Source organism: Convolutriloba macropyga, chromosome 15 (assembly GCF_964194025.1).
Source record: "Convolutriloba macropyga chromosome 15, txConMacr16.3, whole genome shotgun sequence".
NCBI classification, from domain to species: Eukaryota; Metazoa; Xenacoelomorpha; order Acoela; family Convolutidae; genus Convolutriloba; species Convolutriloba macropyga.
In genome coordinates this window covers 17,726,265-17,787,212 of record NC_134482.1, presented here as the reverse complement: position 1 = coordinate 17,787,212, position 60,948 = coordinate 17,726,265, and the positions used below count along the sequence as shown (strand labels likewise).

At 35.3% G+C, this 60,948-nt stretch overlaps 2 protein-coding genes across 2 annotated transcripts in view; both read right to left on the bottom strand.

Moving 5' to 3' along the window:
* Positions 1-2,475: 2,475 nt before the first annotated feature.
* On the bottom strand, positions 2,476-37,939 carry LOC142354524 (piezo-type mechanosensitive ion channel component-like). The gene is made up of 3 exons (XM_075406847.1): positions 36,984-37,939; positions 11,828-13,175; positions 2,476-8,733 (listed from the first exon to the last, which is right to left on the bottom strand). Exons 1-3 carry the CDS (start codon positions 37,236-37,238, stop codon positions 2,570-2,572), a joined length of 7,767 nt encoding a protein of 2,588 aa, XP_075262962.1. The 5' UTR covers positions 37,239-37,939; the 3' UTR covers positions 2,476-2,569.
* An 11,607-nt stretch (positions 37,940-49,546) lies between these two features.
* Positions 49,547-60,948, bottom strand: part of LOC142354713 (niacin transporter NiaP-like) — a 19,105-nt gene continuing 7,703 nt past the window's right edge. Inside the window, exons 3-5 of the mRNA XM_075407085.1 lie at positions 51,140-51,398; positions 50,641-51,011; positions 49,547-50,099 (exon numbers count right to left, since the gene is read on the bottom strand). Of these exons, the coding sequence (XP_075263200.1) occupies positions 49,810-50,099; positions 50,641-51,011; positions 51,140-51,398 (920 nt within the window). The 3' untranslated portion in view covers positions 49,547-49,809. The remainder of the gene's footprint in view (positions 50,100-50,640; positions 51,012-51,139; positions 51,399-60,948) is intronic.

Genomic DNA, 60,948 nt, shown 5'->3' with positions numbered 1-60,948 from the left:
AAAACGATTGTTAATAATCACCATTCAAACAAAAAAATACTGAGAAACAGCGGAATCAGAAAATTTGTGGAAAAAATCAACTAATAAACCTGCTATAAAATCAGTTTGAAATTATTTCAAGTCCCTAAACTAGTCGAATTTCATCTCGATTTACTACTAATCCAATTTAACTTCTCGTTGGCAATTCGGAAACGTTTAAACAGATCTTTGAAAGAGACAGTACTCCCATAAAAATTAAAATTCTTTGGATTGTAAACAACACATTTAAGGAAAAGACCAAAATTACAACTCAAAGCAATTTCAATGAGACCAAAGAATTTTGCCCGGATACCGTTTTCTAAATCAATTTTAAAATCAAGACAGAAAACATCGCGCTCAAAAATTAGTCATTTTTCTTTCTTTACTAATTCGGTGTGACCGAAATCACAACTCCAATTTGATATCTCGATGTGACAAAACTCGAAAAACGCGCAAACAGATCAAGTTTTTTTATTTCAAAACATAGCTGGAAGAACTCCGGAAGCGATCTGAAGCATCACAACTTCACAAAACAACCATAATTGACGCAAAAACAATTACTTTGTCTTAAAACATAAACTCTTTACCTCACCAGAATTGAATAAATAATAGGAAAATTTACACCACTGTAACTACGAGCAAGATTTGAGCATTTAGGAAAGTCAAAATAAAAATATTTACATCATTTGGTAAAAAAAACTAAAAACACAAGGAGACAGATTTAAAACAGAAAAGATTTTGTCAGAAAAAAAATCACCAAATTGTTGATATCATGAATATTTGGTAACGTTTAAATTAGGTCAAAATTCTCAGGATGATCAAATACTGATAGCTTCACAAAAAGGACAGGCCTAAAATCTGACATGAAAAAACTGATTACGCCCATTAAAAAGATAGAGCCCATTAAATTATTTCCACAAAAAAGGCAAACTAAGAAGGGATAACGCAGAAAAAAACTTTAAAAAGCAAAACTTAATTCTCCGAAAAAAATAAAAGTTTTGTACTGGAAACACAAAAATCTTCAATTGGAGTCACTGCAATTAAGACAAAAATATGACATACTTTTCTCTTGTTGGACATATCATAGGTTGGAGATATCATAGGTTTGAGATATCATAGGTTTGAGATATCATAGGTTTGAGATATCATAGGTTTGAGATATCATAGGTTTGAGATATCATAGACAAACTATTGCAAAAATTAAACAAAAAGAATGGAATCAAACTCAAAGGCAAAAAATCGTTTAATACCAAAACTGAGGTCCCAAAATATTTGCAGAGTAAAAATCAGTCAAATTTTTCAAAACGGACGTCCAGAAGATTCTCAGTGATGCATTACATTGAATTAAAATCAATTGCAAACACAAAATAAATTTATTAAAAAAAGGCCAGGATCATTAATTTTTTAAAGGAATGATAAAAACAGACCGAAAACTAAAAGTATAAGAAGATCACTAAAATGTGGAGAATATTGACTGGAGAAAACCATAGAAACAAACGGATTGCTTCTTGATTTCTGAAATCTAAAAAATAAAATGAAAAACAAATTGAAGTAGCAAAATACACGCCTCATTATTTAGCAATTGAAGCTTAAAAATAAATAATCATCCTCCCGGTAAGATGAAAAGAAGGGAAGATCAATATAACGCTTTGCAGAAAAATGTCAAAATATATAAAAACTGCTCTTTTTTCGCAATGGATTTGAAAGTCTCAACGCCAAAAAACAATTCAACGAAAAAAGAACGGTGCACAAAAAGAATTTCTAAAAAAACAAAATCACGCAAAAAAGCAGAAAAACTATCAAAAATCGGGTTATCAAAATGAAATTGAAAAAAAATTACCTTAAAAATTAAGAAATAGGTGCCAATTTTGAACTTAGAACGCATTATTAGGCGCTCAAAAAACTCTGGTATCAATTTCAGAGGGTTACATATTAATAAATCATCAAATAAAAAATATTTCCATAAAAAACTAAATTACCAGCAAAAAAACTGGGCCAATTGGACGAAAGAAACAGCTATCTATATGCGCCATTCTGTCAAAAAAACTTTTGAAGGTCGGAAAGTCATCTATAGCGCGAAGCGCATGATGAGAAAATTTCTCTTGCCTAGAAAAAAAACTAGTTCTTTCAATTTTACTTAGTTCTCTCAATTCTGCTTTTAGATCAAAACGCAGTCTGAAAGAAAAGTACTTCCGGTAAAAAGGAACTACAAGAAAACCAATACTCCCCTTCGAGTCGTAAAAAAAAACCAGCATCAGGCCAATAATAGCTCGGCTCAGCAATTAAAAACTCAGTTTCTTAAGGTTGTAGAAGTGATAAGGAATCAATGGTCAATTGGAGACAACCAATGACACGTTTCCTCAGAAAGCTGCAAAATTATATTTTCTTTCCTGAGTTTCCGTTCACTCGTTGTCAACCATTTCACTGTCGCCTTATATTATATATTCACCAACCGAGCAAAATTAAACATTTAATTGAGTTGATTATGAGGAAATGTTGTAACAAAATGGAAAATAAAGAAAGCAAAATTAATCTACAGCATTTAACTAAATTAATCAAGCTTCAATTTCGTGTTTTTTATCATAACATCTGGCGATCGATAGAGATACTGGAGCTGAGCGTACAAATCTTCTTCAAGCGTCAGATTCTGTGTTTCTCTACAAAGATAGATTTCTTTCGTCAACGTCTGCAAAAGTGACACGTCCGGAATTTCCTCCCACATAATTTTGGCAGCAAAGCCAGTGAACATTCCTTTCACCCAAGTCGCAACTAACAGAACAAAAGCCGAGTATAAACCCAAAATTCCGTAACTGGCCAGCGAGCTGTACATATCGGGTACAACCTTATCCATAACTATGTAAATACTAAATTGATCCGCAAAATTTCTGTTTGTAGGGTTTGCTTTTCGGGTTGTCGAGAGAACCCACCATTTTAGCCCACTGTACTCTTCCTCCGAGCTACTATTTAATTGCAATCTTATCGTATACCATTCCGTACTCTTGTCATCAGAAATTGTCGTGTTCGAAACAGTTCCCGTATCCTGAATGTAATACAAAGTCGGAATCACAGCTTTGATGTCAACGTGCTGACTGTTTGTCGAGTTTTGCGCTGTTAGAATATTAACTAACCCATTTTTGGCATTCTCGTCCAGCTCAATTGTGGTCGACCCAGTAGAGGTCGCTGGAAAATTTGACGCCGAAGAGCTTAGAGAAATTCGGCTAAACGTGTATTCGACATAGAACAACACCTCATTTGTACTGTTCAAATCGGCTATCAAATTCTGCTTAGCGGGAGGTGTAATAGTCCACAAGTTTTCAGATTCGCTGCTGTACGTAACCTTGCTAAAATCCGAAGAGTCAGGGTCGAAGAAATTCAAATTCAGCATTTCGTTGTTCAATTCCTTGCTTAACGCGGCTGAGAATTGGTCATAAGTTAAAGTGTTAACTTTAAGTTGGCTGGCTTCAAAAATCGGCAAATAAGTACCAATTTGGAGTTTGAAATCCGTGTACGTTATTTCGGTCGAAACTTTGGTTGCGTTCAGATATGAGAAAAGCAAAATCGGACCCCAAATAACCACTAAAAGCACAACAAGAAAGGAGAAATAAATGATTTTTGAGGGGAAAATGGGCTCTTTTTGACCTCGCTTCCGATTGTCATTCTTCTGGCTAATTCTGGTGCAGTTTACTATGAAAGTTGAGACGAAAACATCTTCAACTTCAAGCCATCGGTTGAAAGTAAGTGTAGTTTCTGTGAAAATCCAGTCCATCAAAACCCGGATTTCAAAAGCGAACGGGCAACTCACAAACGCTATCATGCACACTTTGTAGAAAATATTGTATCTTTTTGAGAAGAAATTTCCCAGAACCCGAACCGGGTAGCTACATTTGATTTGATAAGCCGACAAAAGCCAGTAAACCCAGCGGAAAAAGTAAAATATCTGGGCAGGTCTATTGTTATAGAAATATTCGTTGGTAACACTTCGGTTGATAATGATAAGCCAAAAATGGACCAGGATAATTTGGGATACAAAAATTCCAATTTTTAATTTCACATTCTTGGTAAGATAAGCCAGTCTGTCGGCTAGTTGGTAAAAGAACAGAATCAACACATAAGCCAGAAGCAAAATCGGAACTTGATTTTCGGAGACTAAAGACACTATAGTCCCGCCAGATTGAACAGTATCGCCACTAGTAACCGAAAAGCCATGATAGCCGAAAATAATGACTAAATATCCCATCGCGTCGAAGAAAAACATGGTCGCGTAGACATCCTTAACGGCAGTGTTTTCGCTGGTTCTCAAATCGTTCACGAAAAGAACAAGTTCACTGCCTAGATCTTTGAAAAATTGACCCCAAGACCTCTTTGAGTTTTCTTCATCACTCAAGTTTGCGGGAATTAGTTGCTCATCGTTTTCTACACTTGACGGGAGCAAAAGCTGATCGCTCGTATTCGATTCGCTGGTTCCTTGACCATTTTCGTTTTGATTGCTGCCGTGAGATTGTCCAGAATGCTTTTCGATCAGAGCTCGTTTTTCAGCCGGATCCGAATTGTCCGATTCATGGTCAGAAGTCTCTGCAACTACCGGCTTTTTAGGCGCAATCCATAACCCGAAGCTGACCAGAATATTTCGGTGGAAACAGAGAGAGATCAGAAGAAGCAGTTGAGTTATGAAAAGCGAATCTTCATCGTTAATTCCGAAGCACAGTTGCAAACCAGCTGGTATAGAATGGTCCTCCAAATTATAATCAAATATTCTAAATTTGAGGCAGTATTTGAGGAGAATCAATGCGACAACGTACGTTATGCAGAAACTCCAAAACGTCTTACTGGGTCTAGGTCTGGAGAGGAGAGCCCAGACTAGGGTTATCATTGCCAAAACAGCATCTGCGATCGAACCGTTAAGCATCAGAGACAGAGTTATCATAAAGTAACAGAAATAATCTGTCTGAGCAACCAAGAAGTAATAAAACGAGAGCCAGAATTTCTTCAGCAGAAGGCTGATGTACTCGCCAGGAGAAGGCAAGCGTTGGTCGTCAGTTCCTACTAAGTCCATGAGACTCACAGTTCTTCTATTGTTTATATCGTCGGTTCGCAAAGTGTCTGAGAGATTGTCCTGAGAGGATGCTCCTGGAACGTCGGCAAGGTGTCCAGGTACTTCGGATCCGTTATCGTCGCCATCATCGTTGTCTTCCGTGATCTCAATAGCGACATCTTGAGTTGTAACTGTAATTTCGGGAACCTCCCCGTTGTCGGATCCATTGTTTGTTTCGGTGTCGGCATTTCTTAATTCTTCGCCTCTTTCTCGCAGCTTTTCATTCACAGCTCTGAAGTTACTAGAAGCTCGATCCATTGCAATTCCCAGTTCTCTGATTACGGTGGTGATCGTAATGAGAAGATAATACGTAACGTTCGACACAATGAGAAAACCATTGAATTCAGAATCTGGTTGGCTTTGTTGATCAGACGCAGCAACATCGTTTGTTTCTGGCGCATCTTCGGGTATCTGGTCATCAGAACTCTGATTTTCTTCACTTTTCGCTTCACTAGGTTCCAACTCCTCTTTGGACTTTTTAGGCTTTTTCTCGACTTTTACAGTCTTCGTTATGTAATCTGTAAAGTGTTGCCAGCGTTGGATAATCAATTCGTCTTCAGGAGTTTTGGGTTCGGTCAAAAACGACGACAGTTCCTCACTCGCGGTCAGTGCTCCGAGCGAACTCCCGTCCTCGGCAGTTTTTGCGAAGAACCTTTCGCCTGTGAAGATGGCTTCGACATGGTTTCTCGGCTCACGCCATTCCTCGCCCTCAAATCTTTTCTTAATTTGCTCAACAGAATTTGTCAATTCTTCTCTCAGACGATCTCTCAGACTTTTGCGAGCAGCTTTTTCATCTTCAATCATCTGATTAATCAATTTTCCGCCTTCAATCGCCATTTTTGAAGCCTTCTGAGCTTCGTTCATAACTTGCGTGTAATATTGACTGTTGAAAATACGTCTCTGGAGAAGTAAAAACACAATGCACGCTGCTTCTAGGCCAAAAATATCACTTTTCACTCGAGCGTAAGAACAAGTCTGGTCTTCGGATCTTAGGGCAATTGCAATATCTTCGTATTTATTCAGCAAAGTGATGTCGAACAAGTTCAAAAACTTCATCAGTTTATCATTATCGTTGAAAACTGTGGTGTAACAGTAAAACGGTACAAGTTGCAGCAAAACTCGAAGTAAGCACGTAATAATGGCATAGACTAAAATGCAGTTCATGTAATAAATGGCTTTCTTTCTGGGGTACAGGGCGATATCTTGACCCAACCACAGAAGGTAAAACCCAAACCCGAAGAAGATGAACCCAAATATATCAACATCTTGCATACCTGTTAAACATACAATCGCATACGTCACCCAGAATCCATGGTTGAAAATAATCTTCTTGAAAATGCTCAGCGAATCTTTTTCGTTTGTTAAGAAGTTTGATTTATTTCCCGGTTCTGATGAGTTTTCACCTTGAGTGCCCTCGCTTTCCAACACACCTTCATTGGACCCACCAATTTCATGCAATGGTTGAACTTCATCGTTTGAAGAACTCGAAATGCTTCCAAAGTTTCGATGACGTGTCTTGTTCAATTCTTCAAGACCAGGTCGTTCGTCCTTCAAATTTATCAAAAATGACCTCAAAATCAGGAGCTGAAAGAAATCGCCTACCAACCGGTTTGCCCCTATGCTGTACGTTTGCGGATCTGAAAAGTCAGGTATGAAGAAAAACCGTTTCAAGGACATTTTGTCGATTGTGTTTTGCGGATGCTCAAGCCAGTTCAATTCGTCGAAATCGCAGAAAATTTCAAGAGGAGGCAACCATAAAAGGAAACAGAATTTGACAATTAAGAAAATGGATGTTATGAGAGCCATAACATAAGTTTTCGTTAGAAGTGTTTTTCGTGGTGACAAAACCATCGCGAATAGTACTATCAAATAGATCGTTGAGTAGAAATCGGCATGTGTTCCGCAATTCAACAAAATAGTCAAAACTGTAATTTCGAATCCAAACTTGTAAAACCAGAAATTGATCAAGAACCCAATCATTGTCAAAAATTTGCTGTCAGCCGTTCTTCGAACGGCCTCTGGGAATATTATCCGGTATTTTTTCATCTTCCGCAAACTGTCAAGACTTTCTCTCGCTTTCTGGGCAAACTGGCGGTCCGAGTTTTGGCTCCGTTTCTGCAAAATTACCTCTTTAGCGTTTACCCGGCATAACATCAAACTTTCGACCAAAACGCACAAAATAATAAGAAGGTAAAACCAAAGATAAGTGAAAGAATTGACTTTGGTGTCCAAATTTTTCGCGTCATAAACATACAGCCCAACCCATTCGTAAATATTGGAGTAGATAAAGTTGCTATCATTGATTGATTGATTACTGCAACTGGCGCTGTAATCTATATTTTCGTTGATAAGTTCGTTTTGGTAGGCCATCCGAACAACAACAAACCCGCACGCAAGAATAAAGAGTATGTTTTTCAAAGTATTACCCAGAAATTTCGGCGCAACGCACATCAGCACATAAAGCAACAAAAATGCGACATTAACTGCACTGACTTCTTGTTTTATCGCTACGAAAAGCAAAATCAGCAAAATTTTTTCAGTATGAACAACTAGCATAATCCAAATTCTTTCACGAACATACCTAAAAGCCGATCTTATTTTCTGGCGCTTTTTCAATTCCTTGTTCGAATTTTGTTGGCTAGCATTTCCAGTCTCTTCATTTTCGATTCGTTGAATCTCTGCCTCAAAACTGGAGGTTTCTTCAATTCCTGAAACGTCCGTTGCGAAATGTCGCATGAAACTTTGAAACGAGTCTCCGAAGAAATCAAAATGGATTTTGATCACGATTAGTAAAACCGCTGTCGGGTACACAATCCCCCACGTATCGGATGCATTGCTCGTTAGCCCAAATTGGGCTAAAATGTCGCTGTTATCTTTGAAAAAATCGAACTGATCGAAGAAAAACGAAAACTGATAAACGTAAATAACACACAACGCCGCCATTGTAAACAACAACACCACTCGGAAAAAGTTTTCAAAATCGGGCAAATTTGAAGTTCCGCTGGCAACTCGGAACACAGTATAGTTCGCGAAAACCAGGAAGAATATCATGTAAACGATGTTAATAGCTGTTGGGAAGCCGTGGGTACTAACAAACAGAAGAACCGCAACGCAAATTGTCATCCAAACAGCCGAGAAGACTTCTTTGACTCGTTTCATTATAGCTTCGGTTGATAATTCGTCCTGATTACCTCCATTTCGTTGGTCTTCTGTAATGGGTTCCAGTGGCAGATCGTCGCCAGTGCTGTTTGCCGAATGTATAACCGTTTCTCCCCGTCGGATTCGGTCGTTTTCTCTTTGGCGTTTGAAATACAAAACGAAACTCCTCAAAGACTCCCAGAAAACGCATAGGAATACACACTGGACACCAAGGTATGCAATATCAGGCATCGATTCCTTCGTCAATCTTATATCTTCTAATGAAATGGTCAGACTAAAACTTCCAAAATCGATTGTGCGTGTCTCAGCTACGAATTCTCCAGGTGCGTAATTCAGGTTAAATACGTATTGAACTAGTAAGTAAAGTGTACAGAAAATCACCAAAAATGGAGCAGTTCTAAGCGTGCGTATTTGAGAATTAGATCTGACCCATAAATATATTGCGACCAGTAAGAGTACAAGACCTAGGATAAAATTCCTTTTCCCCATTATAACTTTTTTCATTTAATTAATTTTTTAAAAAAAATGCATAAACTCAACTCAGTTTTTGGTATCAACCGATTACATACACCTAAAAAAATTTCTCATATATAAATGAACTCAATTAAATTAATAGGAAAAAATAGAGGAGTTATAATAGGCTAGACCAAATTCCTGAATTATGAAGAAAATGCTGTAAATTGATACATTGAAACTTCTTGAACTTTGCGCTATATTTCTCGAAAACCTGCCCCATCATAATCCAAAGGAAATCAATAGGTTACTAAAAAGCTAAAGCTATCGCTTTAAGTAGAAGGCGCGCCATTAAGTACCAAACGAAAACGATAAAAGATTAAGCGCCTGAACAAAAACTAAAAGAAATGCAAATTAGCTCAAAGTCCTTGGTTGCCAAAAGTAAGGTAATATTAACATAGCGGGCGAATTGCCGGAAAATCGCCGCGACCAATGCTTGTGGTCTTCCATGAATTGAAACAACTAAAGAAATAAGATACAGATCGACCACCAGACCACTCGACTTTTTAGGCTAAATTCGGACTGTCAATTTTATGACTCAACGGTCTATAAAGAAAAAGCCCTATAAGAGATTTTTCAAAATTGACATTTGAAATCAAAACCACAAAGACTAATACTCAAGAATTAGGGCATATAAGTTTGGCACTACTTAGATGCACACTATTGATCTAACTAGTAAACGTTCATACAATTTAAAGTTCCATAAGTGAGTTCAGAAGTCATTTTTCAGTGAGGTAAGTCACGCAATTGACCTAAAAGCAGAAATAATTTCACCTAAATACAGAAATTTTAACTGCAAAGTAATAGAAGTCACAGAAGTCATTGAAAAAGTCAATTCCAAGAAGTCAGGTGGTAAGAATTACCGATGGAGACGACGAATTAAAAAAACATAGCAGGACAAGTCCTAACGTACATTTCAAAGAATTTCTATTGACTAAACAAAAAAACTAGACCTATAACGGGTGGATTGTGAAAACTATTTCTAAAAAAAACAGATCAAAAAAATTAAAAAAACACCAAAATCAAAGTCAAAATGCCGCATGTGAACAAAAAACCACTACCGAGAAATGGAAATTTGGTTCAAACAAAAAATAGGCATAGAATGAACTATGAATGGATTGGGAAAACGCCATAGAAAAAAACCGATACAACAAATCGAAAAACAGTAAAAATCAGTGTGAAATTGCCGCATGTGAACAAAAAACCTCTAGCGAGAAAGCGAATTTTTGTTCAAACACCGTTTTCTCACACTACTTTGAATATAGAGCAAAAAAAATTCACGCCGCAAAATCACTTGCTTTTTCGCTCCACTTCCTGTTTCGGCGTGACCAAAACCCCTACTCCAATTTGACTTCAAAAATCATGAAAATGTGTATAAAGATCTTAAAAAGGACAGCGCCCAATACAATTCAAATTCTTTGAATTGTAAAAAATCACGATTTACCAAATAATAGCCGCTATCGCTTTGCGGCTATTAATTAAAACAACCACAATGCTATTCAAACTAGCTCTTTCAAACAGCGGTGTGAACAAAAACACTTATTTTCTCTTCCCCTCTGCAGTAGACAGATTTGTTCAGCAGACAGATCATTTAAAAAGTAAATAAATAGGTTGCATTTCCCTTTTGAGTATCACTCCAACCAAACATTCGATTTATTTAAAAAAATGATTCGACGCAATACCATTCCGCTTTTCAGTTTACCTTTTTTGAATTTATAACTATTGCAGACAACAATCAGAGCCACCTACAGATTATCCACTAATTGACTAAGACTTATTTTAACTTGTACAATTTTACTTGATAGATTGTCCTCTAGATACTTAATGAACCCTAAAAAACCAAAGAAGAAGCCGGCACATATAATTCCTCAAAATATGAATGGCTGTATAATGACAAAAATAAACTTATCATAATGAAGCTTTATCGAACTCCTATGCTTAAAATTCTAATAAGGAGCGAATCAGACCACGGGATTAAAAAAAATCAAAATTTTTAAAGCTAGAGAAGCTACGTTAATATGAGCAAAATCAGGCAAACAAATAAAAAGCAACAAATTACAGAAGCTCGTGAAAAAACTTCGTTGAAATGAAGAAATCCAGAAACAAAATCATGGTCCTAAAGATCCCTAGCCTAGCCACAAAATCCATTTGAGAGCATCTTTTTACTTATCGATTTTCACAGATAACTTCCCAGTACGCAATGCAACCCTATTGCAAATTATACATGCTTATATATTACTACGCTACTGTGTGTTAACAAGAACCTGCGACAGTGGTTGGCAAGCAGAGTGTCCTAGCAAATCAATAGGATATTGATTAAAAAGAGCCAATTATTTATCAGTTACTCACATTTGGGAAAAATTGGGAGCCTATACGAGTTCATCTGATTCCAAATTCTTAAGTACGCCTGCCTCTAAAATTCACAAGCAAAAGTAGAATAATTGGAAAAATAGCTTTAAGAACAACTCAAACAATTGCTCCAAAAATGATAGAGAATGTAAATTTATGTTAAGAAAGTTTGTTCAAAAATGGAAAAAACTCCAGGAGTTCTAAGAAAGGAAAAATCAAAGAAAAATTTAAAGACAAAATTAAAAGAGGAAATTCAAAACAGACGCAAACGAGTTCCAACGGACAAAAAATTGAAGGCTTAAAAAACTCATTTTTTAATAAAAAGCGAAAACCAGAAACCGAACCTTAGATGTATTTTTGATTTACAATATTACAACAGGTAACTTTAATCTCGTGGTTATTCTGATTTAGATCTTTCAGCTTATTAAAACATAGCCGGCAGATTGCCGGAAAATAGCCGCAATAGACGCTTGAAACCTTCCATGAATTGAAACAACTAACGAAATAAGATAGACAGGTCGACCACTAGTCCTTTAATAGACCACTAGAATTTTTGGGTTGATTCGGACTGTCAATTTTATGACACATACTGTCTATAAGGAAAAAACCTGATACCAGATTGGTAAAATCCTCATAACCCAGCTACTGTTAGTATTTTTATATTTTCAAGTGGGGAAAAGGAAATGACTCCGATACCTATCAATCCCAGACACCACACACTCCACAGAATCTGGACGGCTACCGAAACCAAATAAGACAAAGATGCCACTGATTTCTTCACCACAATCCACCCTTTGGCAGCTGAAGACATCACATAGTCAGTTTTGGATTCGAGGGTTTGAGGAATGAAGCCTTGCAGCATTGGGGGCACATAGGACGATCTTTCTTCACTTTGCCTAATATTTTGTGTACGCATTCCATTTGTCGATTGCGAGCTCTGATAGTCGTCACTTCCAGGATTTGAGGAAACCCGCGCCCAGAACCCAGTGTAATGGGCAAAAAGGTAATAGAGAAACAGTATTAAAAATGGCTGTATGTATTGTTCGGCAGGTAAATCGTGTATCAGCATTTCCACATCATTGCTGTCAATTGAACTAATGCAAGAATAGTCTATGATTTTGCTAATTCCTGTCAAACGAGGCCAGGTCGAGTTGAAGTCGATGTGATCTTCCATAAAGTGAAACTGGAATACAAAGATAGTTGAAAAATGAAGAGCTGATACGATAACTAAGACATAACTCAAACTGTTCAAACCGGTTGTAAGAAACGTTGAAAGTGACAGACTGTAACTGGTTCCAACTACCAGAAAAATAATGAAATAAGTCATGGCAATTAACGATGGCACAAGGCAGGCAGCGCAAATTAGAGTAACAATGTTGAAAAATCCTATAACGTAGGCAAAACTCTTCTGAAATCTCGCACTTGAACCACCGTCGATATCACTTCCGTCGGCAGCGGTACGATCCCCGGCGAGGTCGCCTCTATCCGGGCCCACATTTCCATTATGATCGGTTCTTTGATTGGATTGAGAATCTAACGACTTCAAGGCAACCGAGTGAGATATGAGAGAGCATAAACTTGACAGTAAGATGATAGTTTCAGGCCCAAAGTACACTACATAAACCCACCAATCAGCATTGTAAAAATCGCCAAACCCAATGTCTGTAAATGTCTCCCCTAAAGTTTCATTACAGGTAAATTTACCGGGCAAGGTTTCTTCGTCAATGTACAGAGCCGCCAGAAAAGCGCCCTGAGCCAACACGAAGAGGATTGATATGACAATGATAACGTAAAGGAATGCTAAAGCCTGTTTCCGATAATTCGGTTTTCCCGGCGAAGGTATAAATGGGTGGATAAAGAAAAGAAGCAGGAACACAGCCGAAAAGGCATTCACTCGAAGCGTGAATGAACTGACGAGAGCGATAGGAATTACAAATCGAAAGAAAACAGCAGCAAAGATTTGCGATTTGGTGAGCGGTTGTAAAAGGAACAATTGAGCTCGGTTGCTAGACTGTCGAGGGTTCCGCGTCTCGGTGTCCATTTTCTAAAACAAAATAGACATTGACAGGACGGTTAGAAAACTGTTCTGAAGAGGGAAGTCCGCCCCATATATTGATTACCAATATACTAGATGATGCTGGAATGGAGATCAGCTTCAAGATTAGTCTTCATGATCATGCCGCCGGAATTTCTCTCAAACGACTGCCAGTTAGTTTGAGTTAAGGCCACAGAAAATGAGTGAGGGAGGGGTTCAAGGAAAGCGAGGGGGAGGGAGGGTTCACAATCAAAACTTACCTTCAGATCATTAAAATGTACGTTTTCAGCAATTTCTGCGCATCGTATAATTAGACTAGCTGAGAAATTTGCACGAGCAGTTAATCCCCTGGGTCTGCATCAGTTTATTCCGTTTTGAGGACGAAAAATTGATCAAACGAAAAATCGTATTGAAGAGACGAAGTAAATAATTGCTGAAAATTTAGCAAACCAAAATCTTACAGTAAATTAAAACTTACAATTTGCAAATCAACTTTAACTTAAAACCTTAAGTATATGTCAAAACAATCCCAATAAAAATATCTAAAATTCGGATCAGTGAACGCTTTTTTGTTCCATTTCAGTGAAAAGAATGGACTCATAAAACTTTCAAAAACATAACTTTTGAACCAAAAACATTTGATAGACAAACAGCTGTCATAACACATTCGCGAATAAGTTATGAATGATAACATAAAATTCAACAAACCGTATCTATAATCTCCAATTTCGATTAAAGCAACAAATTTGCAATTCCGCGCCTTTGAAGTTTATAGCTCGCAATTATCTGAGTGAGGGAGAGCAAAATGAGCGTCTCCAATGCAAACATTTCAAGCAATGATAATAACTTGATTTGATTGTGAATAGTAGTCACTCACCTGTGCTTGATTATTGTTCAATTTGAACCTTATCAGGAATACGCCAGTACCGCAACTTTTGGGTAAAATTGTAAAACCCGATTTTAACGTCTGCTCGAGTTGAAATTTCATTACCTGTTTTCAGACATATTTTCAGTAAAATAAAGTTTTTTTAATTACAACAGTTAAATATTGTTTCATTTAAGAACAAAACATACCCGGCAGATTGCCAGAAAATAGCCGCCGTTGATTCTCACAACCCCCATTGAGCTTGAAAAAACAACTGAATATTGTACAAAAACAGTTTTAAAAAGCACATTTTTCTCATGTTCTTAATGAGAGGCTACAGGTAATAGTATTAATACCAATAAGCTTTAGAGATAAGTTGCTTTGTTGAGCACCTACTGTCTAAAAAATACTTGAGCACAATGAGCGCATAAAAAAACTAGACCAAGGAAGTCAAAAAGAAGTAGTAATAGAGTGAGTGATAGTCCCCCGGGGGGGGGGGGGGGGGGGGTGAGGACCCCCATGTATTAAGATAGGGTATAGCGTATTTTTCGGGATTTGGGTCCTCCGTAACGTATTAAGATAGGGAATGAATTTGCATGTATTAAGATTAGGTATAGCGGTCTCAATGTATTAAGATAGGGTATAGGTTGCATGTATTAAGATTAGGAATAGAATCTCCATGTATTAAGATTGGGTATAGCCGCCATGTATTAAGATTAGGTATAGCCGCCATGTAATAAGATTGGGTATAGCCGCCATGTATTAAGATTAGTTATAGCGGACGACATGTATTAAGATTAGTTATAGCGGCAGACATGTATTAAGATTAGTTATAGCAGTCGACATGTATTAAGATTAGTTATGGCGGTCGACATGTATTAAGATTAGTTATAGCGGTCGACATGTATTAAGATTAGTTATAGCGGTTGACAAGTATTAAGATTAGTTATAGCGGTCGACATGTATTAAGATTAGCTATAGCGGTCGACATGTTTTAAAATTATTTATATCCGTTGACATATATTAAGATTAGGGGTATTTTTTGAAAAATTGTTCAGATTTTTGTACATTTTTACGTCGTTTTTTCAATAATTTCTAATTACTCTCTTCTGATTGGTTAAAAATGACAGCTTTTTTGAAAAAAATTGAATTGAAAAAGTTATAGATAACAGACACAGTATAAATTATGCACATCAAAATACAAAATCACTCGAACATTTACATTAAATTGGTATAAATTGCTATTAAAATAAGTGAAAACCGAGGTACATTTAGCCGAGTGAATTAATAAAGTCGACAAAAAGGAAACACTTGCGTAGCTAACTCAGTAAAAGGTACAATTGTTAAAAACTAATGTCGACTTTATTGGGCACCAGCTTAGTGTATACCCAGTAATCAAATTTACATATAATTACTAATAAAATTTAGTACATGCACATCATGAACATTGTTCAAGTTTGTTTGTAAAAATTTATATAGATGAAAAGCAGCATAATTAGTGTAGAACCCACACAAGTTTTCCATTTTCTGGAGTGGTCTCTGTATCATTTTCTGATACTTTTTATTCAAAATTTTGTAATGTGTGATTGATCGTGCTAGAGAATCCGCATAGTAATAGTTCCTATTGAGGCGACCAATCATTATCCAATGTTCACCAGCTTCACTGCTTGGGGAAGTGTTGATGATTGCAAAAGTAAATTTGGGCAAATTTGGGACAAAATCTGCTGGAAAGGATCCAATATACCGGAATTTAAGCTCTGGAATACGTTCAATAATGTCACGAAGTGAGGTGTTATCCATGACAAATAAGTTTTCTTTTCTTTATCTCACAAGCTCCGTTTGTACAAGGATTCCTGACAGAGCAATCAAGTTGAAAACTTTCGTTCTGTTGAGAGAAGCAACAATCTTTGGATTTTGTGATTTTGTCAACCGTTTCGTTCTGGGTGCTGGGATGAAACAAAACAATAATTATAAAAAGTCCAAGGAAAATTAGCAAAGGAATATAAATATATATATTTGAAGTTAGCCTACCCCAGTTCACATCTATTAGTTAATTAACAATTGATGTAGAGAACAACAGCTAGATAGAGAGGTTAAGCCTACAAATGTTCCAACAAAGTACATGAAATTGAAAAAATGATGAAAAATTATTAGACATTTTTAGCAACAGTCCCAAACTGATCAATTTTGACAGTGGACATCCTTTCTCCCAGAACAATGATTTCTGTTACGTTTCTTAGTGAAAGATCAAAAAACATTTCCAATCGATTACTTTCACCACTGAGTTCAGGATAATGAACATTTTCGCCAGCATCTTGAAGTGAAGTGAGATCGAATACAAGTATGTAGTGGTTCTGAAACTGGTGATTCGGTAACGCAGGAATTTCCTCGTTAAAATTCATTGCTTTCATTGTTGTTACGTATGCTCTACAGTCATTGGTTGTATCAAGCGATACAATAGCTCTACCTCCGCGAACAATTCTAAGTTCTCGCAAACCAAATTTCTGATAATGGAAAGGATTTTCTTGAAAATGTCCTGTGAATGCCGAATTGGTGTTCATCGCAATAGCTACTCTTCTGATTGGAGCATTGTTAAAAACATTTTCCTGAATAAACTGGTTCTGTCCTGAGGGAATAATAAATGTACGTGCAATGGTTTCCATAAAGTTGTAACAAGCAGGTTGATGAGTTAATTGGTATTTGATAGTCTGGTGATACACTTCGTTAACAACCACGCGTCGTGTAAATAAGGAACAGTCAAGAACCTTACGGGAAACGTGAGGATTGTAGGAAATCATGTATAAATTAGGTCTTGCACGAATCAATTTCAATCTTACTTTTGTATTTGGAAGCAGTAACTTTTCACATTGAAACAGGTCAATAGCTAATTTACCGTAGTAAGTGCTTCCATTTTTCAGCAGAAGTTCTTCCTCTCGGTCTATAGACGGGCTCTTCTCATAATCACTAGGTTCTTTTTCAAATTCGTATCCATGACAAGCCAAAATGCCTTCATTATTTCTCGTTGAAGCATTAAATTCATTGGAAATTAAAGCCTTGTGTCCATAGAGACCATTTGAGTTGTACACTTGTTGATTGTTCAGATACACTTCACAGTTGGAGAAGAGTGAGTGTAAAATATTGTTGACATGAGTTAGATAATGTAAATCGTCATCTGTGAAAGACATACCCATATCTGGTTTTCCATGCTCATCTTTTTTCATAAAGTCATCAAACAATCTTCCCTTTTGTAGTCCAACTTTGATTTGAAGGTGGATATCTCTCATATCAAGATAGATGCTTCTATCTGTTTCAAATTCAAATTCAATGCTGCTTTCATCCAGTGAAGTACTAGGATAAACTTCTTGAACATGAGAAGACTCAATTGGTTCCAAAACAGGAATTTTGTCAAAAATCTCCAAGCAAGAGTTTGTAAAGTGTCCATATCGAAAATTGGAATCGTTTGTTGATCTAGAATTCATTTTAGATTAGCAAATATATCTTTTCTCGTTCGACGACGTCGACTGATTTTTGGAGGTGATCTACGAATAATGCGACGTTTTCTTGTTTTTCCTGCACCTAGCTGTTTACGTAAAGTTTTCTTTCCAACATCAGCAGCGACAGATTTGAGTTTTTTCTTCCCAGTCAAAACATTTCCAATTTCAGGAGCAGCCATTTCAATTAAATCAGCTCCCACTCTTTTTGCTGCTGGGACAACATATCGTCTCAAAAACGGAATTGCTGTCCTCCCAATTGTTTGCGCTAAAGCTCCAAATCCCCTACCCCTTTGTCTGGCATATCTGCGAAAATACGGTAAATCACTATCAGCAACCATTTTTTACAGTCTTAATTCTAAAAATGATTTTCAGAAGTTTTTCTAAACATTAGTACTGCTCTAGTTACTCCAACAGAGTTGAAAGGTACTTTTTCACCATAAGAGTCTCGGAGCTCTAATTTTATGCTGTAGAATGAATTTTTCAGAATTTTTTTAAACTGTAGGTTTGGAAAATTTTGATAATTCATGTATTGGCCAGTTGAGATGATGTCTCCATTCTTAACCTTTGATATAAAAGGAATGCATCCTAAAAGAGCAGCTTTTGTATCACCCACAATGTTGTATTCAACAATATCATTATATATCATCAATGTATGTATTCGTACAATGTCATAAGGGAACTTGGGAAAATGTGGACCAGCACCACTCATGAAAACACCCATCCCATAAACAGCTTCTTCACATCCAAAGACATGACAAAGATCAGCACTAAATATAACAAGTAAAGAATTCTCATTGGGAAGACTCCAAGAAATTCGCTGTGTAATTTTGTTAACGTGTAATCTGATTGGTGTTTTTTCATACTTTTCTCGTTCCTGAACTTTTTTGTTCATTTCGTTTACAATATCAGAGATCGAAGGATATAGACCTGGATCAAGTGTGTAATAGTCTGATGGTTTTGTATTCGGTGTTGCTTCATCTAGATAGAAAAATTTTCCTTCCGTGATGTTTTGGTACAAGGAAGGATAAGATAGTTCTGTAATTGCAACCTCCCATTCTCCTTCGAGATTAATTTGTTCCGGAAGAAAGTTTGTAAAAGAACTTAATGTATTATTTGGATAAGAATCAAAGGAAGCATTCGAAACCAACTCTACAGTAAAAGAATTCATATCTAAATGATACACTTTGCAAGCTCTTGTTCATAAAATTTGCCTAGAATTTCATCACCTTGTTCTCCATGAAGGTTATAGGTTGGTGGTTTTAAAGTCGCAATTTTAACAATTTCAAAAATTTCACTTGTGAATTGAGACTTGTAACCTTTTCTAAATGGGATATCGTACTTGGAGATTCGAACTTTGTCTCCAATTTTAAAGCGTGGTTTTTTGTACTCAATAATAGGTTTTTGTAAAAAATTGACAAAAAATCTGAATTTTTAACGTTTTTGGGGGATTTACCTATAGATCTGTTAACTCTTGTATTCATAGTGTTAACAAAACTATCCATTTTGTGAACGTATTTATCGCCGTTTTCCTCCATGTAGCGATAAATAATGTTTTTTAAAGATCTAATTGCTCTTTCTGCTACAGCAGCTTTTGTTTCACTTCTTGTAGAGTAGATTTTGATGTCTCTACTCTTGCAAAAATTTTTGAATTCTCCCCCGAACTCAGTACCTTGATCAACCCAAACTCTATCAGGTTTAGTGTTCTTCCTTAACATTTTTTTAAAGGCAGCTACAGCATCAGAGGCATATTTTGACTTCATTGATTGAACACGGACCAGGCGAGAAAAGACGTCAACACATATCAATAAGTATTTCACACCGTTATTAAATTCAGACAATTTATCCATAAAAGCCAAATCAAGACACCAAATCTCATTGATACGTTTTGCAAAAGCAGGTAATCTTTTGAAATGTCGAATTGCTCGTCTAAATTTAGTGTAAGAATTCTTTCTGTATAAAAAATCAGTAACCTTCTTCTTTGACAACCCACTGGCTTTCTGAAGGTTTTGAACCATATGCGGCTTTTCCTTCCCTGTACAACCTCTGTAGCTTGGCTTTTTCAGATTTGGAAAGGGATCCAGCTTCCTCGTTCTTTGCTTTTGGCATCTTTGTTTAAAATTTTATGTGGATTTATGCCGATTGCGTCAAGAATTGTGTAATAAATATCGGGACATTCAACGTTTTTCTTCTTCAGAGCGTATACAAAATCGACAAATGCAACGTTTTTATCTCTTCCGTCTAACAAAATGGAGTCAGATAGGGATAGTTTAATGCGAGGTGAATTGAAAATTTCATTGATAAGTGATTCGTTGCTAGAAGACTTTGTTTCAGCGTTAACTTTTCTATAAAGTTTCCAAATTTTTTGGAACCGAATCCTGTTTTTCGTTATATTTGTCCAATCTTTGAGGTGATAACCTGATTTTTTGATCATAAAGTTGTTGAGCAATCAAAACAAACTGATCCATTTCAAGAGAGACGATTAATGATTGACGGAGTTAAAATTGATATAAGACTGATGCCTTTTTTGGAACTCAGAATCTGTCTTCTTTTACTGAGGCTTGTTCTTTTTAAAATAAGAAGATGAATTTCTTCTCTGAACTTTAAAACTTCTTGTTTTTGAATTTCTCTTAGCTCTCCTCTTAGAAGGTTTACTATGCACTCGTTTAGAAACTGGATAAAGTCTTTGGGACAATTTTTGAGAAAGGTTATTTTCAAGCTCTGGGAATATTTCTGGAACGCGATCAGAGTAGAGAGATGTTGTGTGCTCATCGTTCAAAAATGTAATCTGTTGCTTGCTTTGAGGTAGGAAAAATAAAGATGGTGTTGAACCACTGTTAGTACAGTATCTCAGAGAGTCGACTGTTTTTGGAGTCAAGTCAATAAGTAAATGACCATAGGGAACTGAAGTTGCTGTGGTATACCAGTCTTTTAGTTGAGATCCCAATCCCAACTGTTGACTGAGCGTGTTTATTTGTAAGACGTCTCTGGGTGATTTGAATAAAACAATATGGGTGTTCTGTAGTTCAATATCCCTTCCTAGTCGACTTTGATGAAAGAGATTGTGCTTTATGTACACTGTACTTAAACCTTTATGTCTACCAGCAGTAGCTATTTTTACAAATTCTTTAGAACTAGAAATTTCTTCACAAGAGTCATCAAAAATAAGTAAATACTTTGTTCCATTATTAGGTATATTTTGTATCAACTCAAAATCAACACCTTGAACGAACTCAATGTTTTTTATATTTGTCTGACATTTGTTTGACATTAGTCCGTAAAGAGATTGATAGTGTTGATAAAAATAGTAAATTTTGTCAAATTCTGGTTGAAAAGTTCCAAAAACTTACCAATCATGGATGAGTTGGGATTTCCCAGATCCACTTGGTCCAACCAATGAAATAAAAACTCGTTCCTTCGTGGAAATTATTTTGTTCATAATTTTGGAGAAGGTAAAATATATCCAACTGTACTCGACAAAATGGCGATCCAAACTGTTGTCTCCTCACAAGTCTCAACTAATGTAATTCTTACAATACAACAAGCTAAAATCAATAGTATGACAAAGAACTGGGACAAAAAAACTACTAAAGACCGGTTACACGTCTGTCCAAAACATTTCCAAGATTGACGTTCTTGATTATTGTCATCAAAGACAAAATTACCTAATTGAAGCCCCTTATCAGTGTGATCAGTCATTTATACGCTATCTTCTTCCCTAGGGATAAAGGAACTGTGCAACTGAATTGAAACGTAAACAACGAAAAAAATGCCAAAAATTAATAAAAAGATAAGTGAACTAAACATAACACACAACCAAATTATTGTTCCCTCAGATGAATCAGTGAGTAAAAGCATCAAAATTGAAAAAAGTACCAAAGTTACGAGCAAGACTATGAAAGAATAATAAAGTATGGGAACACAGTATTTGTAGATATTTTTTGACCAACTCATTCTCTTATACTAATTTCAGAGGAAAAAAATTACAAATAAAAATGATAAATTACAATCACAAATACAAACATTAAATATTATCAAAAAAATTTAAAGTCCATATCCCATAAACGTAAGCCTTCTTTTCTGCACAATGAAGAGTCTTCTTGTGTCGATAGGGGTAGTTGCTGCAATTCCATTCAACATCCTTGTTTTCTAATAGTTTGGAAGCCTTCGGACAACCAAGATCATCAAGATTTTCCACATCCTTACACAAGTAGGGTGATAAAATTTTGCATTTTTCAAGTCCTTTAGCAAAGTACTCTGTTGTTGGTGAGCAATGTTGATGTATAATAAAAGCCAACTCAGAATAATCAAGCTTTCCATGGTTCCAATTTATACCGTGCATATTTTTTGTATTCCATTTTGCTTGAAAAGTCGGCTTGTAGTCTTTAGGTGGGAGAAAACTGTATCCAAGTACAATTCCGTCCTTAAAGATTCCCAACTCTTTGATAATTTTTCCTTCTAAGCATTCAATATCTAGTACAACAAGAGGCATTCTTTCTTCTGGGATGATTTTTCAAAAAATGATCAACAGTCTAGCATTTTGAAAATACGTGGATGACAAATTTTTATAAAGATACAAAAGAACAGACCAGTAATGTGACCCAAGAGACATGAGCTCGGAAATTGAGGTAACATGTAACAATAACCCGGTCCTTGGTTTGTAGTTGCTTTAACCGCTCCAGCAGAATCGTGTAAAATTGCATGTAAACGAAACACTTTCGATCTTGCTAGAAAAAAGTCCAGAATTGAATTACCGTATCCAATAAGTCCTCCGTGGGGGAAGTTTTGGTCAATTTCCTCATAATTCATGTTTTGATCCCAAATTTTACATGCAGCCAGGAAACAGTTTTTTCGTTTTTCGTTGTTGGGAAACATTGGAAAAATACTACTGTAACAATTAAAAATGTTTAGAAGTGTGACAATATCCATCAATTGTTTTCTTTATTTATCTAAAGTGATACTGGTTTTTTTGAAAGTCTCTACATAAGAAAGAAGGTCAGGAAGATGTTCCAATAATTTTTTGTATTCCTCCTTTTTTAGTTCAATTTTTGTCAAAAAACTCCATTGAACTCCGTTCCAACGATGTTGTGAAATGGAAATTTCGTGTTTATCAGATTGATATATTAAAGTAGTGCGTCGTAATCCGTTATGAATAACCCACTTTAGTTCTGAAAAATTGGACTCACTGTCAAGTTTATCAATTTTACATGCAGCCAGGAAACAGTTTTTTCGTTTTCGTTGTTGGGAAACATTGGAAAAATACTACTGTAACAATTAAAAATGTTTAGAAGTGTGACAATATCCATCAATTGTTTTCTTTATTTATCTAAAGTGATACTGGTTTTTTTGAAAGTCTCTACATAAGAAAGAAGGTCAGGAAGATGTTCCAATAATTTTTTGTATTCCTCCTTTTTTAGTTCAATTTTTGTCAAAAAACTCCATTGAACTCCGTTCCAACGATGTTGTGAAATGGAAATTTCGTGTTTATCAGATTGATATATTAAAGTAGTGCGTCGTAATCCGTTATGAATAACCCACTTTAGTTCTGAAAAATTGGACTCACTGTCAAGTTTATCAATTTTGGGAAAATTTAGAGCTTCAAGAACTGTATAAGAAGACTTTTTTAGTTCGTAGTGAAGTCTAACGTGGAATACTTTAGATTTATTTCTTAGACTCAGAAAAATATTTCTGGAGGAACCAATATTCCAACTCATTTTCAGTTTGAAAAAAAGAAAAATGATTCAATTAGTATGAATTAAAAAGACAAATACATTATAAAATTACACATTTATTGAAATGTACATTGTTGAATATTAGAAAACTCCTTCAGATTTTGTATCAACTCCTTGAATTCATCCAGAGTGTAGCTGACATAAGTCACTTGTTTGAACTCGTTGTTATCCTTTCGACAAAAAAGTCGAATTTGTATATAAGTTGAAGCTGGGTTGTCCTTGATGTATTGGAGGAAAGTAACATAGAGTCTGCGATTTCGTCCAATGCTAATCTCTCTCACTTTGTGACACTGTTCCAGCACGTGTTCCATTCCTATGTTTTTGTCGAATTGGGGTTGGTTTTCTCTCATCTCCAGTTCTCCATTGAGAAGATCCTCCTTGAGGAAGCAGAATTTCTTAAACTCATAGTCTCCAATTCGCATTTGCTGGTACTTTTCAAAAGTCCCAGAATTGTCTTTTCTAAAGACTTGGAAGGTTGGTTCAGTATAAAGTTGTCCGTTTCTTGAAATCTGGGACATAGTAACTCTCCCAAATCTTTTTGAATTGGAACCAAAGTCCATATAAAAAGGAACCGAATCAGTCCCTGGTTTTGGTGAAGATTGAGTGTACATTGAAGGAGCACTCGAAAGAAAAGGTGATACTTTAGAGAGAGACATTTCAACAACTTGAGCTTAGAGTGAAAGAGAAAATAAATGATGTATTTGTACGCAATTCCTCTCAATAACTTAAAATTTCCTTTTATGGTAATGACGTCATGTATACCCATAAAAGGTATGCTAAATGACGTTATTTCCTAATAGGGTAATCTATTCGGAAATCTTGAGGTTCGCAAATTTTTTAACCAGAATTTCAAACGGATCCTGGTGTTTAGCTCGTCTGTGTTGCATTAAAGAAAAATAGTGCTTGAAATATTTTGAACAAGTATAACAACGAATTTTTTTAGACTTCTGTTTCTTGAACTGTATCATTTCGAAAATGGGTTTTTATGGAAACAGAACTTGTTACCTCTAAAAATAGAAATTACGTTACCGTAATTCTTGTTTCCATATATAGGTTCTATAGTGTTATCCCGATATAGAAATGGCAGCAATAATGTGTCTGGTTTTACCTCAATTTCACAGAGATTATAATGACAAGACATTATTCATTTCTGTATCAGTTAAGGAGTATAAACCTTATCTACTCACTAAAAAATACTCCGTTGCTACTCATAATGACAACGTTTGTCCATTAAAGACCTGTCACTACTACATTATTCTCATTTCATCCTCAGTGAAAGAGGTACTAGAGAAAATGGAAAATTTGTCTTATGTTTATTAAACAGTTGATTGCTTGTACACACTCTATAAACATCAGTTCTTTGGTTCCATTATAGAAGAGTCAGGAGTGGTCTTTACTCAGTTAACCAGAGCGGTAGAGCACAACTTGGAGAATAAGTACGTGGAAAAAGTGCCCAGTATCCCCAAAAAACGATTGAGTAGAAAGAAGTTCAAGCGTCACCTTCTACGCGCTGAGCAAAGAAATGCGAGTACTCAAACCCTTGGATCATCTTTTCTAGATAGGGTGCATTCCCTTAGAAATTCAAAGTATGAGAGTGAACTTATAAAGATTGTTGATTGTTTGTTAGATGGACATGGCATAATTGATAATCCTCTTTTGTATCTTGAAATTAGAAAATAAAGTAAATAATTTCTTGCTTGTGATTTGTATTTACCTTTATAATTTAAATTAACTTATGTTAAAAATCAATTTTCCAGATCATTAAATGACCACGTGGTGCTAGTATCGACACTCAGTTCGCTTTGTTCACTGCTGCCAGCATTGCTCACTATCTGGAGAAGGCTGTTTTGCGGTTCTGGACTGGATACTTGACTTGTCTCGGGTGTATTGAACCAGTTGTTGGGAATCTGTCCTTCCTCCCATGGAAATGTGTACTGAATGCTTCCAGCAACGTAGTTGTCGGGAAAATCTGTTCCGTTAACGTGAGGGTAGTGATGCCCACTGATCACAGCAACTTCGTGACCCATTGCGTGAGTTCCAAGCTGATTCTCCGTGACTGGAACCTGCCCCTGATGATATGTGTCAAACTGTTGTCGCTGGTGCTCAATAATGTGCCACACTGTGATAGGTAGGGTTACAACGGACTCGTAGAGACCATTCGATAGGTCTCTGATGCTGATCCGAGCAGTCTCCTCTGTGAAAGAAACTGAGTAGAGAAGGCTGTTGTTCTGCACTGTAAATTCCATTTCTCAATGAGGTGAGATTAGATGAGAGTTTATAGTAGTTGAGACAGAGGTGATGTTGATTTTAGAGAATAGAAAGCAAGTGATGCCGGGAGATTTTTTCAGCTCTATTTATACTAAACACCAACCAATGAGAAAAAAGTTTCCAAAAAGGGTAAAGTTTAGCAGAAAAAGTGACGTTATTTTCCAGAAAAGGAAATGTCTCAGTTGTAAAGTTACCAAAGAACGAATCAACTCATAGAAAATCTAACATTACTATCCGAAACCCGTAAGCTCAAAACTGAATAGTGACCAAAAAAAGGTACTTTTTACACGTGTTATCCTAGTTAACAGCCAAAGATGGATAAGTTAGAGAAAATGAGTTGACGTAATTGATCAAAAAAGTCAAGCTTTGATAAATTCTCTCCATCTCGTTAAATCTCAAATCGATCTCGGAAAATGTTCCAAATTTGGAACTAAATTTTTGTATATAAATGTTGGGGAGTCGTATTCCAAATCGTAGTCTTACCCCCTCTGCATTGTAGTCCTTGTAATAATGAAAGAACAGCGCACTCTGCAGAGATGAAGTAATTGTTACTGGTTCAGGAATTGGGATATAATTAGATTGAGACAAATTTCTGTACTGTTCCATTATCTCTGGGACAGAATTCAATATGAAGAGCATTTCATACTTGTTGATGTGTAGTTCTGACGATAAATCGAAAGATTGTTTTGTTATGTAGTCATCATACTCGAATTTTTTTATAGAAAAGGTTGCATATTCAAATCCTTTACTAAATCGGATAATTCTGTTGTTTTGAGTAAAAACGTCCAAAAAATTGTAAAAGAAATAAGAGTCAACATCAATTTCGTCTACTCTGTAAGCATCAGCGATTCCTTCCTTTCTTTCGTAAATTTTTTCCAAAAGTTGTAAGTGATTTTTGATCAACATTTTTCACAAATGAATACGGTATCAAGTAAAACTCTGTTAATATAAAAGAAAATTGAAATAGAAAAAGCAATGCATAAAATGAAATCGTTTATCTTGAGAATTAGATTTCTAAAGCTGAAGTCTGATTGGGCGGAAGGTTCTATTACAACAACATTAAGCTGTACAACGTAAACTTGTTCTTCAATAGTAGATGGAAACTTTTTCTTGATCTCTCTCTTGTTGTGTTGGAAGCACATTCATTCACTAGTTTCTATTTTCAGTAAATCTAAATTTGATCTCAGGCAGTAAATTTTATCAATATTTGAGATACAAAATTTTGGACTAAATCTATACAAAATACTGTAACAATCGTGAATTTTTAAAGAATAGTTTTCTTGTTGTAATTTCTTTGGGGAAATAATCTGAATGGAAAAATTCAAGTAAAGTTTAACAAATAAGAGAGAAGAAAATGAGAAAAAAATGTTTAGTTCGAATTTTTTTGCCACGGAATGAATTTGTACATTTAAACTGAAAGCTAGTTAATTATATGCAGAACTGTCGCAATTAGAATCATATCAATCTTCTAGAATGTTCTCACATGACGCCTGAATCTAAAAATAGAAATGACGTCATTTCCATATATGGAAGGGATGAGTCATCATCGAGTACCTCAAAGTTACATAGCAGCTTTAAATCATTATACTTTCTGTTTTTTCAGATTCAGTTGCTTCGCAATTTACCTGAATTTTACTCAATTCATATTGAACTAACATAACAATGCCTGCTCTCGATAGAAATCTCCCAGTGAAATGCACAAAGTGCGAAAAAATGGTGGTAAAGAAAAATATGGCAAGACACAAACAGTCTTGTGATAGTGGGAGTTTATCATGTCCCAAATGTCCCAATTACTATACTCAGAAGAAGGAAGACTTGAATTATCACCTTGCCAAGCATCATGCCCCAAAAGATGTTAAGCTTAGTACTGTGTGTACTGTGTGCTTGGAAGAGTTCCCAAGTTTTTATTCTCTTCAACAACACAAGAGGAGAAAGCATGGAACTTCGACAAAAGTTGGGACCAAATCGAGTGAAAAGCTCAAAGAAGTCCTAGAATCAGAGGAGCTAGACCAGAACAACGAGCAATTGCAGCAGGAACTTAGTGCTTGCCAGCACTTTTTTGATGATACGGAAATGGAGAATGGGAGACATCGAGTGTTTAACTTCAAGTTGTCCAAGCTCGATCCCAATGAGATCAACGAGAAATTAAAAGAAGTTTTCGAAAAATTAAATTGTGCTGCCAAAGTGAATCTAGCTCTTGGTTTTATCCTGCGCAAGGTGGACACAGATGAGTATCGATACTTTTATGCGCATGAGAACAACACTTTCTTTGAAAAATCTCATTTGCTCTGCTCAAAAGGTGACTTGGTCTCTCTTCAAGACAGAGTAGAGAAAATGGATCTAGTGGAGACGTGCGCACAGGAGAGGGAAAATACAAAGTGGCGATTTGCTTTGACTACTAACGTAACAATATTTTGCGCTCTCCTAAAAAACATTCCAATGGGATGTATCGATGCTGTTCTTCCTGAACAGTTACTTAGACGACCAGATGTGAATTGTCTTGTATCGAATGGTTACGGCGAGACCTACAAAGGTTATCTTTGCCTGTTCAGAGCTATAGCTGTTCACTTGTACGGATCATCTGAGTTGGAAACGAATGCAGCAAATTTGTTTAGTGCTTTTCTTCATGAATCCGGACATGATGCAATCAACTTCAGGGGAATATCAATAGATCATCTCGTGTTTGTTGAAAATGCGATAAAGCATAACATCTTTATATATGATATTGGTATAGAAGAAGGCGAATTCGTTGGAGAACTTGCAAGAAGAAGTGTTGAAATGTACGAAAAGAACATTAATTTACTGCGATACAACAACCATATATGCTACGTGGATGATATTAACACATTCTTTAAACGATTCCGTTGCCCCAGTTGCGATACATTTATAAAGTACGTAAGTAATTTCAACCGTCATGTAAAATCCTGCAAAGACAGAGTACAGCATATTTATCCAAAGAGTGTGTATGCTCTACGAGAAACTTTGTTTGATAAACTCGATGCATTCGGAATTTCCTACAACGATGATCAAAAATTGTTCAAAAACTTAGCTATTTTTTACTTTGAATCTATCTGCGTTCCCACTGAAGAGCTAAAAGATACAAAAACAACTACTTGGATTGGAAAACATGAACCAATATCTGTCTCCATTTCCTCCAACTTGATTGAAGAACCTGTGTTTCTTTGCGACAAAGACCCTAAGAACCTGATTGTTTTTTTGTCGAAGCTCTTGAGGAGTTAGCTAACAAGAGTAAAACCGAAATGCAAACAAAATTCGTATCAATTCAAGAGATAATCAATAGTCGAGTTAAAGCCATCTTTGAAAAATTGAACGAAAGGAAAGGTCGAACAAATCCTGCATTTGATTTCGAAGATGAGTGTATTGAGGAGGAGGAGGAAGCTGATATGTCTACTCAGTTCCTACAAATGCAGAAAAATCAACTTTTGGACTTGCAACAACACTTTGAGCGTTATATCAACACATTACCTGTATTTGGATTCAACAGTGGAAAGTACGATTTGAATCTCATCAAATCCTACCTTCTACCTTATCTCATTCATGAACGGGATATTCAACCTACAGTTATCAAAAAGGCAAATCATTTTGTTTCCTTCAAGTTCGGTGACGTGCAGTTCCTTGACATTCTAAATTTCCTTGGAGGAGCTACATCTCTCGATTCATTACTCAAAGCTTACAAGACCAGCGAGACTAAAGGTTTCTTCCCATATGAATGGTTCGATTCTCCAAATAAACTTGACGCACCATTTCTACCCCACTATGAATGTTTCTTCAGTAAGCTGAAGGATCACAACCCTTTGGAGAAAGAATTCACTGACTTTACTAAGTTGCTGAACAGTGGACTATCTCAACAAGAAGCTCTGAAAAAATTGAGACTGAAAGAAGTTCCTCCATCTGGAGTCGATAACTACAATTACTTGAAAGTGATTTGGGAGGAGGAGCAAATGTCTACATTAAGAGATTTTGTCAAGTGGTACAACAACAAGGATGTTGTTCCAACACTAGAAGCAATGCAAAAAATGATGAAATTTTATCACAACAAAGGAATCGACATGTTAAAACTCGGATGTACACTTCCCAATTTAGCAAGCATTTGTCTTCACCAGTCAACAAACCACAAATTTTTCCCATTTGTTGAAAGTGACAAGGACTTACATGATAAAATACGCGAGGACATGACTGGTGGACCTTCCATTGTGTTCACAAGAAAGGCAGTAGTTGATCAAACCTTTATCAGGAATTCAGAAAATATTTGTAAATCTATCGTGGGTATTGATGCTAGTCAACTCTACCCTTTTTCAATGTGTCAAGAAATGCCAACAGGAATTTACACACCGTGGGAACCCGACACAAATTCTCAAAAATTCAAAGCTCGAACCAATAAATTTCGAACATTTGAGAACATGGTCATGTCTTATCTCCAATCACAACGCCCGGAATGCATAATTGAAAGCTATTATACGACCGGGAAACAGAAAAAGATTGACTGTTTTAGCGTGGACGGTTTTTGTGCTCATTGTGACACAGTATTCGAAGCAATGGGTTGTTATTTCCATTTTTGCCCATGCCAAGAAGATCGAGCAAGCCTCTCGGAGGAGGAAATGCAGAGAGGAATCAGAAAAAGAACATGATGAATTGAGAAGAGACTATTTGAGAAACAAAGGATACAATATTGTTGAAGTCTGGGAGTGTAAATGGTGGGAACGTGTTAAAGAAGAGGAAAATAATAGAAATCACGTGAGGAAGAACTTTCCCTTCAAACTTCTTATGAAGCAAGAGTCTCTTTTAGCGAAAATAAGAGATGGGAAAATGTTTGGATATGAAGTTCCGATCTCGAAGTTCCAGACGGATTAAAGTACAAGTTCTCTAATTTTCCTCCTATTTTTAAGAACTTTAATGTCAGTCGAGCTGATATTGGAGAATATATGAGAGAGTATGCAATTGAAAACAACCTACTCAAACAACCTCAACGAATGTTGATTTCGAGCTTCAAGTTGGAAAATGGGACAATCATTACACCTTTACTCAACTTTTATCTCAGTCTTGGTCTGAAATGTACAAAGATTTATAGATTTGTACAATACACCCCCATAAAGCGCTTCAACAATTTTGTTCAGTCAGTGGTAGATGCTAGAAGAGCGGGTGATGAAAATCCTGATTCTAGCGTTGTGGCTGAGACAATGAAATTGTTGGGTAACAGCTCTTATGGGTATCAAATTATGGACAGAAGTAGACACACAGAGACCAAGTACTTGAATGATGAGAAGACGCACAAAGCAATCAATGGGAAAATGTTTAAGCGTCTGAACAATGTGTCAAAAGAAATTTACGAAGTTGAGCTTGCGAAATCGAAAATTGAGCATCGAGAACCTATAATAGTTGGATTCTTCATACTTCAGTACGCAAAATTACGTATGTTGGAGCTCTACTATAACTTCTTTGACAGATTTTGCGATGTGGATAAATTCGGAGTTAGAGATGGATACAGATTCTCTTTATTTAGCGCAAGCGCACGAGAACTTGTATGATTGTATTCGACCTGCTAAAAAGGAAGAATGGGAGACTTTGCGAGAAAAGGACTGTGATGATTCCTTCAGAGCAGATGCCTCACACAACTTTTTCCCTAGAACATGTTGTTCTAAACATAAGAAGCATGATAAACGGGAACCAGGTCTTTTCAAGAAAGAATTCAGATGCACCGAAATGATTTGTCTCTGCAGTAAAACCTATTCTTGCTACGATGCTAAGTCGGACAAGTACAAATTCAGTAGCAAAAGTCTGAACAAAATAACTCTGGAGGAGACTGGAGATGGACCAATGGAAAAATATCGACGAGTGATGGATGAAATTATCAACCTTACTTCGACAAATAGAGGTTTCAGAACAATAAATCATTGTGTTGCTACATATGAACAGACAAAGAAAGGGTTATCCTATTTCTATCCCAAGCGAGTAGTTCTAGCTGACGGTATCCATACCGAACCCCTCAAATTGTAGAGCTTTTATAATAACTTTTATTATTCTCTAACATGTGATCTTTTTATTATTTTGTCTTTGTCAATTTTTATAATTATGCTTTAAACTTTATACCAATTTAATGTAAATGTTCGAGTGATTTTGTATTTTGATGTGCATAATTTATACTGTGTCTGTTATCTATAACTTTTTCAATTCAATTTTTTCAAAAAAGCTGTCATTTTTAACCAATCAGAATAGAGTAATTAGAAATTATTGAAAAAACGACGTAAAAATGTACAAAAATCTCAACAATTTTTCAGAAAATACCCCTAATCTTAATATATGTCAACGGATATAAATAATTTTAAAACATGTCGACAGCTATAGCTAATCTTAATACATGTCGACCGCTATAACTAATCTTAATACATGTCAACCGCTATAACTAATCTTAATACATGTCGACCGCTATAACTAATCTTAATACATGTCAACCGCTATAACTAATCTTAATACATGTCGACCACTATAACTAATCTTAATACATGTCGACCGCCATAACTAATCTTAATACATGTCGACTGCTATAACTAATCTTAATACATGTCTACCGCTATAACTAATCTTAATACATGTCGTCCGCTATAACTAATCTTAATACATGTCGTCCGCTATAACTAATCTTAATACATGGCGGCTATACCCAATCTTATTACATGGCGGCTATACCTAATCTTAATACATGGCGGCTATACCCAATCTTAATACATGGAGATTCTATTCCTAATCTTAATACATACATGCAACCTATACCCTATCTTAATACATTGAGACCGCTATACCTAATCTTAATACATGCAAATTCATTCCCTATCTTAATACGTTAGGGAGGACCCAAATCCCGAAAAATACGCTATACCCTATCTTAATACATGGGGGTCCTCACCCCCCCCCCCCGGGGACTATCACTCACTCTATTACTACTAAAAGATTTCACGCAAAATGTCGAACAAGCGGCAAAATGAGGTAAAGCCAAACCAATATTTATTCGACGAAGTAAAAACATAGCTGGAAGAATTCAAAAGAAGACTCCAAGTAGAAAAATGACACTGACCTGATGCACATTCCACACAATCATGCTCAACATTTTGAAACAACAAGAAAAATAAGAGAAAACTATCTGACAAAAACTGAGCATCGGAAAAATACTCTTGGCAACAGACAGGAACAAACAGGTTATATACAGCAACATATTACCGATTGACAACCACCCTCATAAATGCTTTGTGAAAAGAATGCCGAGGATATCGAGAGGAAATGACGTTGGACAAACACGAAAAAAACCCATGATTCTCTAACAAAAATCTCAACAAATTGCTGAAATGCAACTTCCGAATTATTACTTTGAGAACAAAATTTAATTACATCCCCTGGTATATCATTCATCTACTCACTATTAGGCCGAGAAGTATTAAATTTTTTCACACCTGCTTTTCGATTCGTTCAGCCATTTGACCTTTAAAAATTGGTTTTCACAGACAGATTTTTACATCCGGTTTTAAATATTATCGATCAAAAAGCGCCCCGCCAAATTTCCTCTTAGAGTGCAAAAACAATTTAGGAGCTCTATGATTGCCGCCCGATAAGATGAGAGTGGCCATTAAAAATGAGTTCATCATCTTTGGGGATTTTAAATTCAGAATTACTCCCAAGTTAAAATGACATGTTTAAGGATCAACTTATTTCTTGCAGAAAACAAAAAACATAGCAGGACAAGTCCGGACGTACAATTCAAAGAATTTTATTGACTAAACAGAAAAACTAGACCTAGAATGGACTATGAGTGAATTGAGAAAACCATTTTCAAAAAAATCAGATCAAAAAATAAGAAAGAAAAAACAAAGAATCAATGTCAAAATGCCGCCTGTGAACAAAGAAACCACTAAGGAGAAATGAAAATTTAATTCAAACAAAAAACTAAGCCTAGAATGAGCTGTGAATGGATTGCAAAAAACCATTTAGAAAAAAATTCGATCCAAAAAATCGAAAAAACAGTAAAAATCAGAGTGAAATTGCCGCATGTGAACAAAAAACCACTACCGAGAAACCGAATTTTTGTTCAAACGCCGTTTTCTCACTCTACTTTAAAAATAGAGCGAAATCAATTCACGCCGCAAAACCACTCGCTTTTTCGCTCCATTTCCTCTTCCGGCGTGACCAAAATCACTACTCCAATTTGACTTCAAAAATCATGAAAATGTGTGAACAGATCTTAAAAACATAGCCGGAAGAATTCCGGAAACGACTCGAAGGAGAAAATTGCCCATACTTTTGACTACCCACCTTGAACAACTATTGTGAACCCTGAACCTCCACAAACGCCATAAAAATTTAAGGAAGAGTAGAAATGGCATTCAAAAACAAATTGAATAAAAAAAAACTAGAAAAACTTGATGAGGTTTTTTTAATAGTACGAGGAAACATAAAGCCGAGTAAAATTCCTTTCCAATTGAGGCAATGGAAACCTCGCAAAACAATATGGGCAAGTCATAATAGGATAAGAAACTTGTTTAAGACTAAGAAAAAAGTAAAACAGCAAAAAAAATAAGAAAAATGGTTTAAAATTTCTCAATTTTTCCGTCAATTTTCCGAAGAAAAGAATGATTTACGCCAATAAAACTGTAGTCAATTGGTAGCTAAATATTCCTTAAGTAACAAGCTTCTATTCAAATCCCACTTAAAGCTTTAATACAAAAAAAACAGGCAAAAAATCATTAAATTTCGTCTAAAGATCAGAAAAATTGATCAAAACCCTCCAAATTAGCATTAAACTCAAAATTAACTACTTGAAACCTTCAATTCCTATCAAAGCAAGTGTAAAACTAATACAATATCATAACCAAACCTCATAACCATCAAAAGTTGCAAAAAAACTGCTTTTAAAAGCTGCACGTGAACAAAAAAATTTCGCTCGCTTAGAGAAAATTTTTTTACACATCAATTTCTCGCTCTCTCAAAAACAGCGGTATGAACAAAAACCACTCTCTTTTCGCTCCACTCTTAACTTTTGTTCAGCCCCAAAATCACTCCAAATTTTTTCACGCGTTTCATTTCAGGCTTCAAAAATCACTCCAATAAAATTGATTTAAAAAAGGACTTCTCCAATACTCCTCTTCGAGTCGTAAAAAGACAGCGCCCCAATACAATTCAAATTCTTTGAATTGTAAGAAACAGAACTCCAGTCTATTGCAATGCATCTCCCGGGTAAAGCATCATAAAACTTTCCATGATTTCGTACAAGGTCATAAATGATTCCCTGGTACCAAAGGAAATATCATATACGTCACACATACAGAATCATTTATGACACAAAAGTTTAACGGATATCTCAAACTTTAACAGCGTAAAACTTTATCAGACAGCATTTAACATATTATAATGCATCCTGCTGTTCGACTCCTTAAGTTCACCAAAACATTACTGTGAACTTGTATACCTATGTCCAATATGAATTTGACGCTATCTCCAAAAAAGCATTTTTCTTATAAATGAGCATTTAGAGGTGTAACATGGCTTCATAAAATATCAAAATTTCAGTCAGACACATAGACTTACTTTGTTAGTCAGCACCCAACTATACAATCAATCTAGCAAGTCCGTATCTTTTGGCGTATCACATCAGTGATCAGTGATGCCTTATTGTTAAAGATATAAAACGTCAACGGAAGCAAACGAAAAATGTATGATTACCGGATGTATGATCACACCGGAATCAAATCTGCTTTCCTGTTACTCATAAAAGGAGCTTAACTTTTCCGTTCAAGCCCCCAGTACGTTATGCACCCCCCAGTTACGGAGCACGTGCCATATAGTAAATTTTGTTATAAAATACTGCACGAGCTAGTGGGGTGCTAATAATATGAAATCAGTAAGCTGGGGGTGGGGCACAAATTTAGAAGATCCCAAGGATTATAATTGATTCCGGATCTTATCCATTTGCCCCCTCCCGAGCTTAGTGACAGCATACCATATACCCAAGACGGCCGTTCAGTACTGTTATACAATGGTTTACAATGCAATGGGAGGTGCTCTGTAGCAGGGGGATGCATGACACAATGGGCACGGAAACAGTGAAAAACTTCATGATGTCTTTGCTTCCATCGTTGGATCGAATTTAGAAATCAAGTATTGACAGTATAAAATCCTATATGAACTTTCTATGATTTAAAAGGATCCCTGGATGTTGTTTCGGCCCGCATTGGTTTTAGCAATTGCGCCCGGGGCATTAAATTTATATGCCCCTTTAGCTGAGCGAGGGGGCACGAAACAATAGTTCAAAAAATTCTACTCAGAGAGATCCAAAAATTTAGAGATTGCATGCTTAAGAGACTAAAAAAGCGTAGGGCTTCAAGAGAACTGTTCACCGACTTAACACCCTCATCGATTTGCCTGCTTATCCCGTTTTTGACGAAGAAAATTCAAATGTCATAGCCACAAGGTTGAACGCTATGCGTTTTGTTTGCAAAAATGCCCAGAAAAACAAGTCGGACACTTTCCAAATAGTACTCGCAAATTTGCATTTAATGGCAATTAGTTCATACCAAAAACTGTTTGAACATCTCATTAGGTGACTCCATATAATTCAATTTGAAAATATCCAAAGGCCAATGAAATTATACTAAAAGGGAACATAAACAAGGAATTCTAAATCGTTCTACTTACAACGCGGTAAACACCATGCCTTTTTTGTAACAAACAAATCATAGTTTCATCACACCTCGTCTCTGGATTAACAAACAAGGGTCCATAAATATTACTTAACACTGCAAAATGGTTAAACTGGTGTAATCGGAAGATAAATTGAGAGAACCAAAACTTTTTATCACGCTTTTGTAACATTTCAAATGCCTTCTGGTCGACACCATTAGCTTTTCTGTTGCGCCAAGCAACAGAAGCTCTGAAAATTATAACAATAAATAATAGTGTTATGAAAAAGTATAACACTCCTTACTTTCAGTGAACCACAAAAGCAACGAACGATTCTATCAAAACGGTAAAAGGCTCAGTATTGATGAAAAAAGAGTAGGAAAATGAATGAGCCAGTTTTAGAAACCGTTTAGTCCTTCAGACAACTTTCAACATATTAACTACGCGCATTATTACAGCAGCCCAAAGATTTGAACCTAAGTATCCTAACTAACTATTAACCATTGCAGCAGTTGCTCTCAAACCATAGAACATGATATCTTTAACTATGCGTTGGCGGTCTCTTCGGAGTTCTCTCTCTCTCTCCCTCCTACGTACGCACGCACGAACACGCACACTGAAGCTGGGAAATGTTCAAATCTTTACATTGAAATGTCCACGAATATGACTTTGGAAACAAAAGTTGCAAACTTAACCAAGCATCTGATTTTTCACTGACTTGAGAACTATCATTGCATTAATATCATGATAGAAACACGTCCAAAAACCTAAACCCAACCTTTCTCTTTGATTTCTCTCCAATCAGAGCCGAATGCGGGTCGTCATCGGGCAAATCCCTCTGAGACTCTAAAGACTGCTCCTCGATGGCTCCATAATTTGGCACTCCGTCTCCATGACCTCCGACTGGACTCGGTTGACCTCCACGGGGCGAATCTTCGTCTGCTGATGATGTTGATAAAACAGCAGATTGTTCTGAAAATTCAACACGAGGCGGTTTCTCAGTGGAACCTCGTTTGCTGCTCCGTCTACTCATCACGAAGACTTACTTAACAGGTAACACAAAACATAAGCTTTGATTAAAACTATTAGCTTATCGATTTAAGTTAGCGATTTCGAGACGCTAAAAATCAGCAAAAATTAGTAAAAAATTGTACAGGTCACAAAAAATGTCCCGAAGAAGTAACGCAAAAATATAAGGTTTGATTTAAAGAATGATTTAGGCGAAAAAAATATATTTGCCTTCCAAACTTTCTCTTTTGGTGCAAACAAAATTGACGAAAATTTTTTGAAATGTAAAAGTTCTCTAAAAACTCAACTCAATAACTGAATATCCTCAAAATAGTTAACTAAAGTATTGGGCTTTCAAAAACAAGTTTTGTGCTGGAATTTTCATCGACGCTACAAGTTTAATACGATCATAGCCAGGTAACAATAGAAAATATATAAACTATCACGGTAAATTAAGTACGTGTCTTTTCAAAAGATAAGTTGAATAACACATTCACACACACAAAACTCAGTAACTATGCGTGGAAAGTGAACTGAATAATAATTAAAATTAAACTTGAATCGGCAAGACAAAACTCGATTTAATTAAACAAAACGTAAAAGCACCATTGTCAACTGTAGTTAGGCGTACCAACAAAATTATTTTTTGTACTACAGATTTGAATATAAAATCGTTAAAAACGCAAATGCTGAACATCAAACGCCAATATTGTTTTACTGTTTTTGGCAAAGTTTCATAATTATAGAGAAAGTAACTTGAATCGAAGTTAGTTTAAACGGCTCAAGTTGATACAAAAGCCAAGACTGTAAGTTGAACAAATTATACAAAACGGTTCGTTTTCGTAAACAACAAAACGATATATTTACAAAAGTGATTATATTCAATTTCGATGATTGCTCACAAAACTGATTCAAAGTTCAAATCGAGGACAACTACGTCTTGAGAGAAATTATTGACATTGAGCCTCTATTTAACATACGCCCTAAAACGCTCGTTTGAGAGACTAAACTCTAAAACCATAATATATCCGTTTCCGTTCAAGTCGTCCTTAGATCAACAGATTTTAGACCATTTTTTAAAAACTGTCTTGAGAAGTGAAAATAAGCAATACCGAATTCAATAGCGTAAACGCCCAGCTGAGTGTGACGTTTTTGACAGCCCAGTTCATTATTTAATCACAAACTTATTTGTTTTTTCACAAATTAGCTGTCATACCAAGATGAACATTCTTAGTAACCAGGCTGAAATCATTTATGTTTCCATATAATACAATTTTTTTAGTACGCTTTTACGATATTTTCTGTGATCCATATATGTTTGTATGATTTGTTAGAACAATTATTGTCTATATTGTCAAATAAATAGTTTCCTGGTGCTAACATTATATACTGAAATGAGGCATACGAAAGCTACACTTACGATCACTTTCAGAACATATGGAACAATTTTGAGTGTGATAGTTACTAAGATGAATTACTCGCTCTTAGTTGCAGGCGCATTACTTTAAATCCCGCCTGTAGAAACTTACATTTCAGCTAAGGTGACCCGAAGTTTCGAACATAATTCCCAAGTACTCTTTTTCTCTGAGTCAGCCATTTAGGTGACTTAAAGACCTTCTGCCCTTACCAGCTTATAAAGATAAACGCGCAAAAACCTAAACCAAGCAAAGTTAACTTGTACCAGTTAACTTCTAGTTAAGCAAAGTTAACTTCTAGTACTTACGACAAAGAAAATTAAACAAAAATACGCAGAATCTAGGTATCGACTCTCTGTCTTACAAGCAAAAAGGACAGATTTCGCTTACAAAACTGAATTCGAAAAAAGCTCTGAAAATGTACAAAAATCAAGCGGTATATATACTCCGCAAAAGAAAATAATTGAGATATAATCAAGTCCGGTTTCTTTATATAATTTACTTTAAGAGAAACGACCCAAAAAATCACATGGATAACACAATTTCATCCTCAAATTAGTAAGTAACCTCTAATTTGAGGAAAGAAATCTAAGGTGCATTAAGGTTCTGAATCAATTCGGTTTGGACAAAGTCAGAACTGCCATTACTTCTCGGGATCAAAAAGTGTTGAATAAACCGCTTTCAAGGTCCTAATTAATTAGCCACTAATCATTCACTATACTTCAAGTCAAAACTTTGCCAAATGACACAAGGTTGGCACTTTTGTAATAATTTCTTAAGTTTTCTAAAATTTCTTATTATCACTTAAATTAGAACATCGATTTTATTTTCCTGAACTGAATAGTTACAAAAACGTGACGCAAAAGAAACATACTTGATCAACAAATTATACACTGCACTTTAGTTAGAACAATTTCCACAACAGTTATCTCGGTTGGGAATCAACGGAACTACAATTAGCAGGCATTGTCCAATCAAAACTTTAGGCTCCTCCCAAAACTACCTGATTGCTCTGTGCTCCATGTTCGCAAAGACAATTTCAACCCCATTGAGTCATAGTTCTTACTCCAGTGTCTCCGTATGTGTCTGAGTGCCTTGAAACCCACTCTCTCGTTCGCGCAGATTATAACTGTAAGACGACTGAATTTTTCGCTTTCTCGGCGTTTCACGCCATTTGTAAGCACTTGCTCTGCAATGCGTTAGTCCACTGCCTGAAACATTACCACGTTGTGTCTCGTCCATCATTGGCAGCAGTCAAGGCCTTCGCTGGGAACTAAGTGGAGTTTGCAGCGCATCAGCAGCTGCAATGTTGCTTCCTGGGTGGTAAACGTGGGAAAAAAAGGGTATGCAAAATATGCAAACTAAAAATAAAAAACCTAACTCCAGTTTACAAAAAAGAGTATAGGTTTTGAGTTATACATAAGCTAGAAATCTGGTAAAAACAAGGAATTACGTGATAAATAATAACTATTGATTGTTGATTGAGCTCTCTATAATCACCTTTATTTATTAAGAGTAGCTATGCTGTTCTCTGAGCTCATGCCTAACTCTACCTCTAAGCAACTAGACTTACAAATAAAAGATTGTAAAGTTTATACAAGCCTGATTTCTATTTAAATCAAAGTATATTCTCAAAGGAGTCTAAATATCCAACCGATCTCTGAATCTAAAGCGATTCAATCAAAGAACTCTTAGAACTTAGGAAAATCAAAAAAAGAAAGGCAAAGTTGTTACCGCTGAAAAAATAAAAATTGTAAAATAGGAAGACGGTTTAGAATCCAGAAGGTGGGTCAATGAAAACTCCTCCACTGAGAAAACTTCATAAAAGCGCACAGACAGTCGCCCCTTTGGGCAACCGTGCCCGGTCATCAATCGTTTTTTTGGGGCCGTTAACCGGTTATATCAATCGACAACCGACAAAATGGGACTCTAGGCTCTAGCTATGATGATACATTCTAATATCAACAAAGAAACTAAAGAAAAAACAAATTACTGGTTCAATAATTTAGCAACCTTTACATTGGCGACAAAAAACCGAATATACCTTCGACGCATCTCAAATGGCATACAAAAGTTTCGTCAGAAAAACATTACCGAGTAACAGAATTACCAATCTTTCTCCCCATTCGTAAACTTTTTTCAAAACTTCTATCCTTCTGAGACTGCCAGTGTAGAAACTTAAATTTCAGTCAAGTTGGTTGTGGGCCTTAGCCTCTAAACTCCAAGAAGTTTTAAACATTATTTCTAAGTACTGATTTTCTCTGAGTTAGCCCTGTATGCGATTTTAACTCAGCCCTAACTAACTTATAAAGAAAAAGAGCACAATCCTATATTTAACTGCACCAGTTATCTACTAGTACTTATGCCTACTAAGAAAATTAAACCTAAACACGCCGAATCTAGGTATCAACTCTGTCTTAACAACAGAGAGGACAGACTTCTCTTACAAAATTAAATTCGAAAAGAAGCTCTGAGTAAGTACAAAAATCAAGCGGTATATATACTCCGCAAAAGTAAATAAAGAGATATAATCAAGTCCGATTTCTTTTTATAACTTACTTTATGAGATAAGACCCAAAAAATCACATGGATAAATTAAGTCACCTCCAACTTAGTAATTAAGCTGTAAATTGAGCTGACAAATGTAACTCTTATTTAGGATCTGAATCTATTCAGTTCAGACAGAGTCAGAACTTCCATTACTTTTGCGGATCAATATTTTTTTTGAAAAAACCGCGTAAAAGTCACTTATTAATTTTATTAGTCATCATTCTTTCATTATATTTCAAGTCAAAACGTTTCGAAAAAAACACGGATTGGTAGTTTAGCTATAATTTCTTAGGTTGTATTACATTTCTGAAGATAGCTTAAGTTCAAAATGCCATTTCTACACGTCCTACTCGGACTTAACTATTATTCTGAAAAGTTACAAAAACATGAAGTAAAAGAAACATACATGAACAACAAAATATACACCGCAATTTAGTTAGAATAGTTTCTAGAACAGTCATCTCAGTAGTTTTTTTTTCAGTTTGAATGTAATTAACCCAATCGTTGACAAACAGCAGAACTCCAAATGTCAGGCACTGTTCAGTTAAAACTTTAGGCTCTTCTTAAGTTATCTTAATTTTCTTAACATCACTTAAATTAGAACATCGATTTTATTCTCCTGAACCAAATTCTTACAAAAACATGAAGCAAAAGAAACATAATTGAACAACAAATTATAAACTGCACTTATTTAGAATAATTTCCACAACAGTTATCTCAGTTTGAATGTAAACATTCCAATGGTTGAGAATCAACGGAACTCCAAATAGCAGGCACTGTCCCATCAAAACTTTAGGCTCCTCCCAAAACTACCTGATTGCTCTGTGCTCCATGTTTGCAAAGACAAATTCAACTCCATTGAGTCAAAGTTCTTACTCCAGTGTCTCCGTATGTGTCTGAGTGCCTTGAAACCCACTCTGTCGTTCGCGCAGATTATAACTGTAAGACGACTGAATTTTTCGCTTTCTCATAGCGTTTCACGCCATTCGTAAGCACTTGCTCTGCAATGCGTTAGTCCACTGCCTGAAACATTACCACGTTGTGTCTGGTCCATCATTTGAAGCAGTCAAGGCCTTCGCTGGGGAACTAAAGGGAGTTTGCAGCGCATCAGCAGCTGCAATATTGCTTCCTGGGTGGTCAACGTGGAAAAAAAATTCCGTGCAAAAAAACTAAAAAGATAAGGGGATGCAAAATATGCAAACTTAAAATAAAACAAGAACATAACTCCAGTTTACAAAAAAGAGTATACGTTTTGAGTTATACCTAAGCTAGAAATCTGATAAATACCAGGAATTACGTGATAAACACTAACTACTGATTGTTGATCGAGCTCTCTATAGTCGCCTATATTTATTAAGAGTAGCTATGCTGTTCTCTGAGCTCATGCCTAACTCTACCTTTAAGCAATTAGACTTACAAATAAAAGATTGCAAAGTTTATACAAGCCTGATCTCTATTTAAATCAAAGTATATTCTCAAAGGAGTCTAAATATCCAATCGATCTCTGAATCTAAAGTGATTCAATCGAAGAATCCTTAGAACTTAGGAAAATCAACAAAAGAAAGGCAAAGTTGTTACCGCTGAAAAAATAAAAATTGTAAAATAGGAAGACGGTTTAGAATCCAGAAGGTGGGTCAATGAAAACTCCTCCACTGAGAAAACTTCATAAAAGCGCACAGACAGTCGCCCCTTTGGGTAACCGTGCCCGGTCATCAATCGTTTTTTTGGGGCCGTTAACCGGTTATATCAATCGACAACCGACACAATGGGACTCTAGGCTCTAGCTATGATGATACATTCTAATATCAATTTATAAATAAAGAAACTAAAGAAAAAACAAATTACCGGTTCCATAAATTAGCAACCTTTACATTGGCGCCAAAAAAAACCGAATATACCTTCGACACATCTCAAATGGCATACAAAACTATGAAGTTTTGTCAGAAAAACATTACTGAGTAACAGAATTACCAATCTTCCTCCCCATTCGTCAATTTTTTTCAAAACTTCTATCCTTCTGAGACCGCCAGTGTAGAAACTTAAATTTCAGCCAAGTTGGTTGTGGGCCTTAGCTTCTAAACTCCAAGAAGTTTTAAACATAATTTCTAAGTATTGATTTTCTCTGAGTTAGCCCGGTATGCGATTTTAACTCAGCCCTAACTAACTTATAAAGAAAAAGAGCACAGTCCTATATTTAATTGCACCCGTTATCTACTATTACTTATGCCTACTAAGAAAACTAAACCTAAACACGCCGAATCTAGGTATCAACTCTCTGTCTTACCAACAAAAAGGACAGACTTCGCTTACAAAATTAAATTCGAAAAGAAGCTCTGAGTAAGTACGGAAATCAAGCGGTATATATACTCCGCAAAAGTAAATAAAGAGATATAATCAAGTCCGATTTCTTTTTCTAACTTACTTTATGAGATAAGACCCAAAAAATCACATGGATAAATTAAGTGCACCTCCAATTTAGTAATTAAGCTGTAAATTGAGCTGACAAATGTAACTCTTATTTAGGATCTGAACCTATTCAGTTTAGACAGAGTCAAAACTTCCATTACTTTTGCGGATCAATATCTTTTGAAAAAACCGCGTATAAAGTCACATATTAACTTAATTAGTCATCATTCTTTCATTACATTTCAAGTCAAAACGTTGCAAAATAACCCGGGGTTGGTAGTTTAGCTATAATTTCTTAGGTTGTATTAAATTTCTGAATATAGCTTAAGTTCAAAATGCCATTTCTACACGTCCTACTCGGACTTAACTATTCTTCTGAAAAGTTACAAAAACATGAAGTAAAAGAAACATACATGAACAACAAATTATACAACGCAATTTAGTTAGAAAGGTTTCCAGAACAGTCATCTCAGTGGTTTTTTTTCAGTTTGAATGTAATTAATCCAATGGTTGACATCCAGCAGAACTCCAAATGTCAGGCACTGTTCAGTCAAAACTTTAGGCTCTTCAAAACTTTTGGTCTGTTTATCATGTTTTTGCCCTTAGCTACGCAAGTAGGCGAAAAATATACCAGTACTTTAATTAAATCCCTTTAGTTAAGCCATACTAAGAGTACTCTGCGAGTCTCTGCGTGGTGCATAATAATTCAACATAGATTGGAACAAATTTTTTCACTTGAACAAAATTATTTTCTTCATTACTATGCTAGACCAAACTAATGAGTATTTCCTAAACCTCTCCAGTATTAAGATTTAATTTATTTCAGATAAAATGTGTTCTTCTTTTCACTTTGATGAAACCCTTATTATCCGTGAACAATACCGAGCAAAAATTTGGAGCAGTTGTCATGGAAATCTGACAAAGTCTTTCTTCTGTTGCAGTCTTAAATCCTCGGTATACAAACATTTTGATCAGCTTCAATTTCCAGACTATTAAAGTTTATATATTGATTGCTTGATAAATTGTTTAAAGATATTAAAAATTTTAGCAAAAATTTCGCACCCGATAATTTTAAGATGGCAAAATAGGAGAAGGAAAAAAAACTATCTCAATGAACCTATTCTCAACAATGTTTTTTTTGTACCACTATTTGAAAAAAGTTTTCTGCACTATCATGCATTAAGTCGACTAAGAATCAAGGTAACGCACAATTTTGCATCTGGGATTTGAAGAAACATGTGATTTCTGTCATGACTTAGGGTCTTTGGCCTCCCAAGCCACCCAAGCAAGAATTAATTAATTTGTCGGACTAAATGGCATGGCTGATGTCAATTAGTTTCATATAATCGGACGAAACAATTGAAAAAAAAAATTGAAGAGAACTTGTATGAAAACTATAAACTTGTTCCACTCACAAATTTTCCTTCCCAGAGAAACTTTTTCCGAGAACAGAAAAAAATCAGACTTTAATATATACATTAGTTTTGTATTTATGGTTAAAAATGGAGAAGAATGTCTCACATCTGAAAACTAACTTCACGCCATTCTGGAGCCCGAAAAACTTTCAAGAAATTTAATACAAATTTTCAAGCAACTTTATAGGGGAAAGGGAGAGATAAAATTTGGTCATTTATGGAACAACGAAATGCTTAAAGTTTCATCCGCCAAACGAATACATTTCTCCTGAGTAACAAAAAACCAAGTTTCTTAGACAACAAAATCCCATGAAAATCCTTAGCGGATAAAAAATTGACTGTGATCATTTTAGATTGCTTAATTGAGTATCTGGGGCGTGAAAGCATTTTGCGCAGAACGAGCGAAGAATGATACTAGCCTAGAAAAATTTAAAAAATTTGTGCTAAATGTCGAAAAAGAGGCGAAATTAAGTAAAACATAACAATTTTTGCTGGATGTGAAAAAAATAAAAGCGCAAGAATAACCGGCTGAGAAGATGAAATCAGATATTTAAAAAATAGATATTAACTGCGGACTGAAGTTTAGACCAGAATAAATGCCACAATCTTCAAAAACTTGACGTAGTCTGTAGGAATCGAAACGAAATTGAGGACGAAATTCATCGATAGCACAAGGTGCGTCCTAAATAGAACGCAGACTTCATTTTTTTTTACAACTTAAGAACTTAAAACGCACACTACAGACATTGATGCGCCAATTTAAAGAGTCAATTTAAGTGACGCAAGTGTTCGGAGACAAACACGATTGAGATTTCTGCCTTCAATATGAATTTATTTATGTGAGTCATACATTGTATGAACTCTGCAATTGACCTTGCCTCAAAAGGTCACTCCATTGATAGAAAAGGAACGTTTATCTAGCTGCCGACCATGACTGATGCCTCATTTTACAGGAAAACAGAAGAGTACTATAATTTTGCCTCCTCTTTGTCTGAAACCCATTCAATAAGAAAAACTTTAAAAACCAACAAAACTATCAAGGCTATAAAATCAATTAGCTCGTTCAAACACCAATTGAATGTTCTTCAAGAGTTGGCGTTGACTTCTTTATTGATATTAGTCCTTTTGGCCTATACAATTTCGAATAGAGAATGTAGATCGCAATCAGCGGAAGAAATTTTCAACAATAGAGCGCCAAAAATTTTTAATTTTCCATTTTCTCTACCTCTTTTAATGAACACGATACCCCCCCCCCCCCGATCACTCACTCCAAAAGGTTATGACAGCATCCTCCATTGAGAGATCAATACATGGCTCGCGACATTTTTTTATAATTGCAAAAAAATGACTTCTAATCTTTTTTGAGTGAAACAGAGGCAAACATTGAAAACCTTTGATACCCGACATAATAAATTTATCTACTGCCCTAGAGCTCGGCCGACCAAAAAAATTGACTAACCTCGAGCGAAATACTCTCGAAGGACTGGGACTGCTAGCGTGTTGACAATGGCAGTACTTGGGTTAACCACAGGGAGGCTAGCCTACTGGGCGAAATATGGAGGATTAAAAGTGGTGAGCGGGCCCGATGCGAAAGTTACCCGAATTTCCCGCCCCAAATTTTTACCTATTCAAGCCCTCCTCGGCAGCTTTGAGCTAAGAGGGCAGTTCAGAGCCTTAATGTCCCGGGGCTTTACCAATTTTTGAGGATTAATATTAAAATCGATTACAAAAATGGCGAAGCAAAATAGTTCATGAAAACATAGACGGATGATTCCGAAAAGGAGCCAAAGACTCACTAGAGCTTACGATTTAAAAAAACTGAGAAAATCTTTGTTCCTCCGAAAACTAACAACTATTTTTGTGATATCAGAATTGATATTAGCGATCACAAAAACACCAATTGATAAAATAGCTGGCAGACAGCCAGAGAATTGCGGCAGCTTCCGAGATCTGCAGTCTCAAAATGATAAAAACAGACCAAAAGAGTAACTTTTCATTATTAATTGCTGAGATTAAGTTGATTAAGAATCTGTTTAACTTATTGCGGCTTCTTCTAGCTGCTCTCAAATAACTTTCAATTAGAATGACATCCACACACTCATCTGACGTCATCTTGAATGAAAGCAAAGAAAAACCATTCTGATAGTCAGGAAAATCATTTTTAAGAGTCAGCTGTCAGGTGTCACAAAACTTAAGCAGGACGACATAGGATTCCACTCAAAATAAAACATAATTGACACCCTAGCCAACCATTAACTGATGAAACAATCAACTTCATTATAACATTCAATTTTAAACACCAGACAGAGGAAACAATTGATCAGGGAGAAGGCAAATTATAAAATTTTGTTCTTGGAAACTTTTCAAAAATTGAGAATCCAAAGAATTGTTTTTGATAGAATGTCTGGTATAATTTTTTTGTTTTCAACAAATGATTAACAGACGTCAGATTATGGACTAAACATAATCAACGCTACATCTCGAAAAAGCAGAAAAACCAAGCAAACAGAACAGAATGGAAACAAAATCTGAAAAGGCTGCCAAACTTGCTATTGTTCACCAAAAATTGCAAAGTATCCATATTTGTTCTCAACACACCTTAAGCAACAGTTTTGTTCTATTTATTTATCACCAACACGACACTCACATACACTGAACAGACTTAAAATATGAGCAAGAAGCGAAAATCAAAATGCTAATAATGAAAATAGGAGACATTAAAACCTTTGAATGCTTTCATCTAGTAACAATAATCCTACCAACCTCAAAAAATTATTGAACAAAAAAACTCTTGAAAACCAGAAAAAAAGTAAAAAAAAGGCAAAAAACACGGCGGGCGGTTGACTTCTTCAGCAACTCTAATGTGTCTGACGAAAAAGCGCTTAAAAAGGAAGACCACAGGACTAATACAACTAATACTCGCTTCGGTTGAGGAATTCAAAATTTCAAACAGAAAATTTCAGCAAAAAAAGCCCATTTTCTTCTGCTGAAACAAATTAAAATCATAAACGAAATCAAAGGCCCGCGGTAACCAAAATAAAACTAATTTCAACCAAAAAATTTTTCCAGAGACAAAACCTTGGAAAAGATTACAGAAACCGTCAAAAACGTCCAAGAAGCAGAAATCATGAAAATACTTAAAGTTTCACATGAAACTCTAATATAGAGAATTAGAACTCTAATTTTGAGAAGGTCAAAACATAGCCGGCAGATTGCCGGAATAGCTGCGAAAGAATAGATTTGGGTGCCGTATAATAGAGATAGAAACAGATACAGATCTAAATTGAAAAAAAAATCGACGCCACTCAAAAAACTAGGCTAAACAACATTCAGCACTAAATTAATAAAGCTTGTTAAAATTCATTCCACAGAAGCCTCTTATTAGGGACCTTTACTGCACATAGGAGTTCCTTTGACCTTAAACAAATTCAAATTAAACTTAAGTTTTAAAGTGCAAAAGTCATTTTATTGAGTGAGGTAAGTCACGTATGATCAAAATCTAATCACGCAAATAACCTAAAAACTTTCGCTAAAGCGAGTGAGAAATGACGTCACGCGCGCAAATGCCGTTAGTGAAAGGAAGAAGTCATTCAGAAAATTTGACTTTTTCAGCTTTGCTGTGTGAACAAATGTAAAACGAAAAAAGAGCGTCAGACGACGAAACAAAAAAAACCAAGAGCACCGCAATATAGCTACGCTCAGCTTACAGCTTCGCAGCTATAAAAAGTTTTCAAACGTACAATTAATCTTAATATGGTTTAGATAAACCAATATACCCAATGAAAAATTTGCTCCGAAAAAGCCGCAAATGATCAGAAAATTTTGCTCGCTTAGCGAAATCTTTTCACACCTACTTTTCTCGATCTCTGCATGAACAGAAAACCACTCTCTCTCTCTCTTATTTCGGCTTTTAATTTGTTCATCCGTTTGAACCAAAAACTTAATTTTCACGTGCGCCATTGACTTTTACATTGTTTTAAATACACTACAGAAAATTAACGATCAGAGAAACATAGCCCAAAGAATTCTAGAAACCACTCGAAGACATAATCGCGAAAGAACCAGCCTTTCAAATAACAAGTTTCTGATAACCTTTTAAATAAATTGTAGTAAGCATCAAAGAAGATTAGATGGATAACTACCTTAACTGAACAAAAAATAAAAAGTAAATTAGCACAAAAAACATAAACCGACAAAAGACGGAAAAATTGTTTTCGAATGACAGGCAGGCAATTTAATTCAGGGGCTGCAGCCTAGATTTATGGGCGCAAAAACATCAGACTAAGGTCGGATTTGCACCCCGACCTCCTGAGTACCATTGTGTCACCTCGACAGAGGCATTAACTACTCAGATAGCAGGGCCTTTGCAGAGCATGAAAAACAAGAAAATCGAAGTTGTTGAACACAACTATTTCGCAGTGGATGTTGCAACATCAAATTATGAATCAGATAGTTGAAGACTACACCTACACATGAGTCACCAGATTTGAAAATACTTACACTTCAGTTGAGCGTCAGTTTCTGTTAATTTGTCTAAGTAAAAAAGCTTCCAACGCACAAAGTAAATTTTTGTTAAAAACGAGCTTATCAAGAACTGTACAGTAATGTAAACAATCTCAATTAACTCAATGAACAAAATGTACAAAAAACTATCGTTTAATTGAATGAATTCAATTGTAGAAAGCTTAAGCAACATCAGTATTTGAGATCAAATATTTCAACAGATCAATATACAAGTGTACAAACGCCTATGAATAATTTAACAGCTGCTAATAATGTACAGTTTAAATCTTTATATTGTACAGAAATCTTAGATCGTTATGTTGACCGTTTCTTTCTTAAGCAGACAAGCGGACATAAATCCCATCGCAAGACAACTAGCCCAAGCTATCATGTAGTAATCAACGGATTGATTGGCTGAGAAGTGGTCTAGTAGGGTACTGCTCAAAAATGGTGAGAACATCCCCCCAATCAACGCGTGTAGCTGGAACATCCCGTTGGCTGTTGATCTGATTTGAGTTGGGTAGATTTCTGAAGAGTACGTGTAAAGAACTCCCCAGTTTGGAATCATGAAGAAGTAAATTGAACAACACAGCACAACTAAAACAAGGAAAAAAATAAGGATCAAACAAAACGGTCAAGAAATTAATTATCAACAGCATCAAAAATTTTGATTTCTGATTGCCCCATGATGTGCACAAGCCCTCCCACTTAACATCAGCGCTTGGTAAAACTCACATTAGCAGATTAATTTTTACTACTTGTAAACAACAAAATATAGCCATTTGAGGTCGGATGAACTGCTATCAAAATTCGAAACCGTTGATAGTAGCCATATTACGATGTTTAAAATAGTAGCCAATTTAGAACATTTAAAGTCTAAGAGGTTTAACATCGCAAATCCTTTCGCTGTTTTTGCTCTTCAAGTTCATCCGTGGTCAAAAGATGTCAAGTTCAAAATTCTACCCAATGTTTGAAAAAACTTAAAGTTGATATAAATAAACACTCAAATTTCAGCCGCTTAGCTCGAGTAGAAAGACAAGTCAAAATAGCACAAACTGCTTCAATTTTAATCTTTCTATTCCAGCTGATGATGTGACTAAACTTTCATTTTGGTTTGGCAAATCGAGAAATTATTTACCTATTGCAATTTTTTGATCGACAAACGCAGCAGCAAACGATGACGCAGCTGCTAAAGCGAAGAGAGCCCTCATCAAATTGAGTCGCCCAATCGGACGAACGTCCACTAAGCAGAAAGCCAGTAGAATTCCAGGCAGTTCACACGCAACCATGAGAAATATGGTCCACTTCGCCGAAATGGCCCCTTTTGTAGTGAGATACTCGGGAAGAAATAACGTGAGTCCCCAATTAGCCAGACCCTGGAAGAGCCAAGCTCCGAACAGACAGGTAGCCAGACAAGGGTCATATTTTATGACCGACCAGAATGACTTCAATGGCCGGCATAATCCTCTTTCTTCACTTCTTGGCAGCATGTCAAGTCCTCCCGGAGCACTGTCAAAAAATAGCAACTTTAGTAACATCCCTCAACATGTTAGGTAATAAATTATCATCCTATGCAACACTTTAAAAGAGACTAGGATTTTTTCGGTCCGTCTATGAAGCTGAGAACAAAATCTTACTTTTCCTCAATTTGTAGTCGGTTCAAAGTTGGTGTATCGGCCTGCGGTTCAAAACGCTCCCCATTGCAACTAGCAATTTTCCTCAACACATTCACTGCATCAGTGTACTTTCCACGAGATACCAAATACTTGGGCGATTCTTCCAATAAAATCGCTCGTGATATGCACACAATGAGCATAGGCACAGAGCCGAGAAATATCAATATTTGCCATGGTTCAGAATCCACTAAGAATTTGTCCCAATCGATTAGGTTCAGACCTGAAACAAGCCCCGTTTTTTATAACAACAGCCAGAATATCTGATACAATGGTTAGATTTTGAAGCGTAATCATGAGAGCCAGTCAAAAAACAATTAAAGCAGTCGGGTAAATGAAGAAAAATGCACTTAACGGTTCCAACATTTTTTTTTCAAAATGGGCTAATATGTATGTAACAGACGAGATCGGTTCATTTTGCAGAAAAAATTTCACTTTTCGTTAACGCATCGTAGAGAAAAAGAGCAACACGTCATTCTGTAGACGTTAGACGCTATTTTTGATTTTCTACAAATTTCATCGCAGATTGAGAAAACGGAGCTGTTTTTAAAAAACAAGAAAAGGAAAAGTGTTCCGGGGTTGAGGGAGAGGGGATTAAACTATACATTAAAAACATAGTTGTTATAAAACTGTTAGTATTATATATTAACAAAAGTATAATGGCTTACACAAAAATTTGTTTGAAAACAAAGTGCGAATTTAAATATAACTTTAAAAGTAATAAAACAAAACTGAAAATTTTTTTTTAGTTACGGGTCCATTCTCTACCTCAGATCGCCTATTTTAGATTTTTACTGATTCTTTTTCAATAGATCTTCGATATAACCGACAGGGAAGAAAATTTATAGATATATTGGCAATTGCAACCGACCTTAAAATTTTATAATCAGGAAAAAGAAAAAAACATGGAAGTTGATGCCAGAAACAGAATCAAAATGAATTACTCTACTACTGATGTACAAGAAAATTGCAAAATATATTGATTTTGGAGAGCCAGCAAAACCAAACACTTTAAACACCTTAAACTCACGTCCAATAGTTCATTTCGAAATTGATTTATTTTTTCAGTCAAATATGATATACTAGTGACAAAACAAGTGATTGCTAGGAAAAATATGTTTTTTTTTCAATTGTTTTTCCTTGCTTCTGAAATGTTAAGTGACCTTCAAATTCATGCCCATTATTTGTCTCCCGTTTATTGGCCGTGATTGTCCTCCAATTTCAAACATAGCCGGCATATTGCCGGAAAATAGCCACGATAGACGCTTGTGGCCTTTTATGGAATTGAAACCACAAAAGAAATCAGATAGACAGATTGACAACCAGTCCCATAATCGACCACGAGACTTTTTGGGTTAGATTCGGACTGTCATTTTTATGAGACATACAGCTTTTTCCTAATATAGCTTTTTCAAAACTAGAATTCGAATTTACTTGAATTTCTCAATTTCTATGAATTCAGAGAAGCAAATTGACTTCGAGGATTGCGCTGTTCAGTTGGTCTCATTTTGATGAGCATGTGATTTAAAAATACAGGTCTTTAAATGTTTTCACTCTGAATGATGAAAACAGGTGATGATATATCCGCGAAGTAGAGTTTTTCTCCACATTACAGCATAATAAAAGCAATAACAGTGTGTTCCGGTATCTAATTAGGGTTTCTATTTAACTAAAAATTAGCTAAATTGATCACATTGGGTTAACTTTAAACGAAAACAAAGAAAATTGATTTTTTTCAAAACCGCGCCAATTTTCTCAGCAGATATTTTGTTGACTTAAACTGTTTCACCGATTGATCCAAAAAAGAATGAATCACCAGCGTGCGTGAAAAACTGTATGAAAAACACAAGCACCAGAAAAAGGCCAGCACTATAATTTCAAAGTTTTCTCAACTTGTCACGAGGACAGTCAATTTTTCTACAATTGCATGATTTTAATTGTACAAAAGAGAAAATTGAGACAAAAATAGGACACACAAAAAATTCATTTGTTTCGAAAGCATAAAACTTGATATAATTTTCGACCCATTTTTAAAACAAGACTGGCAGATTGTAGGAAAACAGCCGCCATTGATTACTAAATACCCGACTGAAAGAGCAGAAAATAATATAAAGTCAGGCATCTTAAATTGGGCTTATAGATTTATTGGGTCCAGAGGTTTTTAACGTTTCTATTTTTGATTTAGTTTGTTATGACTACGTTCATTTTAGATTGCTTTGCCGAGCAACTGCTGTTTGAAAGCACTTTGAGCACATTAAGCGAAGAATGAATTTAGAGAAGTCAAAAAGATTTCATGCAAAATGTTGAACAAGCCGTGAACTTAAGTAAAGCGGATTATTTTTATTCGACGAAGTCAAAAAGGTAGCAGGAAAAGTCCTCAACAACAACTGAAAAAATTTTCATTGACTAATCAAAAAAGTGGACATAGAATGGACTATGACTGGATTGAGAAAACTGTTTAGAAAATATATAAAAAAAATCAAAAAGCCAAAAAACCGAAGCAATAATACCGCATGTGAACAAGAAACAACTAGCGAAAAAGCGATCTTTTGTTGATGCACCGTTTTCTCACGAGTTGAAAATTAGAACACCGCAAAATCACTTGCTTTTTCGCTCCACTTCCTGTTTCGGCGTGAACAAAATCATCGCTACAATTTGACTTCAAAATTCATGAAAACGTGCGAAAGGATCTCAAAAAAGACAAGGCCATAATTCAAACTATTTGAATTGTGAAAATAGTAGCGCAATGCTAGCCTGCTGAGAGCAGTTATTAAGAACCTGTTTTGAAAAAATTTTCAATTGGATCAGGTGTTCAAGAGATTGAAAAAAACTTTATCGAAGGTGCATATTTTAGATGAAAAATCTAAAAACTGAAAAACCTACCAATAGTAATAGTAATAATAGATAATTTCTCAATGATTACCAGTTTTTAAAGATTACAGCATTTTAATTTACTTGGAGTTCTTCAGCTCCGTCATTAGGATCATGTCCTCACTAGTGTGCTTTTCTATTTCTGTCGAATAAATTGATCGAAGCATATCTGCAACTTACCATCTGTGTTTGCTGAGGCTAAATTTCCTTTTTCACTGATTGATCATGTTGAACCATAAGTTTCTTTGACATAAAAATTTATATTGCCAAACAACCAATGCACGTGAATTTACCATCTGGTAAAACTATACCAAAATTTTGTACACTTAAGCACTAAATGACGCTTCAGCTTGTAACCTTGCTTTCATGAAATTAGGCGTTTAATTGGACACTACAATAAGAGAATTTGTTTTTCAGGGACATTCAAAACATAAAAGAACAACCACTTGAAAAAACAAAAATGGGTTCATTTCCCTACCTCCTTTGAATTCAGAGTTCATTAAATATCTTCACTCTGAATGATGAAAACAGGTGATGATATATTAGTATTCTCCACATTACTGAAAAATACGAGCAAAGACAGTGTGTTCAGGTGTCTAATCAGTGCTTCTATTCAACTAAACGTTAGCTAAATTGATCATTGGGGAAAGTTAAAACAATAAGAAAATAATCTTTTTCAAAACCGCACCGATTTTCTCAGCAGATATTTAGTTAACTTCAACAGTTTCAAAGGTTGATCCAAAAATGAATGAAATCACAAAAAATCAGAATCTACCAGCGTGAATAAAATATATGAAAAACACCAGCACCAGAAACTTGCCAAAACTAAAATTAAAGTTTTCCTAGTTTGACACGAGGACAGTCAATTTTTCTAGAATTGCTTGATTTTAATTGTACAAAAAAGAAAATTGAGAAAATAGGACACACGAAAAAAATCAAGGTTTTGAAAAAAAGCAAAACCTGATATATTATTCAACGCATTTTTAAAACATGACCGGCAGATTGTCGTATACTAGCTGCCATTTATTCGCATAACCCAAACTGAGATTGAAAGAACGGAAAATTCAGGCATCTAAAATTGAGCTTATTGGTTTATTGGGTCCATAGGTTTTTAACGTTTCTATTTTTGATTTAGTGTATAATGACAACCTTCATTTTAGATTGCTTTACTGAATAACTGCTGTTTGAAAGCACTTTGAGCAGACAGCGAAGAATGAATTTAAAGAATTCAACAAGACTTCATGCAAAAAGTTGAACAAGCCGTGAACTAAGGTAAAGCGGATTATTTTTATTCGACGAAGTCAAAAAGGTAGCAGGAGAAGTCCTCACCAACAACTGAAAAAAATTTCATTGACTGAACAAAAAAGTGGACATAGAATGGACTATGACTGGATTGAGAAAACCATTTGGAAAAAATTCTATCATAAAAAAACCAAAAAATCGAAGCGAAAATGCCGCTTGTGAACAAAAAACCGCCAGCAAAAGCAAATTTATGTTCATACACCGTTTTTTCACTCTACTTCAAAATTAGAACGCCGCAAAAACACTCGCTTTTTCGCTCCACTTCCTGTTTCGGTGTGAACAAAATCATCGTTACAATTTGACTTCAAAATTCATGGAAGCGGGCGAAAAGACCTCAAAAAAAGGCAGCGCCATAATTCAAACTATTTTAATTGTGAAAAAAGTAGCGCAATAATAGCCTGCTGAGGGCCGCTATTAAAAAATTTGTTTTGAAAAAAATTTTCAATTGGATCATGTGTCCAAGAGATTGAAAAAAACTATCGGTGGAGCATATTTTAGATGAAAAAATTTAAACACTATAAACTTTACCAATAGATGTAATTATAGATGATTTCTAAACGGTTACTACCCTTTAATGATTACAGCCTTTTAATTTACCTTGAGTTCTTCAGCTTAGTCATTAAGATCACGTCCTCACCTGTGCGCTTTTCAATTTCTGTCGCACCAATTGATCGAAGCACATCTGCAACTTATCATCTGTGTTTGCTGAAGCTAAATTTCCTTTTTCACTGATTGATCATGTTGAACCATAAGTTTCTGTAAAATAATTTCATATTGCCAAATAATGAACAATGGATGTGAAATTACCATCTGGTAAAGCTATACCAAAATTTTGTACTTATCTGCACTAAATGACCATTTAGATTGTAACCTTGCCTTCATGAAATTAGGCGTTTAATTTGACACTACAAAAAATGTATTTGTTTTTAAGAAACATTCAAAACATAAAAGAACAACCACTGGAGAGAAAAAAAATGGATTCAACTCCCCAACTTCTTTGAATTCAGAGTTCATTAAAAAATTTTACTCTGAATCACGAAAACAGGTGATGATATAATAGTGAAGTAGAATTTTTCTCCACAATACTGCAAAATACAAGCAAAGACCGTGTGTTCCGGTGCCTAATTAGGGTTTCTATTCGACTAAACGTTAGCTAAATTGATCACATTGGGGAAACTTAAAACAAAAAGAAAATAATCTTTTACAAAACCGCACCGATTTTCTCAGATATTCAGTTAACTTCAACAGTTTCACCGGTTGATTCAAAAATGAATGAATCACAAAAAATCAGAATCTACCAGCGTGAGTAAAATATATGGAAACACCAGCACCAGAACAATGCCAAAAATATAAATAAAGAAATTTGTCACGAGGACAGTCAATTTTTCTAGAATTGCTTGATTTTAATTGTACAAAAAAGAAAAATGAGACAAAAATAGGACACACAAAAAAAGATCAATTTCTTTCGAAAAAATAAAACCTGATATCATATTCAACTCAAATAGTTTCGAAAAAAATAAAACTTATAATATTCAACCCATTTTTAAAACACGGTTTTTTAAACTCTGCTGCAAAATTAGAACGCCGCAAAAACACTCGCTTTTTCGCTCCGCTTCCTATTTCGGCGTGAACAAAATCATCACTACAATTTGACTTCAAAATTCAAGAAAGCGGGCGAAAAGACCTCAAAAAAGACAGCGCCATAATTCAAACTATTTTAATTGTGAAAAAAGTAGCGCAATAATAGCCTGCTGAGGGCGGCTATTAAAAAATTTGTTTTGAAAAAAATTTTCAATTGGATCATGTGTCCAAGAGATTGAAAAAACTATCGGTGGAGCATATTTTAGATGAAAAAACTTAAAAACTAAAAAATTTACCAATAGATGTAATTATAGATGATTTCTAAACGGTTACTACCCTTTAATGATTACAGCCTTCTAATTTACCTTGAGTTCGTCAGCTTAGTCATTAAGATCACGTCCTCACCTGTGCGCTTTTCTATTTCTGTCGCATCAATTGATCGAAGCACATCTGCAACTTACCATCTGTGTTTGCTGAAGCTAAATTTCCTTTTTCACTGATTGATCATGTTGAACCATAAGTTTCTGTAAAAGAATTTCATATTGCCAAATAATGAACAATGCATGTGAAAATAACATCTGGTAAAGCTATACTAAAATTTTGTACACATCTGCACTAAATGACCATTTAGATTGTAACCTTGCCTTCATGAAATTAGGCGTTTACTTTGACACTACAATAAAAAGTATTTGTTTTTAAGAAACATTCAAAACATAAAAGAACAACCACTGGAAAGAATAAAAATGGATTTGTCTCCAACTTCTTTGAATTCAGAGAGTTCCTTGAAAAATTTTACACTGAATCATGAAAACAGGTGATGATATAATAGTGAAGTAGAGTTTTTCTCCACAATACTGCAAAATACAAGCAAAGACAGTGTGTTCCGGTGCCTAATTAGAATTTCTTTTCGACTAAACGTTAGCTAAATTGATCACATTGGGGAAACTTAAAACAAAAAGAAAATAATCTTTTTCAAAACCGCACCGATTTTCTCAGATATTTAGTTAACTTCAACAGTTTCACCGGTTGATTCAAAAATGAAAAAAATCAGAATCTACCAGCGTGAGTAAAACATATGGAAACACCAGCACCAGCAAAATGCCAAAAATATAAATAAAGAAATTTGTCACGAGGACAGTCAATTTTTCTAGAATTGCTTGATTTTAATTGTACAAAAAAGAAAAATGAGACAAAAATAGGACATACAACAAAAGATCAATTTCTTTCGAAAAAATCAAACTTGATATCATATTCAACCCAAATTGTTTCGAAAAAAAAAACTAATAATATTCAACCCAGTTTTAAAACACGGTTTTTTAAACTCTGCTGCAAAATTAGAACGCCGCAAAATCACTCGTTTTTTCGCTCCGCTTCCTATTTCGGCGTGAACAAAATCACCACTACAATTTGACTTCAAAATTCATGAAAGCGGGCGAAAAGACCTCAAAAAAAGACAGCGCCATAATTCAAACTATTTTAATTGTGAAAAAAGTAGCGCAAAAATAGCCTGCTGAGGGCGGCTATTAAAAAATTTGTTTTGAAAAAAAATTTCAATTGGATCATGAGTCCAAGAGATTGAAAAAAACTATCGGTGGAGCATATTTTAGATGAAAAAACTTAAAAACTAAAAAAAAATTACCAATAGATGTAATTATAGATAATTTCTGAACGGTTACTACCCTTTAATGATTACAGCCTTTTAATTTACCTTGAGTTCGTCAGCTTAGTCATTAAGATCACGTCCTCACCTGTGCGCTTTTCTATTTCTGTCGCACCAATTGATCGAAGCACATCTGCAACTTATCATCTGTGTTTGCTGAAGCTAAATTTCCTTTTTCACTGATTGATCATGTTGAACCATAAGTTTCTGTAAAATAATTTCATATTGCCAAATAATGAACAATGGATGTGAAAATAACATCTGGTAAAGCTATACTAAAATTTTGTACACATCTGCACTAAATGACCATTTAGATTGTAACCTTGCCTTCATGAAATTAGGCGTTTACTTTGACACTACAATAAAAAGTATTTGTTTTTAAGAAACATTCAAAACATAAAAGAACAACCACTGGAAAGAATAAAAATGGATTTGTCTCCAACTTCTTTGAATTCAGAGAGTTCCTTGAAAAATTTTACACTGAATCATGAAAACAGGTGATGATATAATAGTGAAGTAGAGTTTTTCTCCACAATACTGCAAAATACAAGCAAAGACAGTGTGTTCCGGTGCCTAATTAGAATTTCTTTTCGACTAAACGTTAGCTAAATTGATCACATTGGGGAAACTTAAAACAAAAAGAAAATAATCTTTTTCAAAACCGCACCGATTTTCTCAGATATTTAGTTAACTTCAACAGTTTCACCGGTTGATTCAAAAATGAAAAAAATCAGAATCTACCAGCGTGAGTAAAACATATGGAAACACCAGCACCAGCAAAATGCCAAAAATATAAATAAAGAAATTTGTCACGAGGACAGTCAATTTTTCTAGAATTGCTTGATTTTAATTGTACAAAAAAGAAAAATGAGACAAAAATAGGACATACAACAAAAGATCAATTTCTTTCGAAAAAATCAAACTTGATATCATATTCAACCCAAATTGTTTCGAAAAAAAAAACTAATAATATTCAACCCAGTTTTAAAACACGGTTTTTTAAACTCTGCTGCAAAATTAGAACGCCGCAAAATCACTCGTTTTTTCGCTCCGCTTCCTATTTCGGCGTGAACAAAATCACCACTACAATTTGACTTCAAAATTCATGAAAGCGGGCGAAAAGACCTCAAAAAAAGACAGCGCCATAATTCAAACTATTTTAATTGTGAAAAAAGTAGCGCAAAAATAGCCTGCTGAGGGCGGCTATTAAAAAATTTGTTTTGAAAAAAAATTTCAATTGGATCATGTGTCCAAGAGATTGAAAAAAACTATCGGTGGAGCATATTTTAGATGAAAAAACTTAAAAACTAAAAAAAAATTACCAATAGATGTAATTATAGATAATTTCTGAACGGTTACTACCCTTTAATGATTACAGCCTTTTAATTTACCTTGAGTTCGTCAGCTTAGTCATTAAGATCACGTCCTCACCTGTGCGCTTTTCTATTTCTGTCGCATCAATTGATCGAAGCACATCTGCAACTTACCATCTGTGTTTGCTGAAGCTAAATTTCCTTTTTCACTGATTGATCATGTTGAACCATAAGTTTCTGTAAAAGAATTTCATATTGCCAAATAATGAACAATGCATGTGAAATTACCATCTGGTAAAGCTATACTAAAATTTTGTACACATCTGCACTAAATGACCATTTAGATTGTAACCTTGCCTTCATGAAATTAGGCATTTACTTTGACACTACAATAAAGTATTTGTTTTTAAGAAACATTCAAAACATAAAAGAACAACCACTGGAAAGAACAAAAATGGATTTGTCTCCCCAACTTCTTTGAACTCAGAGAGTTCATTGAAAAATTTTACACTGAATCATGAAAACAGGTGATGATATAATAGTGAAGTAGAGTTTTTCTCCACAATACTGCAAAATACAAGCAAAGACAGTGTGTTCCGGTGCCTAATTAGGGTTTCTATTCGACTAAACGTTAGCTAAATTGATCACATTGGGGAAACCTAAAACAAAAAGAAAATAATCTTTTTCAAAACCGCACCGATTTTCTCAGATATTTAGTTAACTTCAACAGTTTCACCGGTTAATTCAAAAATGAAAAAAAATCAGAATCTACCAGCGTGAGTAAAATATATGGAAACACCAGCACCAGCAAAATGCCAAAAATATAAATAAAGAAATTTGTCACGAGGACAGTCAATTTTTCTAGAATTGCTTGATTTTAATTGTACAAAAAAGAAAAATGAGACAAAAATAGGACATACAACAAAAGATCAATTTCTTTCGAAAAAATCAAACTTGATATCATATTCAACCCAAATTGTTTCGAAAAAAATAAAACTTATAATATTCAACCCAGTTTTAAAACACGGTTTTTTAAACTCTGCTGC

Coding starts and splice junctions, on each gene's coding strand:
- LOC142354524 (XM_075406847.1), bottom strand. CDS start 37,238: ATGAGTAGACGGAGCAGCAAACGAGGTTCCACTGAGAAACCGCCTCGT. Junction 13,176..36,983: donor GAGAGAAATCAAAGAGAAAG/GTTGGGTTTAGG, acceptor ATTTTGTTTTAG/AAAATGGACACCGAGACGCG. Junction 8,734..11,827: donor GTGGTGTCTGGGATTGATAG/GTATCGGAGTCA, acceptor ATTTTATCCTAG/GTCTTGTACTCTTACTGGTC.